Consider the following 72,089-nt stretch of genomic DNA (forward strand, 5'->3'; position numbering starts at 1 on the left):
GAAGGAAGGAAGGAAGGAAGGAAGGAAGGGAGGGAGGGAGGGAAGGAAGGAAGGGAAGGAAGGAAGGAAGGAAGGGAAGGAAGGAAGGAAGGAGGGAGGGTAGAAAGGAAAGAAGGAAGGAAGGAAGGAAGGAAGGAAGGAAGGTAGAAAGGAAGGAAGGAGGGAGGGAAGGAAGGAAGGAGGGAGGGTAGGAAGGAAGGAAGGAAGGAAGGAAAGAAGGAAGGAAGGAAGGAAGGAAGGAAGGAAGGAAGGAAGGAAAGAGGGAGGGAGGGAGGGAGGAAGGAAGGAAGGAAGGAAGGAAGGAAGGAAGGAAGGAAGGAAGGAAGGAAGGGAGGAAGGGAGGGAGGGAGGGAGGGAGGGAAGGAAGGGAAGGAAGGAAGGAAGGAAGGAAGGAAGGAAGGAAGGAAGGAAGGAAGGAAGGAAGGAAGGAAGGAAGGTTGGGATGCAGGGAACAAGGAAGGAAGGCAGGGTAGACACCCACAGGTTGGGAGGACGTTACCAAGAGGGAAAATCTTCTGAGGAATGGCTGTTTTCCCTTTTCTATATCTTTGCAATCAGGGAAGTGAACAAGCACAATCTTGATTTTGTCAAACTAGAGGCAGACAGAAAATTAAGACAGATATTTAAGATAGAATATTTAAGATGGCTATTTTGTCACATGTTACAACCTCTCTGTGGAAGAATCCATTTGGTTTCACTCTTTTGATTCTGGTCAGAGCAAGACTGAACTCTTGAACACTTGTACTGATAAGGACCCAAGGCCCAGGTTGCCTAGTGCTGGCCAGTAGAGGCTGAGGAGTGGACCCCTTCTCATCCTCCCCACACTTCCATCTTCATCACCATACTGAAAACACAGCCCAGTGAAGTCTCTCCATCATTCTCTGTATGTGATATATGTCCCTGAACTGCCCATACTCATCATTGTCCGTCATATTAGTATGGGTTTTCCTTGGAAAAATACTGGAGTACATGTAACTGGTTACTGGTGCTAGGAAGTAAGACCCACATTTCCTCTCTTCAAAGCTTGTCCTCCAGTATGTGCTGGTATACATTTTTCATACCCAATTTATATTCATGCTCATAAAGCCTCTCTCTCTCTTTTTCCCCCCCATATTTCTGGTGCTTTATTCAGACAACAAACTCAAATGCACTGCAAGCTTCCTGTGAGTACCCCTGTGTATTGTGGAACACTCAGCAAATAGAACAAATATTTCTAGCTTTCAAAAAAAATAATAAAATGAGTTTTTCCTTTGCTCCATTTTTACTGCTTAATTACACAAATCTATTTCCATATAAAAATATGAAAAATCAAAACAAGATTGCTAACATTCCTTTTCCTCAATTAGTGACTTCATTTGTAAAGAAAGCATTTTATTTGGGTAATTAGTAAAGTAAATAATTAGAACTTAATTGGATTTTGAGACTGCTTCCATTTCCTAAAGTTTAGATTACTTAAATATTATAATTTAACATTTGGCATTTAGCTAATCAAGGCAATATGAAAAACACACTTTTTTTGACAAGCAAAAGGTATCCATGGGAACATACATTTTGCAGTAGGGGAAAAACACTTATGGATCTGTCATAGCATACTAATATTGGTAATGTTTCCCCCTGGATAATCATCTTAATGGTGACACATATTGTGATTAATGTTTATTCTTTCCTGTGAAGAAACTTAAGAGTTATTCACAGTTACCTCTATTGTTAGCTGATATAAAGTATCACTACTTCATGGATTAAAAGAACTTTATCTTCAGTGTTTAAAGTCTTGGACCATTTGGAAGAAGAAACTAATGAAGGGAGGCTTAACAACTTTCGTAAAACCTGCAAGGGTACACACAAATACGTGAAAATGGAAGGGGGTTGTATTTGAAGTAGAAAGAAAGAAAGCATTTGTGTTTTTATTGGTCATTGGAATTTTCTATCCTGAGAGCATACACAAAACAAAAAATAACTCTAGACTTTGTATCTGAGGCAAGAAATAGTGTAGAATTAGATCATTTCTTGACCATGTATTTAATTATAGTGTAAAATAATTTTAAAACATCAGTATTTCTTGATGTTTTAAAATTATTTCAACTGGGGCTGGAGCAATAGCAGAGCAGGTAGGGCATTTGCCTTGTATGTGGCCGACCCGGGTTCGAATCCCAGCATCCCATACGGTCCCCTGAGCACCTCCAGGGGTAATTCCTGAGTGCAGAGCCAGGAGTAAGCCCTGTGCATCGCCAGGTGTGACCCAAAAAGAAAAGAAAAATAAAATAAGTAAAATTATTTAAAAACTTGACAAATTTTCAAAGTTATTCTTTTCAACAGATTTGCGATGGGTCAGACCTACTTACCCCAGTCTTATTTTTCTTGCAGTGGAAAAATCACTAGAAAACAGTGAAGAATAGGGATTTTGAAGTGTTGTAGACCTAATCTGAAGATCCAGCTACTTCACTCACAGTTTATGTGAACTTCCAATGAGTCATTTAACTTATTTGAATGTCAGTATTTTGATTTGTAAATTGAGGATAAATAGAAATCTAGAGTATTGTGACAAAGTTGATATGTTTAGTGCCTATTACTGAACTAGTCACTGTCCTCCCATTGTTCATTGATTTGCTCGAGCAGGCCCAGTAACATTGTGAAACTGTTATTGTGTTTAGCATATCGAATACATCATGGGTCACTTGCCAGGCTTTGCTGTAATAAGATTACTAAATATTACTAATTTTATTACTAATAAAAATTAATTTAATAAATGAAGTAAAGATGAGGAAATGCAAATCAATAGATTGGATTCATGATCTATGACATGTTTTAGAAAGGATTTTGGACTTCTCACAGTTGTTAGTAGTTGGTGTAACTTTGCTAGGATCGTCTCAGGCAAAGGCTGGAATGTAGCTGGATGAGGCTATAAAAAAGGAGAAGGACGTGTCCACTCTTAATCCTGAAAACAACAAGGCTCAGCAAAATACAACTGCCCAAATTTTACTCAACACTCTTCAGGGATTTTGGTTGTAGTTGGAATGATTCATATTTTCACTTTGATACTTTCATCACCTCTGGATAATTTACTTGGAATAAAATTAAGGAAAACAGCTTGCTCATGAGATCACCGTGCAACCTTCGAGTGTGCGCATGTGCTGAAGGAGGAACAGTAGCCTGGGTGACTTAGCAAGGGCACATTTTTTTTTCTTTTTTTATTAGTGAAAAACCATGAGGTACAGTTATAGGCTTACAAATTTTGTGCTTGGGTTTCAGTTATACAATGATCAAGTGCCCATCCCTCCACCAGTGCCCGTCATCCATCCCCATGGGTCCCAGCATCCCCCCCCCACCCTCATCCCCCCCCTTCCCATCCTGCCTCTGTGGCAGGGTATTCCCCCTTGTTCTCTCTCTCTTCTTTTGGGTACTGTGTTTTGCAAGAGAGGCTTTGAGTGGCAATCATGTTTGGTCTATCGACTACTTTCAGCGTGATTCTCCCACCCTGGGAGGGTCCTCACAACACCCTTTATTTGGTGCTCTCTTCTCTATCTGAGCTTCCTTTTCACCTAGAGCCTGTGGCTGGCCTTCCATTCATGGAGCAAAATTCCTGGTACTAATCTCAGCCATTCCTGGGTGTTAATCTCCCTTTTTGTTGCTTTATGTTCCCCAGATGAATGCAATCTTTCTGTGTCTATCCCGCTCTTTCTGACTCATTTCGCTTAACATGATACTTTCCATGTAGTACCACTTGTATGTAAATTACATAACTTCATCTTTTCTAACAGCTACATAGTACTCCATTGTGTAAATGTACCAAAGTTTCTTTAACCAGTCATCTGTTCTTGGGCACTCAGGTTTTTTCCAGATTCTGGCTATGGGAGATGCTTCGACCTTCTTAAAAGTGGTCTGATCCTGAATGGAAACATCTGAAATATGGTGGTGGGAAGGTGTAATAGTGGTGGGATAGTGTTTGAACATTAAATGTAATCAAATATTGTAAACTTTATAAAATAAAAAAAAAATTTAAAAAAATAAATAAAAAAAAATAAAAAATTAAAAAAATTAAAAAATTAAAAAAAAAAAAGTGGTCTGATCCTGATAACAGGATGCATTGGTGAGACATCCTCAGGGAGTCTTCGCTATTCCTATACATTTGTGCAGCTTTGTCTCTGTATAGATGTAGACTCTCAGTTCAAAAATCATTTCTGAACAATGGGAATAGGATCATCATTTATTAGCCCCAAACAATGGGAACAGAATAGCCTTAAATATTTCTGAATAATGAGGAAAGGAACATCTAAAGAGACCGAGGAGAATCCTCTCAGCACTTCAACCATGCTTACTCTCTGGAGATAACATCTACAGCCCTAGAACAGGCCTGTCGGCTAAACAGGCAGACCTCCACTCTGCAGGGTCTTCAAATGATGCTTCCAGATGTCGAGGACATGAATTTCAGAGGGTTCTAAGGCACCTGATCTGCAGTATTTTTGTTTTAGATCAAGCGTAGTGAGAAATCCACTTTTTCAGTACTCAATTCTTCGCATATATAGCCTCAGAACTGTGTAAGATCATCACTATTATTACCTTACCTGTTGAGGATGAAGTGAGGAAGACCCAGGAGCAGGAATGGCGTTTCCTGGGGCTATTTCAATGACCAATTATGAAAGGTTTGAGCCCACGTAACAGACCCCAAAGCCTCTGGCCTTTCATTCACCTTCTACCTCTGCTCCAGTAAGTCTTGAAGGAGCCGGAAGCTGGAAGACAAGAAGAAGAACATTAAAGACACGGCCCATAATCACAGAGGCACCCCTCACAAACAACACTTGTAACTCTTGAATTTTTTGTTTCATTTTGTTTGGGGGTCAGATCTGAAAGTGTTAAGGGTTCTCCCAGCACTACTAGATAAATACTCGGTTTGGACCCAGTGACCCCACCTGATACCACGATCACTTGCCCCAGCTGGGTAAAATAAAGATTCAGTAATCACAAATTCCCTGTGACAACACCACTTGCCTTTGATGTCGGCATCAAAGCACCGGTGGCTCATGTGAAGTGGAGAAGAGGAAGACAGTCACTTTCTCCTGATTTGCCTCTGGCACCCAGGACCCAGGGTTACTGGGTTCTTGTCTCGCCTTGAAGATAGCAATTTCAGGAGTAGACGAGCGGTGAAATTACAGTTTTCATTTGGAGATTTTGAAAGGAAGGAAGGAGAGAAAGTGGGACAGAGTGGACAGTGACGTCTCAAGAGAGAACCCATGCTTCACCAAGGGCAGAGAGAGCCCCTACACATAATCCAGCATTAGACATGAAAGCATGAGAGTAAACATCTCAAGAGGGGAGATGCCGACAACACAGGTGCTCAAGCACTGCATATGCTAGGCAGAAGCAGCCCATGGCCTCGGGCAGTATATGGGCTCCCTTCCTTTGTTCAAGGTGGCCTCTATTGGGTTTCTCCAACCTGCTTCCATGTGGGGCATCTACCTAGGTAAAAGTCATTACTAGAAAGGTTACTAAGGGTGTTGGGAATGGTGATGGTCTTCTTTGAAATCCCTTTCCTGGCCTTTTGTTTCTGCAGGAGCTTCTGTTGGAGGAGGTTGCTCCAGCCTCCTCAGGGTCTCTTACAGACTGGCACCAGTTCTCCATGAGCTCAAGCTATTACTTCCCAGAAAATTTACTGCCATTGCCTTGGGAGAGGGCCTTCCCTAACTACCTGTCTTCCTGCCTACATCACCTTTAACTCCAGTGTCCCACTGTGTTTGTGAGAGTGTGTGTCTGTGTGTGTTGTGCATATTTACATTCATAAATACTCTGAAATTCAACCAGATTTGAGATCAAAGTACAAATTGAGATAGGAATTTTGATGTACTGTCGGAGAGATTTTTATTTTTTTAAAAAAGAATTTTCTTTATTTAATTAAATTAATTTATTTATTTATTGCTTTTTGGGTCACACCCGGCAATGCATAGGGGTTACTCCTGGCTCATGCATTCAGGAATGACTCCTGGCGGTGCTCGGGGGACCATATGAGATGCAGGGAATCGAACCAGGGTCACCCATGTGCAAAGCAAATGCCCTACCCACTGTGCTATTGCTCCAGCCTCGTTTCCTTTGTTTTAAACAAAATACAATATATCTTAAGAGTACTGTGTGGAGAATAGGTTACCTCCAAGACAAACAATCTTATCTTGATAACTTTCTGGTCAGTGTGTTTGTCTCCATAGAGACAAGAATTCTTTGAGCTACAAGCATAAAAGATTAAACTCATCCTTAATAGAAACAGGTTTTTGGAATTCAGTGAAAGGAAAATAACATTACTGATGGAAAGCATGGATTAAAAAAAAGACAAAAAGTTTTCTTTTGAATAAATCTTACCAAATAGTGACAATTTTATAATTACTTGAACATATTCATGTGTGTTACCTACTACACAATTTATTTCTGAGTAGATAGATATATTTTTTTTAAAAAAACAGAAAAGTACTAGGTATTCCCAATATCAAAAAGTAATTTTATTCTAGTACCAAGAGGAAATGTTAACATTAATTCTGAATGTCAATTCTGAAGAATTTCCTCTCAATCTTTTCATTTTCAAAATCATTTGATTAGTCAAAATTTTTCAAATAATAATTTAAGCCTACTTTTAAAAAATTACATTAAAGTAGCATCACTTCATAAAATTATATCAGTTTCAGGTATACAACATTGCAATTTGACATCTATGTTACAATGACTATCAAAAATCTAAACCCCAGGACTGGTGGAATATTACAGACGTTAAAATGTGTGCCTTTCATGTGACAACCCTGGGTGAATCCTTGGCACTCAGTATGGTACCCCTGAGCATCACCAAGAGTGACTTCTGAGCATAGAGCAAGGATCAGCCCCTGAGCACTGATGGTGTATCCCCCAAAATAAAACAAAACAAAACATCAGGGGTTGGGGGTTGGGAGCCCTTATTGTGGGACAAGAGAGATAGTACAGTGCACAAAGCTCTTGCCTTGCATGCAGCCAACAGTGTTTGATCTCTGTGACTGCACATGATCCCCTTGAGTACAGCTGAGTATAGCCCAACACACCCCACAAATATTCTAATTGCCACCAGAAAATTCAATACCTTTACTCAATTTTCACACCTTCCCACTTTCCTCTGATAATCATTTTTTTCTTATAATCTATTTTAATTGTGTTTGTTAGCTTATGTTATTAGTCAGCTATGTATTAAATTATAGAGTTTCTTCTCTTTCTAACTTGTTTTATTCATCATAATTCCCTTTCTGTGCATCTCTGTTGTCACAAATGGCAGGATTTTATCTGTATTAGTAGGTCGTATATAATAGGTTATTTCCAAACCTGAGCTATTTTAAATAATACTACCATTATATAAAATTATTATTTTAGTGGGGCTGAAGTGATAGCACAGCGGTAGGACGTTTGCCTTGCACGCAGCCACCATGGCCAATCCGAGTTCGATTCCTATGCCCCTCTCAGAGAGCCCGGCAAGCTACCGAGAGTAACTCCCCCGCACGGCAGAGCCTGGAAAGCTACCCGTGATGTATTTAATATGCCAAACACAGTAACAAGTCTCATGATGGAGATGTTACTGGGCCTGCTCGAGCAAATCGATGAACAACGGGAGGACCGTGACCGGACCGTGACCATGATTATTTTAGTAAGCCAATTATATTGATTTAAATGATCAATTTTATTAAATTTATGTGATTATTTAATAATTATTCAAAATAAGGCATCTTACTTTTTTATGATTATTTTTTCCTATATATCCTGACTTGTACATAGCATTTAGCCTCTGCCCTAGCTGTGGCAGATTTCTGACTAAAGGATGATAATCTTCTTCAATGCAGTTTTCAGCAGCAATATCAGCAGCAGGAGAGCTGCTTTGAGATGTGTGATCCTCAGACTATAGAATATAAGAAATGACTGTAAAGTTTGGGAAAATAAAAGGATTTATGCCCAAACACTTCCCACAACAACGCATCTAAGTCATCAACACGCACTAAATGTTATTAACATGATTCTAATGCATACTAAACGTCAGACTCCCTAGGTTTTGAAAACACCAAAAAGCTTTCATTTCAAAAACTTAAAAAGAAGCAAAACACAAGACTTCACCATCGACTTGAAAGATGACCCCAAATTTTTCATATAAATTTAAGTATTTATAAAAGGTGTATTTTCTTGCACACTACAGATATTGATATTGTAAACACAACTTTGCTATATTACTCCTTTAAATGTATAACACAGAATATAAGTTACATAGCAGTTTGATATCTAGCTTTAAAAAAATCCATTAATCTTTCAATGGTCAGAAATTTCACATTATTTTTTAATCCTTGATCACCTGTTTCCATGTCTTTAACTTCAGATTTTATTTTGCAATAACACATCATTATGACTCAAAGTATCTTATTGAATACACTGATAAAAATATGTATGCAAGCTGAAATTTAAATTGTATCCATTACCATAGACCTAAGGATAATAAATTTCTTCAGAATTAAGAATTAAGAAACCCCAGGAAGAAATGTTCAGTCTGAAGGAAACATTGTTGAAATTTAGTGGAGAAGGGGACTTTATGAACTACTTACAAAATTTCATGTCTTTGGTACTTGGCCAAAAAGCCAATTACCATCCATTGGAGGTCTACAGCCTTTGAACAGCAGAAACTAAACATAGCAGCTAACCACTGCAATAAGCCAACAAGATTTACCAGCAGTGACTGTGCCTATTATAAACACTTTGGCAAGAGAGAGAGAGACATTTACAGAGGTTATTGTTGAGTGTCAGAAACAAGCCAGCTCTGAAGAGGAAAAACACTGTAGAGTCAGACACATGGTGCCTGTGGATGACTTTAGCACTCAAAAGATGGCTCCATCCTCTAGCAAAGAATTTCAAATCATATTAAGCAAAAATGTTTTATCAGAGATAATGAAGAGGTGAAGGTGCTTGCAAGCTTGCAAGGCTGCTGCCAATTTGGTCCCTAGCACTGCATATGGTCTACTGAGCACCACTAGGAATGATCACTGATCACAGAGCCAGGAATAAGTCCTAAGCACTGCTAGTTATGGTCCAAACCGCCTCCCCCCACCCACATACACACCCCAGTGTTTCGTCATATCACCCACAGTGACAGATAAATCACTTTTTGAAAACAATTTGAAAATAATTTTGGAGTCTGCTCTCAAGAGTATTGCTGAGCATATCTATGACACATATCCTATTTGTTTATTTGTTAATGGAATATTACTTTCAAAACTTTTTAAAGTAGGATAAAAAAGAAAAGCATTGAAGCCCCTTTTAAGACCTCCAAATAGATTTGGTATAAATACTCGGTGAGCCATGACTGGTCAGACATATTTAGGGTGAAATGAAGACTTCCTGGCTAGATAACATTGACCATAGGGCCATAAAAACAATAACCTGACTTTGTTTTCTTGATCTGCAATGGGCTGAGAGTCGGAGCATTTAGTTATCCCGTCGTGAAGGTGGTACACACACTCCAAGAATGGGTTTTAGACATCTCAGTACATGTTTGGATTTTATTCAGAAATTTTACTGTCCTTTACATCCAGACTAATAGAAAATAGAGCAATGGATTTCAAAAATTTATTCTGAATAAATCTATCAGAAATTCTTGAATATTCAAGACACAGAGCATTATCATTTAGACTAACTGGCAGCAAGATCAGCTCCCAGAAGCAGTACTAATTATCTTCTTTGGAGTCAACAAGACTGTTTAAAAAAAATTTTTATTAGTGAAACACCATGAGGTACAGTTGTAGACTTACAAGTTGTTGTGCTTGGGTTTCAGTTATACAATGATCGAGTACCCATCCCTCCACCAGTGCCCATTCTCCACCCCCACCAATCCCAGTATCCCTCCCCCCCATCCCCCATCCCACCCTGCCTCTGTGGCAGGGCACTCCCTTTTTCTCTATCTCTCCTTTTGACTGCTGTGGTCTGAAGAACAGACATTTGGTGGCAATCATGTTCTGTCTACAGACTACTTTCAGCATGCATCTCCCATCTTGGGTCGATCTTTCCAGCACCCTTTATTTGGTGTTCCCTTCTCTATCTGAGCTGCCTTTGCCCCTACAGTGTGTGGTTGGCTTCTAAGCCATGGAGTGAACAACCTGGTATTTATCACAGCTGCTCTTGGGTGTTGGTCTCTTATTTTGTGATTTTATGTTATCCAGATGAATGCTATCTTTCTATGTCTGTCCCTCTCTTTCTGACTCATTTTGCTTTGCTCGAGCGGGTCCAGTAACGTCTCCATTGGAGACTTTGTTGTTACTGTGTTTGGCATATCAAATACTCTTGGTAGCTTGCCGGGATCTCCGAGAGGGGCGGAGGAATCGAACTCAGGTCGGCCATGTTGACCGCTTGTAAGGCGAACGCCCTACCGCTGTGCTATTTTCCATGTAGTACCACTTGTATGTAAATTTCATGACTTCATTTTTCTAACTGCTACATAGTTGGAGTCAACAAGACTTTTTATGCATTTTGAAATTTCATTTGCAACCTCTGAGGCTACATATTACAAACTAATGTAAGTAAATATTGAAAGAAGATTACACGATAATTTCAGTATTGGGCTTTTTGGTTTTGTTTTTGCTTGGGGGCCAGACCCAGCAATGCTCAGGGGTTATTTCTGGCTCTTCATTCAGAATCACTCTTGGCAATTCTCGAAGGACTGTATGTATGCTATGGATCAAACCCAAGTTCCTCACCCACAGTACTATCTCTCTGGCCTTCTATACTTCTAGTTTCAAGCTCCATCATCACAGTAGTCACTTAAGCACCCCTCTGCGGTCAGAACTGAAAAGTTTGGGGAAGGACACCCAACAACTCAACCCATGAACTTTTGTGTATAAACATCAAGCATTGACAGAAACCAGTAAGGCAGGTAAACTCTGAGTCAATCTTTAGATTCATGTTTCCAATTAAAAAGTGTGAAGTACTTAAGAAATCATGGGTTTAAAATTCATAAGGAAATTTCCGTCAGAGACCACTGAGGACTGGAACACAGGCATGCTCACCACACCTGACCACGTAAGAACCTGGACTTAGAACAATATATCATCTTCTTTCTCTCCCCCCACCCACTGCAAAACACACACAGGAAACTGGTATCCTCATAGCTGAAATTGGTGGGGTTGGAGATCAGCACACACAACCCACTCTGGTTTTAATGAGGACAATCTATTGCTGTGCAGACACACAACCATTCCTCTTTTCCCCCTGCTTTTCTGTCCCATTTAAAAAAATTAATCAGCTTACCATTTGGAGGCAATTATGCTCTATAAGATCTGTAAAAACAAGTTTAGCACTCACACAACTTGCTTGAACAGTAACCCTTGGCTTGTATTTCTCCTAAAGACCTCAAATACAAGATTTACTTTCACTTGTACATAAAGCTTGAACTCAGGACCGACAGGCGACATGTACCATTCCTCTGAAGACCACTGAATGTCCATTTCATTTCCCAGATACAAACAGCTGCAAAGGAATACTACTAACCTTTCAAGACTGATCAATTTAATTACTGAAAATATAGATGACTTCTGTCATTCTACTATTGTTTTATCATATCTTGATACCGTCTGCTACCTAAGTAAAATAGCTCTCATTGGCTTCACTTCAAGCAATTTCCCCCCTTAATATTGTTTTCTTTCTATTTATTTCTAAGAATACTTAAGGAAAAAAATCTCTTGTTCATTTTTCTCTTAATTACTGTGACAGTTGATTTTATGCGTCAATTTAATTGGATCAGTGAAAACTGGTAAAACAAAGTCAGGTGAGTCTGTAATGGTGCTTCTAGATTAGGTTAGTATTTAAGTGGTGGGCTGGAGTGATAGCTCAGCGGTAGGGCGTTCGCCTTACAAGCGGCCATCATGGCCGACCCGAGTTCGATTCCTCCGCCCCTCTCGGAGAGCCCGGCAAGCTACCGAGAGTATTCGATATGCCAGACACAGTAACAGCAAAGTCTCCAATGGAGACGTTACTGGGCCCGCTCGAGCAAATCGAGGATCAACGGGAGGGCCTTTTAAGTGGTGGGCTCACTAGATGACTCTCTCCACTGTCCTTGGGCATTGTCCAATAGCATGAGTGCATGAAAAGAACTGAAACAAAAGGTGGAGGGGGAAGAAGTAGCCCCTTTTTTCTGCCTCATCTTAAACTAGGATATCTCATCTCATCTCTGTCTCAGGAACTTAGACTGCAATTTTGGATAATGATCCCCCCCCTCTCCCTTTTATATGCCTGGACTCAAACCTACTAAGTACCATCAACATTTGCCTTTATACTTATACGGCCAATTACTTATAAGATTACCTTCTCAGATATTAACTTTTATTTTTCTGGAAGATCCTTATGAACACAACTACTCTTTTGAACTTAATTTATTGCTGCCTCTCTCATCCTCAACCTGGCTGATGATTTTTAAAAAAAGGAAGTAATAGTTGTCCTTTTAAACATTTCAGAAGGCATATTTTTATCATATAAGCCCCTTCTGGTTTTTAAAATTTCTATTACATAAGGAATTTCAAGTTTCATCCTTATAAGAAATGAACCTTAACAGTACATCAACAAACTGCTTCTCAGAACATCACAACCGTGTCAGCAAGACCTAGCACACAAGGAATGGAAACTAATAATGAGCTTTTCTAGCTGTAATCATCAGTCTGTTCTCTTCAGAGACCCTCCAGCCAAAAGAAGTCTGCCAGATCCAAAGGAGCAATATGACTCATCACTGCTGATACAACACTGTGTATATCCAATAGCATCTGTGCCCCGTTAAGCTATTTTTTATGGGAATACATATGCTCTGGAAGCCTCACAAAGTAGGTTAAATTTATTACCTATTGTTGTCGTGAATTATTATGGAGCTGTTGATATTTTATTAGTTAGCCAACAAGATGCTATGCTATAGCACCTATAGCAAACGCCTCTAAAAGAAACATTATTGCTATACAGATAGTGATAGCACAGCGGTAGGGCATTTGCCTTGTGCACAGCCAGCCCTGCCGAGCCGGGTTCAATTCCTCAGCCCCTCTTGGAGAGCCTGGCAAGCTACCGAGAGTATTCAATATGCAAAACACAGTAACAAGAAGTCTCACAATGGAGACATTACTGGGCCCACTTGAGATACTTACACGAACTCAAAAACAAAAACAAGTCGTGATCATGTGCTAAGTCACTGAACCCTTCAGTCTCACTGTCTTACTATTTGCCACTTACAAACCAATTTTTAATACTGGACCAATAAGAGTGAGTCTGGGGATTTCAGAGGAGGAGGGAGTGAGGATTAGAAAGCAACCTCTTAATCTGCATATTCTTTAGGAAATCTCTCAGCTTAAATTATAGACTCTTTCTTAGTATTTAATTTGTTTAGCTAACCCGTAGGAGGAGGTAGCGGTCCCCGTGGAGTGAAGGGAGTCCAGCGATCATTTCCAGGATGCTCAGCCTTGCTGTGCTTCGGCTGTACTGCTTGAACACAGATGCTATGGACCAACTTGGCCACACTGTTGTTCAGTGGCCATGCAAAGCTGGTCTCCATGCAAGCTATGCATCTACTCCAGATCTTAAGTCAACTCACTCGTTTTGTTTTTCCAAGATTCTAAAAATATTTCCTTTGATTTCAAACACCTCAAGGAAATAGTTCAGAAAAGTCCTGTTCACTTTGACTTGTAATAACCCTCTCAGTGGAAATTCAGAGACCAGATACAATCGTAAGGGTTTATAGAATCGGCAGTAGTTATACCTCTAAACCACTGCTACTTCTTTTTCTTACCTCCAAAACACATTTCATAACCTTCAGATACAACCTACATACATGCAAAGTTATTTGAGTGGCTCTTAAAAATCTCTAAGAATATGTGGACAACCTATTGAAATTTTTCATGTTTTTATTTTTTCTGAGAATTTCTAGATAGTTTTCAACATGTCTAAACAGTCAAGTCTTTAAAAGCCTTGATTTATGTTCTGATCCTCCCTAGTAAAACAGATTTTATTTTTAAAATAATACTTGGGGCTGGAGAAATGCTACATCAGGTGAAGTGTTTGACTTGCAAGTTTTGATACCTGGAACAATGTATGATACCCTGAACCCAGCCAGTAATGATCCCTGAGCACAGAGCTAGAAATAAGTCCTGAACACTGCTGGAAGTGCCCACCCAAATATATATAAAATTAAGTATATTATACACTTAATAGGAATTTAGTAGAAAATTTTACTTAAATGTTTATTTAAACTACAGTATTTAATTTTGCTGAATTACATTTAATATAATGACCATTTTATAAATCATACTTTTGTTGTTGATTCTTTAATAAACAGAGTCTCCTGCCCCTGCACCTAGCTGTCCTCACCGGGGCCCCTTGGAGGGGGGAGGGTTGAGTTTCTCTCCCCCCCCCACCCCGAGCAGAGCCCCAGCAGCTGAGGACCTCCAGAGCCAGCCATGGCCATGCTGGGACCACTCTCCACACATCCAGACAGGCCTCATGCATGAAAGAACTGGCAGAGGAACCCAGGCATGCGGGTCCCGGGGCTGAGGTCTCCAAGCCTAGTCGGATTGGGACTGGGCCTTCTCCACCTAGACCCCCCATCTTCCAGTAGGTAGACGTCACACCCACCAGCTGCCGCCAGTGCCAGGTTGGTCCCACCAATGGCCAAGATGCAGAGACTATAAAACCCAGCTCCCAGAAGCACGCTGCTGCACATCTTCCCTTTGGAGAACCTGGCAGGCTACCAAAAGAATCCTGCACGCACGGCAGAGTCTGGCAAACTTCCCGTATCGTACTCAATATGCCAAATACCAGTAACAATGATGGGTCTCATCCTCCTAATCCTGAAAGAGCATTGAAATGGCTCTTTTAAAATCTCACGGCTAGGAAGAAGGAGACGTTATTGGTGCCTGCTCCAGACAATCGACGAACAACAGGATGATCGTGATCGTGACTTTTGTTGTTGATTCTTTAATGGTATTAGTCATTCTGAAGTTGCTAATTGAATAACTCAATTTTGGAAGAGAGAAATAGTTAAAGAAAAAGTATAAAATACTTTTTCATAGGCAGCTCAGATAGAGAAGGGAACACCAAGTAAAGGATGTTGGGAGGACCCATTCGGGTTGAAAGATGCGTGACGAAAATAGATTATAGACTGAACACAATGACCACCCAATACCTCTATTGCAAACCACAACACCCAAAAGGAGAGAAAATAAAAGGAAATGCCCTAACACTGAGGCAAGGTGGGGTGGTGGGGGATGAGGTGGGGGTGGTGGGAGGGATGCTGGGAACATTGGTGGGGGAGAATGGGCACTGGTGGAAGGATGGGTAAATGATCATTGTATGACTGTAAGGCAAACACGAAAGTTCCTATGTTTGCAACTGTACCCAACAGTAATTCACTAATAAAAAAAAAAAGAAACTAAAAAAATACTTTTTCAGGATTGTCCTTGCAGAAAAGCTTTATAGAATAATGAAAAGAACTTAGATTCTGGAATCCAAGTACAGATCTTTGAGTTCCAGGAACAATACTTGCAGTGTCCTTGAGACAATTAATGAAATTATCTAACTTTGTTGGAAATTTTTGATTTCATCTGAAACAATTCAAGATGAACTACTTTGCTCACATTGATAGAACCAATAAGAAGGAATTATAATACAGAAAAAATTTATAGAAAATTCAGGCACACAGAAATCTTCGCCAGGGGAGTAAAGAGAATGGTAAGTGTGCTGTGAATCAGGTGATAAAAATTGGGGGTTGAAGAGCTTGGGAGAATAGTTTTAAATTAAACCTTTCCTCACCTACTTCTCTCAAGGATTCTAAACAAGGAGATGGGAGAGATTAGAAACAGCCAGCAGATCAAATCACATTTTTAATACTTGAAATTGAGATCTCAGTTACTCACATGCTCTGATATTTAGGAAAGATTACCTTCAGAAATGAGAAAAACAACAGGTTTTTATTTTCCAAAAACAGTTGGAAAGATGACATTCAGAACTGTGAAGGGGAAAAAAAACGGTATTTCCTCATCCTGCAATACTGAATCTTGTTAACCCAACACCAATTCTGTCTGGCAAGCCACACAGATAGTGAAGAGTTCAAGACACACAAGTTCCTACTGTGTCTCATTCTCCTCTTTTTGCTGAGGGTGGCAATCCCTAGCTCTCATGAGACTGGGTGCCTATGGCCTTTAGATACCCTTATCTATGAAATAAAGGGAGTCACTATTAGGTTTTAAATGACATCACAGCTTAAAATATTTCCTCATTTATACACTTTTTAGTCTCCTGTACGCTTGTATTTACCAATGTCTATTACTAAGGAAATGTCTATTACTAAGGAGGGCTGGAGTGATAGCACAGCGGTAAGGCGTTCGCCTTACAAGCGGCCAACATGGCCGACCCGAGTTCGATTCCTCCGCCCCTCTCGGAGAGCCTGGCAAGCTACCGAGAGTATCCGATATGCCAGACACAGTAACAACAAGGTCTCCAATGGAGACGTTACTGGGCCCGCTCGAGCAAATCGACGATCAACGGGAGGGCCTTTACCTTTTACCTTATTACTAAGGAAATCCCTAAAAACTAAGAAATTTTGAGAAAAAAATATAAAGAAGCAAGCTGAATTTTACTTGGTCTTAGCCTCATCTTTACACAGTTAGGCAAATGTATTTGAAAAACTGGTCAGATAAAATCTTTCTTGGAACATCAATTATTTTTCCATTGCACTCTCAAGAAATAAAACATTTAAATTTTATAGATAATGAATAAAAACATCTCCAAACAATTTTCAAAGTCATATGATCTTAGTAATCAATAAAGTGGAATTTATTTGAAAAACATCCCTTAGAGAAGTTGCTCCAAGGTGCTCCTTTGTCCCCATAGATTCCTAAGGAATTAGTAGTATATATAAATAAGTGTCACTGTCACTATTACTGTCCTCCTGTTGTTCATCGATTTGCTCGAGTGGGCCCAGTAACATCTCCATTGTGACAATTGTTACTGTGTTTGGCATATTGAATACATCACGGGGAACTTGCCAGGCTTTGCTGTGTGAGTGAGATAGTCTCAGTAGCTCGCCAGGCTCTCAGAGAGGGGCAGAGGAATCAAACTCGGGTAGACCATGTTGGCCGCTTGCAAGGCAAATGCCCTACCTGCTGCAATATAAAGAGTTCTATTGTGTTTGGAAAGTTCATTCTCACAACATTTAAGTATTATACTTGATAGTTGTTTAGTTGATTGTTCACAAACATGATCACAATCATCCTGTTGTTTGTCAATTGCCTTGAGCAGGCACCAGTAAGGTCTCCTTCGTCCTAGCCCTGAGATTCTAAAAAGTGCCATATTCAAGGCTCTTTCAGGGTTTGGAGAATGACACCCATGATTGTTACTGGTATTTGGCATTTATGGGTACACCATGGGGAGTTTGCCAGACTCTGCCATGTGGGCAGGTTACATTGCCTGCCAGGTTGTCCAAAGCAAGAATGAGATAATAAGATGTCAGCTTCCGGGAGCTGGGTTTTATATTCTCTGGGTCTTGGCCATTGATGGGATTACATGGCCCCAGGGCAGAGGAGGGGGACGGGGGTGGGGGGAGTTGGTGGGTGTGACCCCCGCCTACTGGAAGATGGAGTGTCTGGGTGGAGGATGCTCAGCCCCTATCTGAGCAGGCTTGGAGATCTCAGCCCCAGGACCCGCATGCCTTTGTTTCTCTGCTGGTACCTTCATGCGTGTGGAGAGTGGTCTCAGCATGGTTGTGGCTGGTTCCAGAGGTCTTTGGCTGCCGGGGCTCTGCTCAGGGCAGGGAGGGAAACTGATTCCGCCCCCTGCAAGGGGCTCCGGCAAGGACAGCCAGGCGCGGGTGTGGGAGACTCTGTACTGTTCTCTTCTGGGAGCTGGGTTTTATAGTCTCTGGGTCTTATATGGTGCTGTGGGGAGGCAGTTGATGGGTGTGACCCCCCCCACTGGAAGATGGATTGATTATTGTTAAAGGTAAAATAGTCTATTTCATAGTCTATAGTGAATTCTGAGCTTGTCAAGTTGTGTGTGAAATCATGAGAGTGAATATTGTTTCATTTGTCATAATTTTTTTTATAAATATTAAGAACTACCAAGTGAATTGAAAATTTGGAGCTGTGGGAAAGGGCATTACGATTTCATTCCAACCCGGGCATAAGAGTAAGCTGCACCAAACCAACAAAAATGATTCACTAACACCAGCAAGGTGTCCAATCAGTCCATTTAATTCAGCTCAATTCTGCCACTATCGGCTGGAAATAGTATCAGAATCCAAAGGAAGTCGATTCAATTGCCCATGAGTCTCTTTTGACTTCATGTGACAATGATAATTCGATGCTATTGTCCCTGCTAGTTATAAATCAGAGGTTCCCAGAACCACCTCTCCAGTTTCACTTAATTTGTGATAATGACTCAGAGAACTCAGGAAATGCATGTTTTCAGTATATTACTCATTTGCTGCAAAGCCTACAACTTAGGAAGAACCATGAGGAAGAGATACAAGGCTCAAGGTGTGCGGTAAAGGGCTCAAATCCTTTCCAGGAACCTCTCTCATCAGCACCTCTGCCATTTACCTACCTGGAAGCTCTCTGAATCCCATACTTCCGGGACTTTTTTTTGAGGTTTTATGATTTATACAAAATTAATGAACACTTTGACCACTGGCAACTGAACTCACTCTAGTTCTCCTCTTATTCCCTGAAGGTTTAGGGTGAAACTGGAAGTGTCGTGGCAATCACCAGTTTGGTTCTTCTGGAACAGGCCCCATTCTCAGATGCTTCTAATAGTCACCTCATTTGCATAACAAAAGACACCCTTTATCACCCTCAATACTTAGGAAATTCCAACATTTGGGAATCTGTGAGTCAGTGACTATGGATTGTCTTGTATATATATACACATATGCATATGTATATATGTATATATATTTATATACATATATTTATATACATACACACATACATAGCACTGTAGCACTGTCCTCCTGTTGTTCATCAATTTGCTCTAGTGGGCACCAGTAATGTCTCACAACAAATTATGAGACTTATTACTGTTTGGGGCATATCAAATATGTCATGGGTAGCATGCTAGGCTTTGCCGTGCAGGCAAGATACTCTCAGTAGCTTGCCGGGTTCTCTGAGAGGAACAGAGAAATCGAACCCCAGTCAGCAGCATGCAATGCAAACGCCCTACCCACTGTGCTATCGCTCCAGCCCACACACACATATATGTCATATATATATATATATATATATATATGAGAGACACACACTTTGATCATCTAAAAGGTCACATAGATACTTCTTACAGATCAGAATATTGCAATGCGGAGTGCCCAGGATAATGTAGGAATTCATAACATAATTGAGCTTTTGTCAGTGGCCTGAAAACCACTGTGCAGGGTGGTAGACAGGTTATAAGGCCTATGGTCAAAGGTTTTGGTCTAGACAAGCAATGATGGCGGGAAGGGGTTACAAAATGATACGGCTGGTGCCTTTGAAAAGAGAGGATCAGAGCTACAGTGACTAATCTGCTTAGACACTGACTGGGGTATATGACTGTGCCCCAAACCTTAGGGGAGGCTGAAAATGACAAAGCAGGTTCCTGAAGGTCCTAAAAGCTTTTGTCTTGAAATGTTATCAGAGCTATACACAAAGTGAGGAAAAGATTAACTCCAATATGTTTAATCTCAGATCATAGCAGTAGTTTAATCCCTTTATCTTAATGGCAGAAATGGTGCTCTGGATCCCGGGGGTGGTTTCAAGAGAGCAGGAGTTCTGGGCTTTGGGATGTGTGCTTTTAGATTTGTTAGATTAGTGAAAGAACAAGTCTTCATTCTGACTCACTATTTCCAGCTCCAAGATTTTGTGTACATTCCTTGAGGGAATGTTGAGAGAATTTAGTGTGAGTATGGCCCAAGGAAAGCTTTCCACCTATTTGCAAGACTGGAAAATCTCCAAGTCAGAAATTGTTTTAGATAAAATTTAACTAGAAGTAGCTTGTTTGCATATTTGTGCTACTGTGAAGTGTGTCATTCTTAAAAACTGCCTTGTTATGTTTTCCAACATGAAAGAACCTTTTATTAAACACCACTTATTTGTCCAAATTGCATCATTGCATATACATACAGAGACATTCTATGTAATCACTCTTTCTTCTCCTTGTATATATATTTGTGTGCACATTAAAATAGAATCCATACACAAACATACTATGTAAGTTTACTCTTTTATAACATGGAAAAATAAGTTACAAATTAAATAATCTCAAATATCACTTCTTAGCTCTCATCAGAAAAGTGATCAGAACTCAGTAACAATTTTTATAGGATATAAAATAGAATACTTCCTCTAATGAGAAAGAAAAATGAGAATAAACTAATATAAAATATTACAAGCACTGCCTGTGATCTTTAATAAAACATAAGTATTCATTTCCTCTGGGCTAGAAATAAAAAATTTCCACAACCTGAAAATGAATACAGGTTCATTTCATTGAGGCTTCTCTTCTCCTTTCCTGTGTCTTTTTATGATACCTGAATATCTACTCTTCTTTCTTCCTGGTTTATCTTTTATTTTCATCATACCCGATAGAAAAGAAGTACAATTGTTGTTTATTTCTTCTGTACTCAATTACCTTTGACTTTCCTTTTCCTTATTCTTTCTTGTTTTACAGTTTCATATTTGCTAGTTTCTTTTACCTAATTTCTATTGACTTTTAATTCGTTGTACAGATTACATTCTGTTATTCTTTTTCCATCTACCTCCAGACTTAATACAGTACATACTTGGCTATATCCAGAGGACTGTCAGGACTTTTTTCCTATCAAATAGGATCTCTCCACCAGTCCAGTCTTTCCCTGTCCTATCAATTAGAAAAGATGTTACTTTACTAGTTATACTTTGCCTTAGGAATCATTTTAGCAGAGATGTAATGCAGTGCATTTATTTTTCTTTGAACAGGCCTCTACTTATACACAGCATTTTAGATTTCTTCCTTGCCAACACCTGCTGAAGTCTGATTGGCATTGTTTAAATACACTTCTTAGAATTAATTTACATTGAGTTAAGCAATCGCCTCAAAAGAGACTGAGGCTCTCGGTGGGGTTATCTGAATAAGACTCAATAGTCTGACAAATTAAGTACTAATACACCTCCAACTCCCTTATTTTCCTATCCTTTTTCATATTCCATAACCCTAGGAGTCCCACAAAGCATTTTTATATAAGAATTCAATTCACTTTTATAGTTCCAACTATATATGATATTTTCAAGACTGCCACCAGTAAATCCTCAATAGAGAAGCCCCCACATTTCCAGTTTTCTTTGCTATTTTCATCTGTTTTATGAAAATTTTAAACCCAACATAATCCGAAGCAGTAGTTTTCAAATTTTTCAGAGATTTCTTCCTACAATATAGTTAAATTAAGAAAACAGATCTTACAAATTTAGAGCTAAAGGAATGGCTTATTTTTATGAAATCCTTAAAGGTAACAATGGGACTCTGTTACCAGAGCCATGTATATAGCAAGAAAGTGTTATGGACAACATTCAGTTTTATTTCTATAGTTTGTTTTGCAAACATAACATAGATATGTAAAGAATCATCTTAGCAAGCCTACATTTAGAAAAAGACCATTAATAATATTTTGTAAGAGTTCTATGTTTCTTACATATGGATAGAATATGCAGGGTTTTTTTTAAGTTCTCACAAAGAATGAGATTGCAAAGAGATTCAAATTAATGCCACTGGCCATCATAGTTATATACTACACATGTAAGTCCCTGTTAATAATTTTTTAATTATGTTCAGTGACTTTCAGAAACTCTGAATTTCCTCGGAGAGATAATAATTCATAAAACAGCATAAAATCCATTTTTGTATTTCTATACAACAGTCATAATTCTTTATCAGAAACTATTCTTGGGGTCAAGAACAGAGTAGACGTATTGGGTGGGGTACCAGGCATACACCCCATCCAGGTTTGATCTCCAGTACCAAATGGCATCCAAATCTTGCTAGATCTATCCTAGGTATCTCTGGGCTCTGCTGATTGTAGTTTCAGAGACCCAGGCACCACAAGGTAACCTTAATGGTCGCTGGGTCCACAAGGTACAAGCAGCATCTCCTCCTTGGCCCTATCACCTGGGAGTTGGCAGAATCTTTGGAACTGACTCTCAGGATACCTTAAGAACTGCTTGGAAGGCCCCACCAAATCAAAAACAAAATCATTCTCATCTCAATCTGCAGAGGTTTGGCAAAAACATCACTATCTCTTAGATTTCATCACCTATAATCGCAAATGTGTTATTGCCATCTCAAATATCTTCAAATTTCATTGTTTTCCCCATTTTTTCTCTTATACTCCAGTGTTATTACCCTTGCTTTAAGTCACATTACCTCATATCTGGATTGTCAATGTAAGGACTTAGAGAAAACTTCCCTCTACCGCTACAAAAACTTCTCAAACTGGCCAAGGCAGCAAATTAACTTCAGACATATTAGTAGGAGATTCATGTAGAGTCTACATTGAGATAGATGCTAATGCAAATGGGGTAAAATGAGATCACACATACTGAGCTAAGGAAAATGATGAGAAATGAATCTGTAAGAAAGGAGCAGCATCTCACATGACGAGGAGAGGAAAATTCCTTTAAAGATAACAGATGTTCGTTATTTCTTTGTCCTCTCACACAGATAAGTTTCTCTCATAAGGGAGGTCATTTCTGATTTTAAAAAACGTATATGGGCAATACTCCCAATTCGTATCCATCTGTGTAGTTAAGGGAGCAATAAATATTTCTCCTGAGACTACAAGGCTTTGATGGACCTTGTATTAAAATAGTCTTCCTGCAATGTGACATAGTTTAGAAATATTTATTCTATACATCTTAGAAAGACCTATCTCTCTCAAAATTAGCTTCTTTCATGATCTTTCTGTTGTCTACTTTCTTTTCTTCGAGTTATTTTAAGCTCTATAGTCTGATGGAAATTCTGTTAATTTTACATTGCTTTCTTACTCACAAAGTTCCAATAGCCTTCTACTGTTCAGAAACTTAATGCCAGATACTTCTGCTTAACTTCAAGGTTTATCCTTGTTTATATACTTCCTTTTTTGTTTCCCTAACAGTAGAAACACATATGCACGTACACAACACTCCCAACTGAAGCATTTCCCCTCTTGCACTTGCATCATATTCAAATTCATACCTCTTCTAGAATCTTCCTTTAGATCTTTATTAGTTTCTGAGATCGTTTTTTTCCCTCTCCACTGTCTTATTTCCATTGTCCTTTATCTACCCTTCTTTCTTTGGCAGGTTATTATACTCTGTTGGCTTGTCCTCAATATTTTACATATTCATGTCTAAACTAGAATGCCTATCCTTCGAGAATAGAAACTTTAATTTTCTTCCTCCTCACTCCACACACACAGAGCAACTAGAACAGGCTGGGTATGTGGGAGTAACCTCTCAAAATTACTTGAACACTGTCATCTTTATTGTCGTTCTTATTAAATACTCAAATTCTTTTCTTTTTTTCTTCCCAAAGAAATTTTTTGACTTTTTATTATACCAGAAACTATATGCTTTTTTAAAAAATAATTCACTTTGATTACATTAAATATAACCCAAGACTCTGGAGACAGAAGGACTTTGAATACTAGTAATTTTCAGATTCCCTGTTGAGTATATAGAAAACACAAACACACATATAAAACACAATATACAATCCAACACAACACACAGAACGGTAGTCATTCCTGGGCTGTTCTACTGAGATTCAATTCCTAAAAGGACTATTAATTTTCTTCAGTCCTATCTCTCAAATGGTTTAATTAAAAGAAAATAAAAACATGTAGAAAAAGTCAAAATAAGAAGAAAGATATTTGATTATGTGAATCCAGCATCTGGGTCAATGTACACTGGTGTCTTTTTTTTTTTTTTGCCTTTCCTTAAACTCATCAAGATGGTGGATTCCAACTGGCCTTTTGTTTTTTCCAGGCACAGAAGAGCAGAAAAGACATTCTCAGAGAACCTGGATTTACAAATTCAAATGCACAATGCTTTCAATAGAGAAAGTTATCTATTACTTGAAACAATTTCTTATATAAAAAAACTGATTTTAAACATTTATGGCAAAGGTTCACATAAATATAAAGGTAGAAATGAGCATTACTCAATCTGATGTTAAATGTTGAATGATAATCATAAAAGGTTGTTTTTTGTTTAGGGGGTTTAAAAGTTCATCAAAATTAATCAAAAGTTAATCAAGTTCTCAAAAGTTAATAGAATAACATAATTTTTAAAAAGTTTTTGGTAATAATATATCAGAAATTTTATATGTATTTTTAGATGCATAAAATACATCCTTTAGGAAATGTTCACTATCTAACTTCTTGGTCTAGTTTAATTTGCCATGGTACTTAAATAAAGTTAATATTTTGAACAAATTCATGTTAAAACTTTAGATTAAAGTGTCAAGCCCATATTCTCCATTGAATATGTATCTCACTTACTTACCTGTTTTCCCACTCTAAAGACCGTTGTTTTTTGAACACACACTTCTCGCTTTCTCTCCCTTCATATTTTTCTAAATAAGTTTCAATAACTATCTTGCTTCAAAAAAAATTTAATACTGGGTTCCCCTTAGAAACTCAAACAGTAAGTAATTATTTGAAGTGACTGTGAAGATGTATTATTTATACAGAAAAATTAATTCATGTCAACTACTTAGTCAACTTTTTTTTATATATTTATTTATTGAAAACCTGTGGGGAAAGTTACAAAGCTTTCAGGTTTAAGTCTCGGTCATGCAATGATCAAACACCTTTCCCTTTACCAGTACTTATTTTTCACCACCAAGAACCCCAATATACCCCCCTCCCACCCCTCCCACTGCCTGTAAGGCAGATGAATTCTACTTAATTATCTACTTTGATTACATTCATTATTTTGACAAAAGTTGCACCATTATTGTTTAGAGTTTACTCCCAATGATCAGAACTGCTGAAAAGGCATTGTGAAATAATTTGTTTTCTACAGCTGGTTATGAGAACTATATGATGTCGCGGGGCTGCTATCGTGGCCCTGCGATTTTTGGTTTCTGATATTTTACTTATTAAGTCTGGAGGGATTTCTGCCAAGAGCCAGATAATTACGAGATTGGTTTCTGTGGCTCTGGAGCCATGGCCGTGCCAGAGAGCCTCTTGTGGGGGGCAACTCATGACCTCAGTAGGGCATGAAGGATGAGCCGGAAACGACCCCCTTTCCATGAGGTTGCAGTTGCCCCATCACTGCCGGCTCATACCTGGCTTTCTAAAAAGCTCCAAGGCGGCCGCCATCTTGCTGCCTGGGGGGAAAAGGGCGGAAGGGAGCAACACCCCTTCCCTCCCGGGGAGGCATGGTACCATGGATTAATGCATAGTCCATTCACTTTTCTGCCGCAAGCTGCCAGGCTCTGCATTAAGTCCTTGTGCCTCTGGAGCTATGGCCGTGCAGGAGAGTCACTTGTGGGGGGCAACTCGTGACCTTGGTAGGGCATGAAGGACGAGCCAGGAACACCTCCTTCCCATGAGGTTAGTCAACTTTTAAAGTATGTAAAATTCTATGGAAAAAATAATAGAATTTGCTTAAATGACATTTCCCTAAATCTAAAAAATTCTAGGCTACATTAGATATGTTTAGAGGGAGTTATTGGTTAATAGGTATAGAATTAGTTCAGAAATATTAAAAAATTCTGGAGATAGAAAATGTTGAGGATTTCATAACTATGTGAATGTACTTAGTGTCATTAAATCATAGAATTAATGGTGAAGATGTTGAAATTTTATACTGTAATGAAAATTTTAAAAAATTTAATTAAAAGACTTTTAATTAAACATTTTATTAAGAGATTCAACAATTATGTAGTCTTTTATACCAGATTTGTCATTATTTTGGTAAATAAATTCCCTCAAAACTTAAAAAAAATGTTTAAATATGCTAGATAAAATATTATTTTAAGATAATTGGATTACAATTTTTTAAATAACAAGTTTTCTTGATTATTTAGAATATATTTAGTAGCTAACAGAATTATAAGGAATGTGAGCTAGTGCAATAATACAAAAATTATCAAAAAGCTTATTTAACACAATAAGGTATGTGTTACTGATATTAATAAATGTCCACAAAACTGAAAATAAATTTATGTTTTAAAAAACTTAATAAGGATTTTACTGAAATATTTTATATATTTACTGAACCATTTTGCTAGATAAAATTTTGAATACTTGTGTAGCTTTCAAATAATTATTTTTTAAAACATTGCTTACAATAGGGAACAGTTTCTCAAAATTACAGCTGAAATGTGCTTAAGGTTTTTAATGTAACAAGAAAGATTATTAAGTCTAACATTCATTTCTATAGTGAATGTAATAATCAAGGAGGTAAGCATTGACACTATCATAAAGAATTCTCAACCCACAAAAGTAGATGTACCACTCTTTTATGATGATGATTATTATACCTGAAGACTTTCAATTTTTAATCACTGTGGTTAAAATTTTCTTGTTCAAATTTATTTGTATTTCCACAGTTATTTTCCATTTGTAACCATGGTGTCTTTGTTACACAATTGCTTTAATCATACATAATTTCTATCATTGCCTCATAAATGATATAAGATACATTTTATTTGACAAACAAGTACTCTTAAAAAATTCACTCAGAGGTGCCATGTGGGAGCAAATAGAATTCTTTTCACCATGAAATTTTGTCTTTGACATGAGTTATTTGTTTCTAAAAGATTAGAACTCATTCAATTAGTTTAAATTTTGAAAGAAATTTGATTTTAGGAAAAAGAGGTTTTGGGGGGGAGGACGGGGAGAGTGTGTGTTTGTGAAAGGCTATATTCAACAGTGTTCAGGGCTTACTCCTGTCTCTGTGCTCAGGGAGAATGTCTGGTGGAGTTCAAGTGACCATAAGTGGTGCTGGGAACTAAACCTTGGTCACAGTGTGCAATGTAAGCCCTTACCCACTGTACTATCTCTCTAGCTCAAGCAAGGGATTTCTTATGGTTGTTGGACCAACCCAGAAGTTCTTAAGATTACTATTAGTAATGTTTACACAACAATGCTGTCCTGGGAATTGGACCCAGAGCTCCCACATACAAACCATGCATTGTAGTCCTTTGGGCCATCTTTCCAGCATGAGAAAGGGATATTTTATGGAATGGAAAAATTGTCAAGGGGTCTAGAAAGATATAGTACAGCAGGTAAGTCTCTTGTCTTGCACATAGCCAATCCAGGTTCAACCCCCAGCACCATATACATTCCCCCTAAGCCCTGCCAGGAATGATCCTTGAGCACAGAACCAGAAGTAAGCCCAGAGAACTTCTGGGTGTCCCCACCCTTCTCAAAAGAGAAAGGAAGGATGGAAAGAAGGGAGGGAGGGAGGGAGGGAGGGAGGGAGGGAGGGAGGAAGGAAGGAAGGAAGGAAGGAAGGAAGGAAGGAAGGAAGGAAGGAAGGAAGGAGAGAGGAAAGAAAGAAAAGAAGGAGAAGGAGAAGGAGGAGGAGAAAAGAAGAAGAGGAGGAGGAGGAGGAGGAGGAGGAGGAGAAGAAGAAGAAGAAGAAGAAGAAGAAGAAGAAGAAGAAGAAGAAGAAGAAGAAGAAGAAGAAGGGGAGGAGAGGGGAGGGAAGGGAAGGGAGGGAGGGAGGGAGGGAGGAAGGAAGGAAGGAAGGAAGGAAGGAAGGAAGGAAGGAAGGAAGGAAGGAAGGAGAGAGGAAAGAAAGAAAAGAAGGAGAAGGAGAAGGAGGAGAGAAGAAGAAGAAGAAGAAGAAGAAGAAGAAGAAGAAGAAGAAGAAGAAGAAGAAGAAGAAGAAGAAGAAGAAGAAGAGGAGGAGGAGGAGGAGGAGGAGGAGGAGGAGGAGGAGGAGAAGGAGAAGGAGAAGGAGAAGGAGAAGGAGAAGGAGAAGGAGAAGAAGAAGAAGAAGAAGAAGAAGAAGAAGAAGAAGAAGAAGAAGAAGAAGAAGAAGAAGAAGAAGAAGAAGAAGAAGAAGAAGAAGAAGAAGGGAGGGGAGGGGAGGGGAGGGGAGGGGAGGGGAGGGGAGGGAAGGGAAGGGAAGGGAAGGGAAGGGAAGGGAAGGGAAGGGAAGGGAAGGGAAGGGAAGGGAAGGGAAGGGAAGGGAAGGGAAGGGAAGGGAAGGGAAGGGAAGGAAGCTGGGACAGACTAGGAAAATTTAGAAAAGACTCTTGGCTTGTCTTCAAGCCAGGGATGAGCTGAAGAACCATGAAAAATGAAAATGTTCAGTGTCTATCTTTCTCTCTCTTTGATTTTGTTTTGGGCCCACAGCCGGTGGTACTCTGGGATTACTCCTGGCTATGTGCCTAAGAACCACTCCTGGTGGGGATCAGAGAAATATTTGGGATGCAGGAATTGAAACCCTGTGGGGCCCACGCAAGTCTAATGCCCTATGTGCTGTAGTATATCTCCGGCCAGAAGAACCGGAGAGATTTTTCTAGCTCAGTATTTCCAGCTCTTTGAGAGTCATTTTTCTCTCTCTTCGCACACTGAAAAATAACATCTTCTAAGTACCAGGAGATTCACTCCATGGCTTAGAGGCCAGCCGCACATGCTGAGGGAGAAGGCAGCACAGGTAGAGAGGGGAGCACCAAGTAAAGGGTGTTGGGAGGACCCTCCCAAGGTAAGAGATGCATGCTGAAAATAGACTATAGACTGAACATGATAGCCACTCAATGCCTCTTTTGCAAACCACAGCACCCAAAAGGAGAGAGAGAGAACAAAAGGAAATGCCCTGTCACAGAGGCAGGGTGGGATGGGGGGGTGGGGGGTGGAGGGATGCTGGGGGCATTGGAGGTAGAAAATGGGCACCGGTGGAGGGATGGGTACTCAATCATTGTATAACTGAAACCCAAGCACAAAAATTTGTAAGTCTACAACTGTACCTCATGGTGTTTCACTAATAAAATTTTTTAAAAAAAATTTAAAAAAAGGAAAAAAAAGAAAAAGAACATCTTCAACTACTTTCTCTGTAGACAAATATAACCAACTTAGTTAAGTGTAGATACCTCTTAAAAAATCATATGGATAAAACTTGCTTGAAATTCATTTATTTATTTTTGGCTTTAAATGTGTACGCTTTTTAGATCCTCTTTGTTCCCTTAGGAGATTACTAAAAAAAATTTACAAAAATTTTTTTAAAAAATTGAGTTGTCCATGGAAAGTATCATGCTAAGTGAAATGAGTCAGAAAGAGAGGTATAGACATAGAAAGATTGCATTCATCTGGGGGATATAAAGTAACAAAATATGAGATTAATACCCAAGAATAGCTGAGATCAGCACCAGGAGGATTACTCCATAGCTTAGAGGCCAGCCAGGTATTCTAGGGGAAAGGGCAGCTCAGATAGAGAAGGGAGCACCAAATAAAGGGTGTTTGGAGGATCCTCCCAGGAGGGGAGATGCATGTCGAAAGTAGACTATGGACTGAACATGTTTGCCACTCAGTGCCTCTTTTGCAGACCACAACACCCAAAATGAGAGAGAGAACACAGGGGATTTCCCTGCCACAGAGGCAGGGGGGGATGGGTGGATGGGGGTTGGGGGGATATTATCCATGGTGGTGGAAAATGGGCACTGGTGGAGGGATGGGTATTTGATCAGTGTATAATCGAAACCCAAGCACAAAAAAATTGTAAATCCACAACTTTACCTCATGGTGTTTCACTAATAAAAAAAAATAAAAATTAAAGAGGACACAGGAAATGTAAAAAAAAGGGGGGAACATAGCTAATAAAATCTTTCATTTTGGGAAAAAAAATTGAGTTGTCCAAAAATTTAAAAAAAGTTTAAAAATTGAGTTGTCCAGTTCCAGTCAGATAGCATTAATTGTCAGGATTGGAAGATGTGAACACTGGGCAGAACACGAGGGCCTTAGCCCCTGAGCAGCACAGCTTTCTCTCTCAGTCATGCACATTGAACCAAACCCATTTTTCACTTTATTTCTGGGCTTCTTACTTGAGTCTCCGGGCTCTCTTTGCCCATGTATATTCTGCCAGTTCTTCCAGTTTCCAGAGAGAGATTTGTATGAGTGAAACATTTATAGGGCTTGTTTCATGTTAGAAATTCAAATTTTAAGCCACAGTCTCAAAATTCCTAAAAATCAAGGGAAGTAAATAAAAGTAGAAATTTTGTATGACAATGATTTGGGCTTACTGCGATCCCCAATACTTCATGGGCTGCAACTATAGATTAATTGGTTGATAGTATTTCATTTTCCTAAAGGTTTATTTTTTAAATAAAAGAATCAAAATTTCTCCTGGTATACCAAAGAGCGGGCTGGAGCGATAGCACAGCGGGTAGGGCGTTCGCCTTACACGCGGCCAACATGGCCGACCCGAGTTCGATTCCTCCGCCCCTCTCGGAGAGCCCAGCAAGCTACCGAGAGTATTCGATATGCCAGACACAGTAACAACAAAGTCTCCAATGGAGACGTTACTGGGCCCGCTCGAGTAAATCGACGATCAACGGGAGGGCCTTTACCTTTACCTTTACCTTTATACCAAAGAGCAAGAAATTATAAATGGAGGGAAAACCTTGCCTATGATTTATTGGAGGGAAGAAATTTGGGCTTTGAAACATGGTATCACGTGTTCATTGTATTCGTCCTTGGCTGGGGATATGGCTCAGTAGTAAAATACATGACTCTGGATTCAAACCTCAATACTTAAACAAAAAAAAGAAAGAAGGAAGAAAAAAATGATTGGTCATCAGAGAACTATGCTGGAGTCTATGAGATAGAGCTTCTATCTAAAATCTTAAGTAACTGTTTTCATAGAAATTATGTATAGAGCCTGGTTGACTTGCGATAATGCAGGGAGAATACCAATAAATGCAGAGCTGCATGGAGCATCAACAACCAGAGCCTCTGTTTCTTAAGTCTTTAGCTTCTCAGAGAAGATACTGCCCAATGTAATAAAAGTGGTTGCCCTAAGAGCATGTGGAGACAAACTGGCACCAGGGAAGTGTCAGAGCAGAATGTAGAACTCCATGAATTTGTCACCTTCTGTTGCCACCTCCAGAGATGCTCAGCATTCGTTTTATGAGATATTTTAAGTGATGTTAAGATGCTGCAATACATGACTCTAAAGGTCAGGAAAACAAAACCCCTCACTTGCACTCATAGCTGGATAGGATTGTGTGAATGACAATTTCCATGAATGCGTTTCCTCCTTTCAAACTCCAAGAATTAGCTTTGGTTAACACATTGCCTTTCTATGTTATTTCAGGCTTAGTAATGAACAATTCTAAGTAAGTTTGTATTCTTTTAACAGTCTTAATAATAAGTCCAGAGAGATAGCTCAAAGGTCTTGAGCACATTCTTTGCATGTACGAGACCTAGGTTATACCTTATCAGCCTGCACCACATGAAGTAACTCCCAAGAAACAAGTCAATAATAACCCCTGATCACTACTAGGGCTTGGAAAAAAACCTAAAATAAACCAACACACACACACACACACACACACACACACACACACACACACACACACCCTACAATGATGGTGGTGTTCAACTATTGCATTTTCTAACAAGATTATGGTTCCTTCTATTTAGCAAGAAACAAAGCAGAAACTAGGTATACTCATCCCCAACCCCAATTGATTCTTGAAATAAACTGTGAATTGTCCTTTTCCTGGCAGAGGTCACCTGGCTTTGCAAGCAATTTTCAAGCCCTGTTTGTGGGACTGCAGCATGAGAGTCCCTATGAAGCCATAGAGTGCATCAAGTGTGAAGTGAAATGTTCAACTTATGACTAACTCCCATTCATCCAGAGCATTTTAGTTCTTACTGGGGAGAGAAGCAATTATCTTTTGCTCTTGTTTTCTGGTATCTTCATTGCTGAAATGGTCCAAGTTTCTTCTCCTGGGTAACAATTTCCAAAGCCTAGAGAGAAAATGTGTTGTCAAGGAGACTATGACATGCCGCTGAGCCATGAGCAGTACCTGAGACTGTCTCTATGACTTCTGCCTCTAGCTCTTGATTTGCGGAAATTTTTAAAAGTTCTTGATGACATCGCTCCCAATCCTCTGATCATGTTTTATAATAATTTATCACAATTTTGTAATAACTTTGACAGAGATCAAAATAACTTCTTCAATGACAAACAAGAAATCCATTAGAATGAGCAAGCAAAGGCACAATTTTAGCACCATTTTCTTCATATATAGAAAATCATTCACCTTAGCCACTACATAGTTGGAAAAGAATATGGAAGCAACGCATACCTGTATCGGGTTCATGTTTCTTATGAATGAATTCATATGTGGAGTCCAAGAAGAGTTCACTTTAGCATTGCTGAAACCTGAAAGAGAGCTTAGTTCCTCAAACCCTTTATCCAGAGCTAAGACTCTTAGGCTATCTCTTTCTAAGAAATCCTTGCATTTTAGTGACTGGAGATGGCTAAGCCCATGTTTCACCAGCTGGAGACCTTGGTTCCCTCCCCAACACCTCATCATCTCCTGAGCACAGCTAGGAGTAGCCCCCAAGCATTGCCAGGTGTGGTCCCACTACAACAAATCACATTTTATTGCTTGTCTGAAACCTGGATTTGATTTAATATAAAAATAAATCACCACATTTACAACTTTAATAAAGTTGTTCCTCTTTTTCCTATTTCCCTCATTAGGAACTCTTCTTCTGGGGCATTTTTAAATGAGGATTTTCCCCATAAGTATCAAACTGCTGAGCAAAGAAGAGGAAGGTAGCTGAGGGCAGAGCTGGAGCCCAGGCTGCTGACAGAATGAGGAACAAAAAAAAAAAAGAAGCAGAGAGAAGATTTTGGGGGTGGAGAAGTTTAGGTGGATTTCCCGGATGGTCAAAGCAGCAAATTCCTAGGCAAATCTAATGTCACACTCTTGAAGAAAAAGCAAAAATCATCACAGGTAAATTGTTCCACAATTTTAAATCAATGGTGAAGGTGAAGTTAAAAGAGGAGATAGTAGTTCAGAGTAAAGTCTGATGTAACCAAAGTGCTGAGTCTATATTCGATATAACCATCAACTGCCCAGGGATACACTTGCATGTTGTTGGATATATCACATGGGGCAAGAGGGTGCTGGCCAATACTGTGCACAGTCAGACCAGGGTAATGAAGAGATATTCTATCTAGTATTTAATCTTTTCCTGTGGTTGGAACACCACAAGTAGCAGTGCTCAGGACTTCCTCCTGGCTGTGCGCCTAGGAATCACTCCTGAAGGGGGCTTGGGGAATCTATCGAATACTTGAGATCTAACCCGGGTCCGCTGCAGAAAAGGCAAGCACACTACCTGTTGTATTGTCTATCCAGCCCTCTAACATTGAATCTAAGTTATAGAGGAGGCCATTTTTAATTAACTTATTCTTTTTCAGTTAAATTATTGTTATAAATGAAAACCACAATATGCTACATAATTGAGATCTGATCTGACCAAAAATTTATCTAGCAGCAAAATCAAATGTATAATTTCGACCTTCTTTAATAGACTATTCAAAACGGAAAACAAGTCTTTGAGCAATTAACATAGTTTTCTAAGTGGGCATAAAATATTTTGCCAGATTTTCACAAAATTACTTGACCTACTACCCCCTTTTCAAAAAAAAAAAATCCAAAGACATTTTTTTTTTTTTTGCTTTTTGGGTCACACCCGGCGATGCTCAGGGGTTACTCCTGGCTCATGCACTCAGGAATTACTCCTGGCGGTGCTCGGGGGACCATATGGGATGCTGGGAATCGAACCTGGGTCGGCCATGTTGGCTGCGTGCAAGGCAAACGCCCTACCTGCTGTGCTATCGCTCCAGCCCCGAAATCTACTTTCTTTATAGGTACAAAGTGTCTCCTAATTGCTCCTGAAACTATTGCCACCCACAGGATCATCCCAACTAGGATGGGGGTGGAGAAAGGGGTAATGGTACCTACTTCAGAAAACACAGTTTTGGGCACTGAGTATATTGTAATTAGCCCAAATTCTTTAATCATACATTGCAAATAACAGAAATCTAAGATATATATATATAGAAAAGTCAATAAATAAACAGTGATGAATCCTATAAAAGACAGCATGGAAGTGTTGGTATGGCTATTTCTGTGGAGCCTAATTTAAATGGGACTCAGAGGAACCCCAAGAAAGGCACATTCAGGCACAGATCAGAAGGTCTAGAATTAGTGCCATAATTTCTCCCTTTGGACCATGGGCACAGTAGAAGCTCAGACATGAATAGTTTTTTATTCAAAACAATGATTTCATGCAAAAATGCATGAAAGTGATAAATGAGTGAATAGATGAATTGTGAAATCTGTATTTGTTGCAAACTCCCTTAAACTTGAATTTATTGCGTGTAAATTGGTCTAAATTAGGCCTAATTAGACATGCCATCCTTCATTTTAGTCAAATTTCTATTTAATTAGGTGATTAACATGTCCTGATCATTTTGCAACACTTTCATAGATCGCTGATTACAGTTGATAAATGAGCATTGTAATATGAATATTTAACATTTTGTTCATAACAAAGATAAAATCTTCCAACTTAACTTAGTCATAAAATGCTTTTAATAATTTTTCTCTCATAAATTATTACCCTCATTTGATACTATATCTTTGTAATGTTTTCTTTAAAATCCACAACATCTAACCATTTCTCAATTTTAAGTCAATTGTTTATGAAGGCCCAGTAGCAAATCAATGAACAACAGGAGGACAGTGTTAGTGACAGTGACAGTGTCTATGAAGGAATTTTCCTGACTGCTAAATTACTTTTCCTTTTAGGTCTTAAAAGATAATGAAATTAATAACAATATATTTATACTTTTCTAAAATTAAAATATGATCTGGAAATGGAATTCCTAATTATCATGTGCCCATCTATAGAATTACCATTATGTAAATGACGACTAGCATTATATACATTTTTTGCAATTAGTTAAAAGATAGTAAATTTTAGTATTCTTTTGGAAAAAATAATCTAGCATGAATAGCATTGTCCTGTATAGCACTGTCCTCCCGTTGTTCATCGATTTGCTCAAGCAGGCCCAGTAAAGTCTCCATTGTGAGACTTGTTGTTACTGTGCTTGGCATATCAAATACGTCACGTGAAGCTTGCCAGGCTTTGCCGTGCAGGCGAGATACTCTCGGTAGCTTGCTGGGCTCTCCGAGAGGGGTGGAGGAATTGAACCCAGGTCAGTCGGCCAGCTGCGTGCAGTGCAAATGCCCTACCGCTGTGCTATTGCTCCAGCCCGAAAGGCTGCACATCCACAAAAATTTAATTTTTAACAGAGATTATACAGAAATTAATCCCTGTCAAAATGTAATTAGTAACATCTAATTGTCAGATTTTAGGCTAAGTTTCTTAGTTATACCACTGGCTGCCTATAACATATTGGTAAGACCTATATTGCTTGTACATCACCATAGAACAGCTAATAACAATGAAATAAGTCAGTTTTGTAACTTGCTCCTAAAATAATTATAATATTTCTAACACTATTTACTCAAAAGGAAAAAATTTCTAAGGGATCTGGAAATTAAAAAATTGAGTCTTTATATAGTCAACATATAAACAAAGAAGTAAAATGACATGCACAAAATCTATTTTAATCAGATATTCTATGAGAAATAAGGTATATCACCTTTCAAATTTGTTGGAGTCTTTTTAAATTAAATTTATGTTTTTGCCTAGAATATAAAGATATTTTCAGGTGTATTATTTATTGTCTTTTAAACAAAAAGTATAGAAACAGAAATGTATAAATAGTTGGTAGAAATTTTGGAGGATTAAAAAAATATGAATTTACCAAGAAAAATGTCAAAGGAAAATGCTGGAATGAATATCATATTTTTAAAAGAAATTTACAAAATTGAATTAAACTGTTAAAAACAACTACATCAGAAGTTATTAAAACTGATCTGGGCATACAAAAAATTAATTAAATTAATATGAGCCTCAAAATAAGTACAGCTGGAGAAGAAATTTTGTAGCATCTAAATTTCCTAGTATTACTATTAGAAACCAGGCTTTTTGTGACAGTGTGTCATTCTGATGGCTCTCATTAGGACCAGTGGATGGAATGGACCCCCACTCCTCTAATTTGAAAGTGTAATTACATTTTATGAAAAAAAATGTTGAATTCAAGTAACAAATACATGATGTGCACAGGCGTGATAAATTGATCTATGTCCAGCGTCTCTTATTTATGGCTAGGGAGTTACTATTTAGTACTGGGCACTATGGTAGACAACAACTAAGAGCAAAAAAGGTACTCTGACTTCTTTGCAGCTGTGCTTTTTGAACCTTGATAGACATTTAATTTGAAGTCTTAAAAACTGTTTACATAAAAAATGTGTGGAGCCTGGAAACTAGACAACAATTAGAAGATAGAAAATGAGCTTCTGACTTGGGTTCAGTCCCCACTACTTGATCCTCAGAGCATCACTGGGTGTAGACCTGGAGGCCCCCCGAGAACTGAGAGTTGTGGTCCTAGAAACTCCCAGTACCTCTGGGAGGGTTCTTGAGGCCTTGGGAAATCTCCAGAATCAAAGGGCTCAAGCCATGCTGCATCCTTCAGACTTTGCATTGAAGTGCTGCCTAGATGCCCAAGAGTCACTGGTGAAACCCCTAGGTCTTTTTCTTTCCAATCTTTTAATTGAATCACAGCAACTTACACAGTTACAAATTTGTTCATGATTGGGTTTCAGTCCCCAGTCCCTTCACCAGTGTACATATCCCACCACCAATGTCCCCATTTTCCCTCCCGTCCCACCTCTATGGCAGGCACTCTTCCTTTCTCTCTCTCTCTTTCTTTCTTTCTTTCTTTCTTTCTTTCTTTCTTTCTTTCTTTCTTTCTTTTTCTTTCTCTTTCTTTTGCATCTTCTTCTGTTCCTTCATCTCCTCCTCCTCCTCCTCCTCCTCCTCCTCCTCCTCCTCCTCCTCCTCCTCCTCCTCCTCCTCCTCCCCTTCTGTCTCTCTCTCTCTCTCTCTCTCTCTCTCTCTCACTCGCTCTCTAACTCTCTCACTCTCTCTCTCTCTCATCTCCCCACTTTGGAACTTTGGACTATATGCTTTTCAATCATAAGGTTACCAGGTATATCCCTTTACCTACTTTTTACATTCAGTTCCTGTCCAAAATTATCATTTTCAACTCTTATTGTCATACTGGTCCCTTCTCTGTCCTGAGTCTCTACGTCTTTTGAGCACTGTTTGGGAGCACAAAATTTAATGGGAATAATGATAATACCTACCTCAGATTGCTGTTGTTTGAATTAGTCAACTCACAAAAAATATTTAAAACACTGCCTAACACATATTTTGTGCTCAATATTCTATCTTGTACTATTATTGTTTTTTCTATTAATTACACTCATACATCAGAATTATATCTTTAATTAGAGGATCTAAATTTTGAATCCAAGATATTTCTATCATAATTAGTTGTGCATGGGTGGGAGGAATGTATATGTTGTAGAGATATCAAATAGTTACAATTGACATAGGCCTTTGGGATTAAGATTAAAAGAAAAAAGAAGTTCAGGAGTAAGCCCAGCATTCATTACCCTTTTCCTCTTGAAGGAAAAGGCTAAGAAGCTGAAGTAGAATTGATGGAAGAGAATCTATGTAGGTATTTCTGAAGTCAGAGGAATTGACTAGTAAATATCTGTCTGGCAAGATAAAATAGCATTGACAGTTTGTTCTGAATTTCAGATAAAAACCTTTTTTTAGTATTAGTGTACCTGATGCAATAATAAAATTTTAAAGTTCAAAATTAATTAGGTATTTTTGTTATTTTTGCTTCAATGTTTTTTTTAATTTTCAAGAAATTTGGCAGCATCAGGAAAAAAGAATTTTGGCAAGCAAACAAACAAGGTTTTAGTTGGTACTCCAGAAAATTACCACCCTAAAAGTAGTAATGAAACAAAAATAAGTCAGAATACACAAAGTCTTCTTTTGCTTTATGCATTAAGGTAACATTTGTCTTCTAGAAGAAAAATATTCTTGCTCGAGAATGATTAATTCCTATATAACCTCAAATTATTCCTATTACTCTGCAGTATTTAACTTAATATTATCATCATTTACAGATTAGACAAGTAACCAAAGAGAAATGTAAAGAAGGAGAGGGAGGGAGAGAGGGAGTCATAAAGAAAAGGAGAAAGAGAAGACAGGTTCTCAGGAAATTATTATAGACATATTTTTAATAAAACTGATTACTAAGTTTAATAAATTAGAGGCATTATGGAAATATCAAAAGAACTGGCAATGATGAAATGAAAATCTGAAGATGGAGCAACTGAAATCAAGAACTCGTAACATTAGCAGTAAGTTAGACACAGTTAAATTTTATTTGTGTTTTGGGGTTTGGGGGCCACACCCAGAGGCACTAGAGACTTACTCCTTACTCTGCTCACAGGGGATCACTGAGGGATGCCAGGGTTGAACCCTGGGTCAACCACATGCAAGACATATCCTACCCACAGTACTATCACTCTTACCCTACTTTGACTTGATCACTTGACTTCCTGTTACTCATCTATTTGCTCAAGAGGGTGCCAGTAACGTCTCCATTCATCCCTGTTGTGTGCCAGTGTAGCCCAGAGTAGTCCGGAAAGCGTCCTGGAGCGTGGCAGCGGCTGGGTAGTGGAGGTAGTGGAGGTCTGCCAGTGAGGTATTCATCTAGTACCAGTAAGGTGGATCTTCTGTGTGTAATCCATTCCCTGGGTCACAGGTCCAAGGACTCAGAGTTCTGCTTATCTTGTTCTGTGGGTCTTCGCTCATGTGTGAGTCTTGGCTCGAGTGTCCGGAAAGCATCCTGGAGCCTGCCGGCGACTGTGTAGTGGAGGTAGTGGAGGACCCTACTTAGACAGCACTAAAAAAAAAAAATTAGAATACAGTGTGTAAAATGGACAGACCAGGGTGTTGGGAGGATCCTCCCAGGATGGGAGATGCATGCTGAGAGTAGACTCCAGACCAAATATGATTGCCACTCAATGCCTCTTTTGCAAACCACAGCACCCAAAAGGAGAGAGAAAACAAGGTGGAATGCCCTGCCACGGAGGCAGGGTGGGTTGGAGGGGACAGGGGGTGGGAGGGACACTGGGATCCGAGGTGGTGGAGAATGGGCACTGGTGGAGGGATGGGTATTCGATCATTGTATAACTGAAACCCAAGCACAAAAATTTGTAAATCTACAACTGTACCTCATGGTGTTTCACTAATAAAAATCTAAATTAAAAAAATCATAACCTCTAAAAAAATGGACAGACTGAAGAATCAAGAGTCAAAAGATAGGAAAGTGGAGCTATGGAAAGGGAAGGCAAAATGTACATCACCAAAACTGAAGTAACCAAAAGTTTGAAGTGAAAGTCTTAAAAGGTGCTAAACTTCACTAACCATCAAGCAAATGCAAGGGAATGTCATAATGTGATATGACACAGACTTTAAAAATTCAAAATTTGAAACCCAAGCACAAAATTTGTAAGTCTACAACTGTACCTCATGGTCTCACTATTAAAAAAAAATTGAAACAATTCAAAATTTTGACTATAGAAAGAACTGCCATATTCTTTTGATAAGACTGCAATTAATCTTTTAAAACATATATATAGTCAATTTAAACAGAGCACAAATATTGTATGAAGTTTAATAGTAAAAAACATGTAGGACAGAGAGATAAGAGAGAGAGGGGGGGGGAGACGAAAAGAGAGAGTTATGAGAACTGGCTCACAAGTTTGAAAGGGTTCCCATACCTGCCTTTGGAAAATTCAGTATTCGAAGGGCAAAAGCCTGAGAACCTGGCTTGCTAATGGTTCCAACTCCTTTGTAAGACACGCAGAGGATGAAAGGAGAGGATGGCCCAACAAACAAGCACACAGGAAACAACAAAGGGCAGAGGAGAGTAAAGTCCCCATTAGACCTCTTCTGTTCTCACAGGTTCTCAGTACATTGAATGGCACCCATGAATTTGGGGTATGTCAATCTATTTTACTAAATCCACTGATTTGAATGCTAATCTTATCCACTCTCACAGTCTCACCTGGAAATATTGTTTAATATGGGTATAAATATACTATGTTTTATTTACATCATATTATATTTGATGTGCCCAAACCAGTAACATGTTTAAGCCCATATCAAACAATTATTCCCATATTAAATTAAATTATGCCCATATATTTGCTCGAGCGGGCCCAGTAACGTCTCCATTGGAGACTTTGTTGTTACTGTGTCTGGCATATCAAATACTCTCGGTAGCTTGCCGGGCTCTCCGAGAGGGGTAGAGGAATCGAACTCGGGTCGGCCATGTTGGCCGCGTGTAAGGCGAACGCCCTACCCGCTGTGCTATCGCTCCTTTATGCCCATATTAAACCATTATTTTTAATTGGGCTGGAGTGATAGCACAGTAGGTAGGGCATTTGCCTTGCACTTGACCGACCCAGGTTCAATTCCTCGGTGCCTCTCAGAGAGCCTGGCAAGCTACCAAGAGTATCCTGCCCATGTGGCAGAGCCTGGAAAGCTCCCTGTGGCAAATTTGATGTGCCAAAACCAGTAACAACAAGTCTCACTTCGTGTTCCTGGAGCAAGCAGACAGGGATGATGAATGGAGATGTTACTGGTGCCTGCTCGAGCAAATCAATGAACAACAGGGTGAGAGTGCTACAGTGCTATGGGCATAAAATTAAAATTAGCACATAAAATAACCCATAAAGTTTAAACACTGCATGAGAGGATAAAGAAACTATGGTATGGGGCTGGAGCGATAGTACAGCGGGTAGAGCATTTGCCTTACACTCGGCCGACCCAGGTTCAATTCCCAGCATCCCATATAGTTCCCTGAGCACCGCCAGGAGTGATTCCTGAGTGCAAAGCCAGGAGTAACCCCTGGAAACCAAGCCATATCTACAACAATGGAATACTCCTCAGTTGTGAGAAAAGATGAAGTCAGAGAGAGAGAGAGAGAGAGAGAGAGAGAGAGAGACCCAGAGTGATCTCTCTCATATCTGGGATATAAAGAAACCTCATAGGGGAATATCAAATGCCCAAAGGCAATAGAGACAAAGAGAAGGAGAACGGGCAGTCAGTGAGAAGCTTGGCACTAGGGCAGGGGTGTGGAGAATAAATTAAGAATGGAACTAGAAAAAAAAAGTTTAAACACTGCAACCAAAAGTTACACTTCCTATTAGATATCAATCCAACAGAGTGACTTAAATATCTGACCTAAAAGACATACAAGAAATTATCCTTGCAGCATTCTTCAAAGTAGAGGAATAGTAAAAACAGCCTAAATAGTCTACCAATAGTAGACTATAAAGTGTCAACTTAAAAACTCAAAAAGGTCATTAAAAAATCGAAGCACATATATTTGGGATAAAAGAATTACAGTCAGAGTACATAGGTTTAGGTACAAGGGCTAGAGAGTACAGTGAGTAAAGTGCTTGTGTTTCACATGGCTGATCTCCAAATTCAATCCCAGACACCTCGAAGGATCCCACACCAACCCTGGCCAGTAGAGAGCCCTGAGTGCAGAGCCAGGATTAAGCCCTGAATTAGAGGGTTTAACCCCCTCCACCCACAATAACACACACACACACACACACACACACACACACACACACACACACACACATGGGGCAAAAAAATAAACCCAAAACAACAAATTCCTATAGAAAACTTACACCAAGAAAGGATAAGTCAAAGGCTTTTATGGGTGGAAAAGAGAAAGATGAGTTTAAGTAGTTTAAAACCAAACTCAAAAAAAAAATGAAAAGCATTCATTAGTGTTCGTTAACCTATTCTTGGCTATGTTAAAGATTACAGTTTCTCTACATAGGACTGGCAAAGGAACTATCTGTTCTCTAGCTAAAATTCCTTAATCACCGATTCTCAAGCAATCATTTGCTTAACAGTTCATTAAAACTATTGGTTTGGACCCAGTTCAGAGAAAATTAGGTGATTCCATTTCACTACAATGACACTTCAGCTTGACTTTGACTTTGAAATAGGCCCAAAAGGAATTAAGATCTGAGCTCAAATTACAGCCAGCATACTCTTCTGGGCAGAAGCTATTAAGAATGGAAAGACTTTCTCTTATTTTTCTCTTATTTTGCCCTCACAAAAGCCTAAGGAAAAGAAGAAAACGCGCAGGCTGATGTCTTATCACAAATCTTCCTTAGATTCACAAATATATAAGAATATGCCTTAGAGAATCAATCCAAGAATGACCCAAAAGAAATTTGGGGTTTTATTTGTTGTTTGTTTGGGGACTTTAGCTGCACTCTAGGCTTACTCCTGGCTCTGGGCTCAGGGATCACTCCTGGTGATCCAGGGGACCAGATAGGGTGCCAGGGAGCCAACCAGGGTGTGCCATATGTAAGGCAATATTATCTGTTTGAACTCAATATTCAGCGGAATTTATTAATTATCCTGGCATCATCTTTATGTAACCTACTGTTTCTGAAAATATATCTTCCTATCTGGACAGAAGAGATGGTACAGTAAATAAGGCATCTTCTGACCTTGCCTTGCACGTGGCCAACTCAGATTAAATCCTTAGCATAGCATGCAGTTCCCCAAGCTTAACAGGTGTGATCCCTGAGCACAGAACCAAGAGTAAGCCCTAAACACCACTGGATATGGCTACATTTCTCCCTCTCTCTCTCTTCCTCTCTCTTTCTCTCTCACTTTCTCTCTTATTCTCTCTCATATATACCTATATCTATCTATCTATCTATCCATATAAATACATACATATACATACACATATATATGTATGTATATAAAATACATGGATTGATTTTAAATTTCACTTTGGGGGAAGGCTGAAGCTATGATTAGGTTAGGTATTATATTGATGGAACCCATCATGCATAAATGATTCCAGTTGGGACCACTTTCTTTTGTTTTTTTTAAATATGTGTGTGCTTGTGTGTGTGTATGTGTGTGTGTATGTAAATAAAAAGTAAAGCTTAAGAAACCTTTAAAATAAAAATAAAAATTTTAAAATATAAGCTACAGAGCTGGGTCATTGTTTGTTTATCAGGATGAAATTAATTTTTAAAAATTAACTATTAGCATAAAAGACAAGGAAAACTAATAACAACAGTTGAAAGCTAGTCAAGTCCTTGTGAAAGTTCTGGGCTCCACTGGGAGACTTTTTTCAGACTTGATGACTGAGCACTGTTTCTCCAGCCTTTCCCAGTCTGGCAGTTGGACTCCCAGCAAAGACAGAAACAAAACAGAGCTCTGCAAAGACCAGCTCCAGTCCCAGACTAAAGACTTGGCAATCGCAGCTGGTTGAACACTGGCTTATCAGTCATGGCCACAGGCCTAGATAACACGGGCCAGTCTAGCTCTGCAAACATGAAGGCTATGTAGGTACATCCACTGGCGGAGATAGGGCTTATTCACAGCATCACCCTCCTCCTCCTGCTGTTAAGTGATAAGAATGGTTCAGAGAAGTTCCATGTTCTTTGGGAAACTTGATTACCCGATTGTTAAATCATATTTACACTGGCAGCCCATTCTCAGAAATATGTTTTCCCAGTCTTTCACAGACCCTTCATTGACACTGTTTAATTTTCCCTCTATCACTCTCTATCCAGAAACTAGTTTTCCTCCAATCAAGCTGACAAATTTTGTAAATATTTAACTATGTTCAGGCCATGGTATCCTGTGTGTTCTGAGTTAAGAACAAATGGCCTTTACCTGATTCTGTTTAACAATCAATATCTGATTGCCATGTATTAGATAAAGACAGCTTTAGGTAACATTTGACCCTGAGACAGTTTCTTTATTTCATTGCCGTTTGGGTGGATGATCCCCCAGGCTTCATTGCTTTCTGAGTTTGCATGTTCTGCCTGTTTTTACTTTTGGTAAACTATCTTTTATTTCCATACAGAGCCTATTTTAATTGTACTCATCACAACAGAAGGCAACTCAAAACTTTACAACTTTTGCATCTGAGAATTAAATCTGTACATCTTGATGCATATTACATATTTATTATATATATTTCCAAATAAATGCTTAATATTACTCAAGCTCATAAAAATTGTTAGACCTAAGTTTTATCCTTGCTAAGCTGGAGCAATAGCACAGTGAGTAGGGCGTTTGCCTTGCATGCAGCTGACCGAACTGGCCCTGGGTTTGATTTCTCCGCCCCTCTCGGAGAGCCCAGCAAGCTACCAAGAGTATCTTGCCTGCACGGCAAGCTACCTAGATGTATTCAATATGTCAAAAACAGTAACAACAGTCTCAAATGGAGATGTTACTGGGCCCGCTCGAGCAAACTGATGAACAACGGGAGGACAGTGCTACATGCTACATGTACAAGCTTGTATGTATGTAAACAAGGGGAACACTAGAGAAGGTTAAGATGTTGTGATGTTCTCAGTTCTAGTGTCCATCAAGATGTCATTCATGGCACCATCTCAGCAAGAACGACAAATCATCTGAAGCTTTACCCCATATACAAATTAACAAACGAGTCTGCCATAGCCAGTTAGCGATTTGGGAAAGCCAGCAGAAGACACAAGATTCAAGGGTCAGAAATAAAGGACACTATTACTTCGATACTGCAGCAGCATCTTTCTCTCTTTATCCCAGGTCCAAAGACAGGACATAAAAGGGCCCTGATAAATCGCTAAGCACAGAGTGGTTTTGTATTCCAGGCGAGGAAACTTTATCTTTTCTGATGGACAATGTGCATGCTTAATCTCCACTGGTAAGAGAAACTTTGTATGAAAGACAGTATGAAGGCTTCTTTGAAAAACTAATAATAGAGTTTCATATGACCCAGCAATCCCACATATTGGCATCAATCCTAAGAACACAAAAATATTAATTCAGACAGATATATGCAGGCCTATGTTTATTGCAGCACTCAGTACAATAGCTAGGTTATGGAAACCACCCACATATATAATGACAGATGAGCAGATAAAGAAGTTATGGCATATATACATAAGGGAACACTTTGCAACTCTAAGAAAAGATGATATTTTGCAATTTTCTGTATGTTGGATGGAACTGAAGAGTACCATGTTAGGCAAAAGTCAGGGAGAAGAAGAGATGCTGGTATATTGGGAACAAAGCAAGGCAAGGTAATAAAAATGACTGATGACAAATTCTTGATCCTGAACTACAAAACAGATTGCCAAGCAGGGAAAGGGGAATAAAAGGGAGAGAGGAATGAAGAGGTGGATTAGAAAAATCATGGACATTGGTGGAGCATATTAGGTGGTAATTTGCAGTAATAGTAAGACCATAAAAAAGTAATAAGACCATAAAAAGTAATGCAATGTTGTAAACATGCCACAAAAATTGTAGTTAACACAATAATTTTTTTCTTCATTAAAGAGAAAAGAAAACCCAACTTTAAGAATGCCTATTTTTTCTTTTGTGGAAAGATGCCCTTTTCAAGACTGTTTGCTTTAAACAAATTACAGGTAGTTCAGGGCTGGAGCGATAGCACAGCAGGTAGGGCATTTGCATTGCACAAGGCCAACCTGGGTTTGATTCCTCTACCCCTCTTGGAGAGCCCGGCAAGCTCCTAAGAGTATCCCACCCGCACAGCAGAGCCTGGCAAGCTCCCCATGGCGTATTCGATATGCCAAAAATAGTAACAACAAGTTTCACAATGGAGACATTACTGGTGCCTGCTCGAGCAAATCAATGAACAACGGGGAGGGGAAACAGCGCTACAGTGCTACAGGTAGTTCAGAATAAAAGAAAGTTAGCATGTCTGTCACAGGATACATCAAAACACAAGTTACTCTAGTGAACGGCCTCCAAAACAGACAAGAAAAATATTTTTTTTTAAAAAGCCAACATTCTGGGGGGCTACAGAGATTGTGCAGTGGGTAAGTGTTTGCCTTGCACGTGGTCAATCCGGATTCAATTTCTAGTCATCCCATATAGTCCCATGAGCACTGCCAGGAATGCTTAGTCACTGCAATGCCAGAAGCCCTGACCACTGTCTGGTATGACCCAAAACAAACCAAAAATAGGGGGGGTGGAGGGATGAAGGAACCCAACATTCCATGGGCCAAATTCATTAGATTCTCCATTAGCTGGGAAGAGAGTGCAGAGGACTAGGCCTGTGCTTTGCGTGTAAAAGGTCCAGGACGATTCTCAACATTGCACAGTTCCTCAAGGCCCTCAGTGGCAGTCCCCAACTATGAGCCAGTAGAAGCTTGTGAGCAGTTCAGGTATGATCCAACCACAGCCCTCCCCTCCCCAGAAAAAAAGTTCTTCAACTCTGAATTAGAATTAGAAGACAAACTCCATGTGTGAATAAAACTGAGGATTCCACATTTAACAGTTCAGTGAGTGACTCCTTGGGGAAAAATATATATAAATCAACTAATTAGTGCAAGCAGTAGAATAGTTGTTCCTCCTGACTGCTGATAAAAGCTGGTAATGAGGCTAGCTGGCTCTCCACCACTTCCTGATGTCTTTCACCTCTCTCTTCCACAAGAGACCATGCAGCAAACATCCATCCAGCAACAGTTCTCAACAAACAGGGCAGGCAGTCAAGATTTGTCAGAGGAAAGAATATTTCCTCGAGGCTAAGATATCAGAATAACACAGAAAGTCTCCACAAAGAATTCTAAGCAACCAAACCTAAAAGTTGCACAATAGAACATAAAGAAATGTATGACTTGGCAGCTCTTTTTTTTTAAGGCTTTATTGAAAGTGTTTTGTTACCAAACTGATCTAGCATCCAGCTCCCAAACTCCCCCTGTTTATAGGAAATGAAATGCTTCTTTCTGGCAAGACCATCTCTTCAGGAAAGAGGGAACAGTGCAAAAGAGTCTTTGGAGTCAGGCACCTACGTATTACTTATCTAGGGGATATTCCAGCAGATCAGAGGACCAGGGATTAAACCCAGGCTTCCGACATGCAAAAACAAGCACTCTGACTAGTCTATTGAATATCGTCCAGGTCCGCAGACACCTAAAGGTTAAATTGTAATTTTATCCCTTAAACACAGTGTGATGTTTAGCATGTCATACAACTTCCCGAATCTCAGTTCCCTTGTCTGTCAAATGAGATTCATCATTCCTTGCTGAATGATGCAAAGATTAAAGGAGATAAAAGACTTTATGCTGAGACTTCCATAAAGCAGGTGGTAAATTCCCCTTCCCTCCCTTTGTGGACCTGTCATTCGCCAGGTGTTTTATTCTCCGCCTCTACCAGATAATATTGAAGTTGAGTCTCAGATGCTTATTCTGAAGAGCGTAAAGTTTCCATCACAGATTGTGCTCTCCTTTCTCCATCCAGTTTTCCTTCGGCCTGTTTAGCCTGAAGTTCCAAGCTGAGCCATTGTGTCTGGTTTGAACCTGCTCCAGCTTCCCCCTATGACTGTGTAACCTCCAGCTCCATGTCCAAGACCATCTTTTTTTTTTCCCATTCTCCTCTGCACAGGCTTCCTGAATAAACGCTTCTTTCTGAACTTCTTCATAAAGCAGTGACCCAGATTAAGTCATTGATGTGAGTCTTCATTTTAATTATGTTATTCACAAAAAAAACATTAAGCCCTTTTCAGAATGCTGCAGCCTTATTCTTTTTTAAAAAAATGTAATAACCTCAGTTATATGAAAAGGCTATAAATGAGGAGGATTAGAAGTGGCTCTATCTATTTTCTCTGACACTAGAAAATTTTGTATGAAGCTCTCTTACTTAAAAGACCTCCTAAATATGGTGGACCTGTTTAACCTCCGCGTCTTTTTCCATTTTCAACTATTTATGTCCTGACATAAAATGCATTAAATTTAAGCATGAGTAAGATTGAGATACAAAGGAAACTCAGAGGAAAGATTTAAAGTGAAAATAAAAACAGATTTCTCTATTAGTGGGTCTGAGATCACAAGGAAAATATTTTCAGTGTCAGACAATCTTCCAGATTGGAGGTGACCTGAAAAAGATCCCCTTCAAGTCCTATAATTTGAAAATGGGAAAATAAAGGCTATGGTTATGGTAGGAGTGAGAGGCAAGACAATATGGAATAAAATGGCATATAGGATCAACAGGTTAATATAGTTTCCATTTAAAGGTAGGCAAAGAAACTGTGGTGTATATATACATATACATATGTATATGAACAATGCAGCTATCAGAAAATATAAAGTTATGTATAGGACTGGAAGGTGGAAGGTGTCAAGTTAAATAAGTCAGAGAGAGATGTACAAATACACGATGAGCTATCTTTGATATACAGAGAAACAAAACAAGGGAATACATAGCATCAAACAATGACAATTGAGATTTGCAAACAGTGGGGAGATTGTGAGGAGAATGAAGAGGTGGATTAGAAGTGACATAAGGACAGTAGAGGGTCTTGATGCTTTAGGGGGGTAGTAACAATGCATATCAATGCCATAAACTATAAACACTATAGTAACATGTAACCCAAATTATAATAATGATGACAATAATAATGATAATGGACATAACAACTATGGTGATAGCCTTGAGTGGACAACCCGGATTAAATCAGTGGCAACCTAGATAGCTCCCTGAGCCCTGCCAGGATGAACCCTGAACACTGAGCCAGGAAAACCCACTGAGCACTGTCAGGTGTGGCCTCTCCTTTCCCAAAAAACAAATACTAACAGTGATGATGAAGATTTGAAAAAGAAACAAACAGAAAATTTTCCACAAAAGTAAGCAAAATAATACAGTAAGTTAGTGTAGTAAGCAAAGAAGTGAGCTGTTATGAGCTCTAAAAAGTTATTCTTTATTTTGGAATTATAATCAGAGATTCAAGAATATCCAAAGTTTGAGGATAAGAGCAACAGGACAAGAGCAACATCTGGCAAGGTACTTGCCTAGTACACAGCCATGCCAGGTTCCATCCCTAAACTGTATCTCAAGATGATTTAATTAAAGAAAAAATGTTAAGTTAAAAAGAAATGATCCAGGGCTGGAGCGATAGCACAGCGGGTAGGGCGTTTGCCTTGCACGCAGCCAACATGGCCAACACAGGTTCGATTTCCAGCATCCCATATGGTCCCCCGAGCACCGCCAGGAGTGATTCCTGAGTGCATGAGCCAGGAGTAACCCCTGAGCATCGCCGGGTGTGACCCAAGAATCAAAAAAAAAAAAACCGAACAAACAAAAAAGAAATGATTCCTGAGCACTGAGTCAGGAATAAACCCTGAGTATACCTGAGTGTGTCCCAAAAATGAAAACAAAAATCCAAGATTTAATCTCATTGAGTACTCACCTGAATTCAGGTCTCCCAAAGAAGAATAGAAAGAGCTATGCTTGGAATATCACGTTTCACTCAAATGAGAGAACGAATCCGGAGTTCTGACATCCGTCGACGATCAAGGATCAGGGACGCTGTCTCATTTGCCAAGGTGTCGAAAATCAGATGGGCTGGTCACGTAATGAGATTTAAAGACGACCGTTGGACTAGAGCTGTTACTGATTGGATTCCACGGGATGTCAAGAGACCGCGTGGCCGCCCACCTACCAGATGGTCAGACTTCTTTGTCAAGGTCATGAATGATCGGTTTGAGGCCCTCCATGTTCCCGGAGCGAAGAGATGCCATTGGGCTACACTAGCACGCGACAGGGACAAATGGAGACGTTACTGGCGCCCGCTCGAGCAAATCGACGACTAACGGGAAGTTAAGTGATTAAGTGATTAAGTGAGTACTCACCTTTACCTCTCAGGAAACTCTATGGCAGGAAAGATAATTAACCTGTAAGAACGGGTTCCAGTGAAACTTGAAGGGGCCGATCATTGAAAACCAGAGTCAAGGTTAAGAAAGTTTTATTAGCATCAAACTGGCAGATTGGAAGATGGTAGACTCACATCCCAGAGAACTATCATGTCTGGATGATCACAGGAAGCAGTTTTTAGAGAAAGATAACAGGAAAGCACATTTTTAGAAAGCAAGTAGGCAACAGAACAATAAATAAATTCCCTGTGGACCAGTCCCATGAGACATACTACACAGTATCTTCAAATCTAAACAAAGTACTCTGGGGGTTCAAGCAAAACATTATTTGTAGGACAAGATAAGGACATTTCCCAAAAAAAATGCTTAGTGACTTTTTAAATTTTGAGGTTAGCTCTTAATTTCTTTGGGACTAACTTGAACACTATATACAGAAGCAGGTCTTTCTTTCTAATTCCTTGGCACTGAATAAAAATTCTAATATTTGATTACTGTTCCCTTTTGGGGAAATCTGGGAGCTTTCATTCTTAGAAGTCATATTCTAAAAGTATATCTTGACTATGTGTCAACACAGTATAAGAAGACAGGAGCCAAAAACATAGGAATTCTCTTAGATGCAGTTATATATTCAAAAGATGAGAAAGCAATCTGGCCAAGTGTCTGCAGAGAACAGGAGTAAAGGTCTTACACGAGTTCCAACTTGGAATAATAGTACTCTACCCATCGCATCTGAGAAAGCAGGAGCTAAGCCTTGTTCCTGGCTCTCTCCACTCTAATAATCATCTCCCCCCATGCGAGGGTGTTGGAAGAAGGTAAACAGAAAGCAAGAAGCAAAGCTAGATGAAAACATTCCCTTTAGGGGTGCAGGAATAAGGAATCACAAGTACCATGCCAGAACAAATGAGCCTGGTTTAAACATGTATTTGGGGGTTCTCTTGGGACTACAAACCCTGGCAGCACAGATTCAAAAAGCACTGAGTTGTATGGTTTAGTTCCCTGGGGTGCAAAGCAATTATTTATATCCAAAGTCAGGCTACATAGTCTTAAACAAATCAGAAGTTGGGTCAGGGCACTTTCAACTGGAAAAAAGATCATCAGGCAATCATGCGTCAAGCTTTAATTCTTTAGTCATAAACTGTCTTATCAGTCCTGCATAATCACCCCATCTTAAGTCTCTGTCATTGTCATTGCTATGCCCCTTACACAGTTCTTGACTCAGAACTCCCTGAAAGAAACTATTTGCCAGAACAACAAACCATCTGGCTGTTCCATATATCTCAGCTAATGATCCAAGCCTGGTACCCTGAAGAAGTCAGAAGAGCGTAACTTCCATGATGGAGAATGATCTCCCATTTTCTGAACCAACAGAAGCATGTTTTGAGCATCAGGCACTCGTAGAAAGATGACCAATATTATTTTGCAAAACCTAAAACACCTATTTTATCGTATCAGCAAGACCCTGGACCAGGCTTTGCTGAGCTTGGATCCCCATCTCCCTGACCTGGCTGTGAGAACTAAACTTCCCTTTGACCTGTTCCTATGACACTGAGAAGCAAAGCCAGAGTTTGGTAATGACAGGGACAAAAGGGTAGTGTATAGATGAGGATGAGTTTAGGATTATGGCCCTCAGAAAAGGAATTACTGGCATCAAATGTTACAGATGTCAGTGTTGGCAGTGCCTAATAACCTAGATGACCTGGGCTCTGCCTTGTAGCCTAGATGACACATAGCAAATCATCATCTCAATATCCTACCCCATTTTACTAGCCTATCTACTTTAAACTCAGTAAAAAATGCTCACCCTCGCCTTATATTTAAAAAGTTATAAAAAGGGGGCCCTGAGCTATAGTACAGTGGGTAAAGCGTTTGCCTTGCACGTGACTGACCAGAGTTCAATTCCTGGCATCCCATATGGTTCCCTAAGCACTGCCGGGAGTAATTCCTGAGTGCAGAGCCAGAAGTAACCCAAGGAGTAACCCCTGAGCATTGCTGGGACTGGCCCTAAAACTAAGGGAAAAAAGATATAAAATGCGAAAGTTTTTATCCTTAATCTGGAATCCTGTTTAAAGAGACCCCTCCCAGAACCCCATAAGGCAAATATTCTTGCCTTCTTCTCTTTGTCTTTTCTGAATTCAGCTCTTCCGTCTCTACTGCCTTGCTTTCTGTTTTGACTATTTGAGGTCAAGAACCTGAGTGTCTGGACTGGTAGCTACAACAATAAACATCTGGGGAAGCTCAACTTTGTTGCAGCTTCTTGCTGGGAGTGGTTGAATCTGGCTATGCTCAGGTCTTCCTAAGGCCCAATTCTCAAAAACTTTTCAACTCTCCTTACCCATATTTAAAATGATTCCAAAATATTCCATATTTCTTGTCATATGTACAGGATTCCAAGGCCAGGGATTCAGTGTTGTCTTGATTTGATGTGGTAAGCCTGAATATATTGAATTAATTTATATTAGTAAATATAATTAATGCTATTAAGTACAGCTAGGCTATTAACCATCCTCATTATTCAGAAGCATAAGGATGTACTCTAATTAGAACCAAAATCTTATTATATTATCTGATCTAATAAGATCTTCCCTTAAATAATTCTTAGAATTATTTAAAATTACATCAATTTATTAATAAATGAATCCATCAAAGGCAAGAAGTAAGATAAATTTTAAAATTTAGATGGATTTAAAGAAATTAGATAAATTTTTTAAAAACTGTGAATATTTTCTTCTTAACTCCAGTAGTTTATCTCTAGATTTCTACTCTACCCATTAAAAACACAGAAATAAAAAGGGGGAAGAACCATTAGAGTGAAAAGGTGGTCAGGCCCCAAGTCCCAGGCTTCCTACTCAGCATTTGTTTACTTAGTTCGTCATAACCTCATCAGAAACATTTTCCGTTGTTCAAATCATCAGCATTAACTTCTCCTGCAAACAGGTAGGATCTGGTCTACTCAGAAGCAGAAAAACAAATTAGTGGTCAGCGGTCACAGCTGTGACGTTCAGCTTGCGAGCTCTCACTACATTCCAAATCAATTCGCCTTCAAAATGACTCTCCAAACCTTCTTTGCTACCACTTCAAAACCAGATTTTCCAAAGGAAACAAATGTTCTACTAACACATTCAGGAGCTCTGCAATCCCACAGCTACCAGAACATCGTTGAATACACTTCCTAAAATTCTCTAAATTCCAGTACAAATGTTAAGAAGACATCTGCCAGGCATCCGAAGAGCGAATTCAGAAAAAAAAAGTCCTCTGCCACCCTCTAATCAGAACTAGATGAAATCGAAATCAAAAACGTTTCTCCCCTTCCCTCTCACCATTGAACTGTATATAACACAGGCATAAAAGCGGGGCCCCACCTGACTGAGGAGTGGCATTACGATTGGAAATGAGCTGTGGAGATGGGGGAGTTTTTCAAAGCCTCCTTCAACCCAGGCGGCAGCAGCTGCTTCTGAGAGATTTGCTGAGTCCCGACCTGCTTCCCAAGCGAAATTTCCATGACTGACTATTGCCCAAACTAACTTTGCTTCTGCCACTTTGCGTGTTGCTTTAATTCTACATATCGGTACATTTTCCAGATTTCCTCATTATTAATTTCTAATTTTATTTATTGGGGCTGGGAACAAACATGACATCAGTGCTTTAATGACTGAGGAGGAACCTGATCTTACTGGGACAGTCCTATCTACAAATGCCAATTTTTAAATAAACCAAACGAATAAGGAAGATCAGCTTATTCTGAAACTTTTATAGATACTTTTATGTTTTTAATTTTTTATTTATTTATTTTATTAGTGAAACACCATGAGGAACAGTTGTAAACTTACAAACTTTCGTGCTTGAGTTTCAGTTATACAATGATGGAGTACCCATTCCTCCACCAGTGCCCATTATCCACCACCAATGATCCCAGTACCCTCCCATCCCCCACCTCATCCTCCCACCCCTCCCTGCCTTTGCGGCAGGGCATTCCCTTTTGCTCTCTCTTTCCTTTAGGGTCTTGTGGTTTGCAAGAGAGGTATTGAGTGGCCATCGTGTTCAGTCTATAGTCTACTTTCAGCACACACCTTGCATCCCGAGCAAATCCTCCAAATATCCTTTACTTTGTGTTCCCTTCTCTATCTGAGCTGCCTTTTCCCCCAGCATGTGCTGCAGGCTTCCAAGCCGTGGAGCAGACCTCCTGGTACTTATCTCAAGAGACTTATGAGATTTTTACTGAAAATTGTTGTATGGATGATTCACAAAGAGAAAAAACAAAGGATTTTTTTCTGCCAAATTGCAGGGTATTTCTTGTTCCCAAATAAAATGACTTATTAAATTTCAAAGCATTGTTATGCGCCTGTGCTTTTGCCATATTCTTAATACGCTTAACAAAGTTACCTGATAATCATCATAACTTACTTTTAATTATTATCTGACAATCATTATGACTTACTTTTTTTAAAAAGGTATTTTCTATACTTATTTCTTGCCCTTGGATTCTGGTGAATTATTTTCACATCTGGAAAAAGCTCATTGATTCTGTTGTTATCTAATTCAGGTCCCACTTCAAATTAGAATGAAAAATGAATATACTTTTAATGAGTAATACATGTTTGGATTTCATAAATAGTCATTAACAACAGATTTGCTTCTTCATTGTATAAGGATACATACGTAATAAGAATAATTAAGTTTGCCTGGCCTCTTCAAATATAATTACCTCAACATTATTGTTATCTTTTTTGCTGGCCTATAAAAAATGATCTGAAGAATTAGAGGAGAAATTCAGCCTTCCTAGTTGAATTATAAGTAAAACGTGTTAATTGTAAGTAAAATGTAAACTATATTTCCATGATTATGCAATTTTGATATTTAAAATAAATAATACTCATGTTTAAAAAACTAATACTCATGCTCAAAGACTGATGAAACATAGGACTATAAAAAGATATTTCCAGATAAAATATTCTTATCAATCAAGGATAGTTATAATATTCATATATAAAAATTGATACAGAGACTATAAAACAAATCTCCCAGAAGGGTGCAACACAGAAACTCAACCTCATGGCAGAGCCTGGCAAGTTACCAGTGGGATATTTGATATGCCAAAAAACGGTAACAATAACAGGTCTCATTCCCCTGACCCTGAAAGAGCCTCCAATATGGCAGCACTGGGAAGGACGAGTAAGGAGAGGCTGCTAAAATCTCAGAGCTGGGACAAATGGAGACATAACTGGCACCCACTCGAGCAAATTGATGAACAACGGGAAGACAGTGATATATACAGTGATATAAAAAATTGAAAACCCTGAATATTTGTTAATGATCTCAGTTTTATAAGACACCATCCTCTTCCTCCCACAAAAGTTATTAGTAACAAATTACTTATATTTTATAGCTCAACAAGAGGTCACACTCCTGTTCTAATAATTAGCACTACCATAGAAAATTAAACAGTGCTCTTGAGTCATACCATTTCTGTGCTGATCATGTGTTTCTGCTCATTGTTCTTTCCTTAGGAATTTCTCTTTACCTGATGCTATGCGTTATACGTGTGAAAAATGGTATTGATCCAAAGACATAAAAGATGACCATTCACTTTTCAGAAGATTTTTCTCTGTCTTGCTCACTTCTCTACAGTACTCATCCCTGAAAATCTTAGCAACCTCAAAGTCTTTCAGCTCAGAAAGACTACTGGATTTCCACTGTAAGCTATTTTCCCATAATTTCTGCTAAAAAGATATCTGGGATAATATGGTGGACCTGTGCTGGAGAAATATCTCAGAGGACTGAAGCAGGCGCTTTACATAGAGGAGGTGGCCAGCATTTGATCGCTCATACCACTACATGTTTTCTTACCACCTCAAGGATGACCTGTGAGCACTGAGCCGAGAATGACCCCTGAATTCCAGGTCTGGCAACAAAAGCCAATAGATAAAATTATGAATAAATAATATTGACTTAAACCAATAGGTCCCCATTCTTCCCTACTTCAATCCTTTCTCTCAGACATCACATACTTGAACTGCCATTTTTGCCTGATATCTAAAAAGTTGTTATAGAGAGTAGGACTCTTTTGTTCGTTTTAAGTGCCTTGGTGGGAAGGTAGCTACAAATCCTTTTTTATTTCATTATGACCAGAAACTAGAATTCCAAATAACACAATCATAGTTTATACTGTCTTGTATGTAGGTGAAAACCTCAGACTTATTCCTTTACTCAAGTAAGAAAACAAAAGTTACTTTCTAAGTCAGCCCAATTGGTAATGATTCCAGATGAACATTACCATAGTGTAAACTAGAAACCAATGTGTTGATGTTAAGACTATCTATGAGAGAGAGAGAGACAGACAGACAGACAGAGACACAGACACAGAGGAAGAGATAGAAGGGCGGGAGGGAAAGGAGACAGAGGGAGGGAGAGATAAGGAAGATCTTTCTATTTCTCACCACATTTACCACAAAATCCTATCCACCAGTTAACTATCACTACACTGGTGTTTTTAATGATCAAACTAAAAAGTGTAATAGGGAGTGTCTTTTTCCACACATATTAATTTTAAATAATTCAAATCTTCTGTAAAGTCATACAGCAATGAAGGTCCCTGGGAAATCTTCTGTTTTACTGAAGGTGATATCTATTTGGTTTTATATTGTTTTCTTTTGCCTAGTAAATACTTTTTTACGAGACCAGAAATGAGCTACTACTAAATCAATGCAGCAAAACATTGCATTGCAGAACCAAGTGGGATGCATGATATTGTAACCTTTTTCCATTCAGTATAGCTGCAGAACTATGATGAGTGATGAGGCATTTCAAGATATATGAATCCAACTTACATCACCTTTTATATCTTGGCAGTCTGCAATTTGGACATGGACTCCAGTGACCTAGCAAAATTTGCCTACTCTTTACAAGAACAAGATAAAAATGTATCTGGAAAGCAGTAAGGTACTGGGTGAGTCCACTCTGTCAACTACCTTCTGAAGGAAGAGTTGCTGGAATTCATATCCTCCTCAGTGCTTGGCATTTCTATGTAATTTAAATTGTAGGATTAACCAACAGTCAATCACCTAGATGCCAGGTATCATTTTTTCCACCCTTATCTGGACCCAGAAGTCTTAGATTTTCCTAAAGGTAGGGTCAACTTTCCCAGAATAATGGCTACTTTCTTTGGCTACCGAAAACTCAAAATAATCAGAAGGCAGCAATCGATAAAAGACTAATTGATTCTTTGCTGTGTCTCCTGGTAGAAACTTTATCTTTTTGATGTGTAAAATAAAATATTTTGCCTGAAGCACCAAGAGTTCCAGGAACAAAAGTCAAAATCTTCAAGTGAGCTTAAGGATAAAGATACAACATATTCCTGGATTTAGTTAATACACTATTGCAGGTGACTTGTGTGAAGTGGGGAGAAGGAACAAGTGTTAACCTCAAGAAAGGCATCTACCACTTTCCTCTCAGTAGATAAAATTGAGAGGGAACCACCTCGGTCCCAGAGGAAGTGCCTGGAAAAATCTAGAACTGATGAAAGTCTGTGATGAGCCCCTTCTTGGTACAGACCTCGCATCTCGCAGTTCCACGAGGCAGCCATGAAGCTGAGCCTGAAGTCCATTTGTTCTTCATGGTGTGGGAAGTGATCTGCCACCAGATTTTTCAGGAAATCATGGGCTTAGGCTGGAGTGAGAAAATGGTCTTTGCAGGAAAGGAAAATCAGTCCTAGTCTTACTCAGATTAGTGGAATTCATCACCTTTGCCTGACAGAAAATTCCAGGAGGAGATGAATAGCAAAGCAAAAATGTGTTATTTGTAGTTATGAAGAAGAGAGAAAAAGGTGTTCAAGAGAGAGGATGAACTTCTCCAGAGAGGAAAGAGGTGAACGCACACATCTTAGATGAGTATGTGGGTCGCCCCCAATCTCAGAATAGGGAGGTGGGAGTTTGCCTTGCAGAGTTGGCTTCATAGATCTTCTCCCAAGCTTCCCCTACTTGGGGCATCCTAGGAAAGAGTCCCATGTTATGTTGTCAAAAAGATGAGCTGGAAACTTTTGTTTGTCCACTTTCGTGTCCTTATCGCAACCTTTTGTTCCTGTCAGACGTTTTCTCTGGAGAGGTTACCACCCTTTTCTGGGCCTGTGCTGATGATTTCAGTTATGTCTTATGAGACCTCAGTTATCTTGTCCACCAAATGAGTTTGGTCACAATGCTTTTAGCTACTTTTGGGCTAGTGACAGAATAACTTCTTCAAATTCCAACTTGGTTTTTTCACTTCCCAAGAACTCATTGCCGGAACTCTCTTCCTGCCTGCTTCATCACTGTGTCTTAGAGAACCATGTTCCATTCCTATGTAATATCATCTCAAAATCAGCATATCCCACCTCTTCAATCTAGCTGGAGGCCTCTTTGGCAGTGTAGTTATGAGATAAGACTGATGATTCTTCTAGTCATGTGCCTACCGACACATTTGTTTTCTTTTGCTATTTGGTAGTTCGTTACTCATATATGTTATATGAGAGTTTTTGTCAATCATTTAAATAGCCTGAATAATGTAATAGTGTTAGATGGATTCCTGCAAGCAGTACAAGCAACACAACTAAACTCTTAAAAATTAATAAACATCCTTTCGGAATGGAATAAAAGTTAATTGCAATCAATCCCCTGCTCCTAGTCTGGTTGGTTTCCTAGAGCCTTGGTGCCTTAGAGAGATCTCATCTTGTAGATATCCGTTGTTGACAAGTTGGACTCTTGACAGCAGCAGTTAAATAACAGCAGTTAAATAACATAGTTAAATAACTATGGTGAATGAGAGCCTATGTGGTTGGACCTATGTATAGTTTTTAATCCCTATTGACATTTTAATTTCATTGTTATTAGTCATTGTGTTATTATGGAGATGTTCCCTAACATAAGATGATAAATATCAGCTGACAGAATCATTTAAGTAGAAACAAGCAGAAGAAACTTTCTAGCCTTGGAGCTAGGAGTTTGTACTCTAGGGCTTTTCTAAGGTGGTGGTAGAGTAGTTGTACCATCTTAAGCCAGATGCCACTGATCTCCACCAGGTTCCTCCACCTGGCATGCAAGTGCACAACTAACCACAGGAAGGCATGCACAGACCAGTGCCACTCATAACTGAGTTGCTAGCACAGTCACCTGGAAACTGATAAGAAAGTTATAGGATTTAAAATAAAATTTTGAACTAGAATGAATCATATGGCTTATGTGAAACTGTAAATGTATTTGAACAGTACTACATGCAAATAACCAAAAGCACTTCCAAAGTAAACTGGAAAAAAAGCTATTATAAATTTCTGTAGGAATTATCTCTGATAAGAAAGTAAGTATAATCAATTTGAGAAAGAAAAATAAAACTTCAATCCTATATTAATTTTCACGTGCATGCTTTTTCATCAGAAGAGACCAAAGAGAGAAATCAAAATGGTAGAGTAACATGTCTGGCAAGAAAAGGCTCTGAATTTGATGCCCGGCATAATTTTACAGCTTCCTCCTTGAACAATGCTTAATGTGGACCAGAGAAGAATCACTGGATCACTTGATCACCTCACATCCCATTACTCATCGATTTGCTTGAGTGGGCGCCAGGAATGTCTCCATTTGTCCATGGCATGTGCTAGTGTAGCCCAATGGAGTCTGCTCACTCCAGGAACACAAAGAGCCTCAAACCAATTGTTCAGGGTCCTGATGAAGAAGTCTGACCTCCTCGTAGGTGGGCAGCCGCATGATCTTTTGATGTACCGTGAAATCCAGTCGGTAACAGCTCTAGTACAGTGGTCATCTCCAAATCGCATTACGTGACCAGCCTGTTTGATTTTCGACACCTTGGCAAACGAGACAGGGTCCCTGATTAGTGATCGTCAATGGAGGTCAAAACTCCGGATTCTTTCCCTCCTTTGAGTGAAACGTGATACTCCAAGCAAAGCTCTTTTGATTCCTCTTTGGGAGACCTGAGTAGCATTCTCATCTTGTTTGCGTAGGGCCAAGATCTCTGAGGCGTACGTTAATGCAGGAAGAGCAGTGGAATTGAAGAGATGTGCTCAGAGCAGGAGGTTCTTCATTCTCTTAGCTATTTCTTAGATGCTCTTGAAGGCATTCCAAGCTGCTCTCTTCCTCCTGCGCAACTCAGGTGCCAGGTCATTCATCATGTTGACTTCTCGACCTAGGTACACATAACTGTTGCATTCAGAGATCTTTGTTCCATTGAGAGTGAATGGAATGTCAGGAATGAGACCATTTCTCATAAACATTGTCTTCATGAGATTCAGCTATAGGCCGACCTTTCCACACTCATGGTCGAAGTTGGCCAGCATTTGTGCTGCTTGGCTAATGTTTGGTGTTATTAGAATGATGTCATCATCAAAGCGGAGGTGTTGTATTTTCTGACCGTCTATCTTCACTCCCATTCCTTCCCATTCCAGTTCTCGCATGATGTTATCAAGAGTTTTAGTGAAATGGTATCACCCTGCCAAACCCCTCTCTTGATATGGGTGATCACTTCCTTGTAGAATGCTGACATCCTGGTAGTGAATCAGCTCACAGAGGATCCTGATACATTGAGTTTGAATGCCCTGTTTGGCTAGGGTTTCGATGACCACTTCAGTCTCAACAGAATCAAAGACCTTCTTTAAATCAATGAATGTTAGACAGAGTGGCATCTTGAACTCTCAAAAACCTCAAAGAGCTTGGCTATCATGTGGATATAGTCGATTGTGCTGAATCCTTTTCAGAACTTGGCTTGCTCAAATGGTTGTCCTTTATCTAATGTTCTGCCAATCCTATTCAGGATGACTCAAGTGAACAGTTTATAGATGACAGACAACAGACAGATTGGGCAATAGTTGCCAATGTCATGGATGTCTCCCTAAGAAGGAATACAAGAGTACAGTAGTACAGTCCTGCAGGTTATCTATTGGAACGGAACCTTGCATTCAGACAGGTTGCATGTGAAGAGCCGAGTCAGAGTATTGATGAGTACTGACGGCAGGTTCCTCAGGTGTTTGGGTGTGACCTTGTCTGGGCCGGGTGCTGTTCGCTTCTATATTGACGAAATGGTGTGTTGGATTTCAGAAGGGAGAACTTTGGGAATGACATATCCATCCTGCGGAATTTGGTATGTGGACAGGTGGACATAGCTATCGAAAAGATCTGAGTAGAAGTCAAGGATTCATTCATTCATTCATTCATTCATTCATCATCCTGTTATTCGTCGATTGCCTCGAGCAGGCCCCAGTAACGTCTCTTTCATCCTAGCCCTGAGATTATATTCAAAGCTCTTTAGGAGAATGAGACCCATCATTGTTACTGGTATTTGGCATATTGGGTACGCCACGGGGAGTTTGCCACACTCTACCCTGTGGGAAGGCTACATTCGATAGCCTGCAAGTTTGTCCAAAGTAGGAATGAGATAATAAGATATCATAAAAAGATGTCCTGATAAGATGTTGCACGGCCACAAATGCGGCCGTGCAGTTCCGGGAGCTGGATTTTATAGTCTCTGAGTCTTGGCCGTTGATGGGATTACAAGGCGCCAGGGGACCAGGTGGTGGGTGTGACCCCCGCCTACTGGAATTCAGAGGATCTGGGTGGAGGATGCTCGACTCCAATCGGAGTAGGCTTTGAGATCTCGGCCCCGGAACCCGCGTGGATTTGTCCCTCTGCCAGTACCTTCATGTGTGCGGAGAGTGGTCTCAGCATGGTGGTGGCTGGTCCTGGAGGTCTTCAGCTGCCGGAGCCCTGGTCGGCACGGGGAGGAAAGCTCAACCCACTCCCCTCCAAAGGGCCCCGGCGAGGAACAGCCAGGCGCGGGGGCAGGAGACTGCACTGTTCTCGTCCGGGAGCTGGATTTTATAGTCTCTGAGTCTTGGCCGTTAATGGGATTACACAGCGCCAGGGGGCCAGGTGGTGGGTGTGACCCCCGCCTACTGGAATTAGGAGGATCTGGGTGGAGGATGCTTGACTCCAATCCGAGTAGGCTTGGAGATCTCGGCCCCGGAACCCGCATGGATTTGTCCCTCTGCCAGTACCTTCATGTGTGCAGAGAGTGGTCTCAGCATGGTGGTGGCTGGTCCTGGAGGTCTTTGGCTGCCGGAACCCTGGTCGGGGCGGGGAGGAAAGCTCAACTCGCTCCCCTCCAAAGGGCCCTGGCAAGGAACCCCCAGGCGCGGGGGCAGGAGACTGTTCGCTTCTATACTGACGAAATGGTGTGTTGGATTTCAGAAGGGAGAACTTTGGGAATGACATATCCATCCTGCGGAATTTGGTATGTGGACAGGTGGACATAGCTATCGAAAAGATCTCAGTAGAAGTCAAGGATAATCTTCTCCATTGCCCTTCTGGTAGATGTGATAGATCCATCAGGACGTTAGAGGGCAGTCATCTTGGTCTTATGGTTGGCGAAGGACAGGCGGGCCTTGCAAATGCTTTTCCCGGCTTTGGCCGCATCAGCCAGCACTTCTGCTCTTCTCTCTTTGAGGTCTTCCTTGATCACTTCTATGCTCTGCTTCACGAGCTCGGACATTTGCTTGCTGCTGCCTGAAGTTAAGCACCTCCATGATTGTGTAAGGAACACTGAGAGAGAGAGCCACAAAAAAATGCCTTTCTTTGAAAACTCTCAAGCTCATTCACCAACATGCTTGGCGCAAGCCTCAGGCAACCTTAAGTGAATGTCCAGATAAGAATATCAGAAGTAAATCTGGCAAAGACATTTATTTAGAAACTGTGTGTTATTCTTTTGTAAAAAAGGCCCTCCCATTGATCATCGATTTGCTCGAGTGGGCCCAGTAACGTCTCCATTGGAGACTTTGTTGTTACTGTGTCTGGCATATCGAATACTCTCGGTAGCTTGCCGGGCTCTCCGAGAGGGGTGGAGGAATCGAACTCGGGTCGGCCATGTTGGCTGCGTGCAAGGCAAACACCCTACCCGCAAATGAAAACTAAAGGTACCTAGGTGAGAGGTTGTAATTCACTTATCACTTGCATATAATTAAGATAATATTCCAAATTCCACAAGCTGCATGTAGAATACTATGCCTTCCAGAATACAGGAACAGAAGTTCCAACTCTCATCCATCCCCATCAACTTTATAATCAGGTGCCTAATGTTTTGATTTATTCTCTTTAATAACAAATGCTCAGAATTCTTCACTTGGTTTAATTATCTAAAATTTGTAAGAAAGCTTGATTAATTACAAGAGATGAAGCATAGGATAAAGAAATAATTCATAATAATGCTAGCCAAGCTTCTCAGGGTGCTGCCAGATCAGAGGAGGCTCAGTTGAGAAGCCTGCAAGAGATTGCCCAGATCCCAGAGCTGAGGGAAGATGACCCATCTTGGAATTACAGGGCTGACTCGAAAGTTCTTGCCAAGGTCCCCACTGGGCCTTACTCTCCAATCTGTTCAGGAAGCAGGAGTGATGGTGATATGCTCAGGTTTGCCTAACAGAAGAGGCTAAAAGCAAAGTCCAGACTAATAGGCAATCCATGCTTTATAGCTAGCCTTCAATATTACCCATCTGCCCAGAACTCCGAGACTTTTTGGACTAACAAGTTCTCAGGAAAAATTTGTATCATTCATTACCAAAGACAAAGCCTATGTGTCAAGGATTGAAGAACTATTCTTCACTAAGGAACCCTTTAAATTATTTTTCCATATAGATTTTATATCACATCACATACACCAATCAAATGTATTTCAAGAAAAATACTTTTGTAAACCTAAAATGCATAAAAGTGAATATAATCATGGGGCACTGATAAAAAATCAAATACATAGGATCACCAATGTCAAAACCACCAATGCAGTGTTAGGCAGCCCTAATGGGGATATATGGAATTTCATCCGACATTTTAGGATCTAAGAATCCTGTGGATTTGAAGCTCACTACTCTGGACTTTATTTCCAAGGTTAGGCCAAAGTCAGATGCGGGAAAGAGAATTTTAAGTAAACAATTTCCTTATTTCACTGCTTCTCTCTGATGTTGGGCTTTTAAAGTTATGAAACCCAGCTGTTCCTTTAATTTTTATGGTATTACAGCTTCACACTATGAAGCCATCTCCAAGTGGGTTGACAAAGATCATGCACTGTACATGGTGCATCATCAAAAGAGTTCAAGATAATTCTCAGGAGGGAAAAGAGTGATAATAAAGCATCAGTGAGAGATTTTTACCAATCATTGTATTGTTCTGATGTGATTACCCTCAGACACATATTGTGGATATTCTAGTCTCTTGTGTTCCTTGCATGCAGATTAACTCTGGGAATTAAAAACAAAGCAATAATGATAGGTCAAACTGCCAAGTTGCTTTGAACCACAAATAAACAAATTTAATAAATGTTGCTCAGAAGGTACATGTAAGTAATCATTAGGGATGCCTCATGTCCGCCCTGCTCTGACAAGTCACACTGTTAATGGGATTCTTGACAATCTGTAACATTGTTCCACTAACATGATTTTTAGAATCATTTCACAGGTAATTCACATATGATACATGAGTTTATAACCAACTTGCTATCAATATCATGAAACAAATGTCATCAATTTAGAAAATAATCCTACCAAAAATCTTTCTGCCTCAATGGAAAAAGTGCAAGTATGTATTTATATAATCAAAAAACAATAGGCAAGCTTAAAAATGTTTTTACTTCCTTTGTCACATAGAAACTGAAGGTATTTTTTAAAAATATATGAATCAGATAATTAATCTCTGACAATATAACTAATCATGATGAAGTGTAGTGTATAAGGATTGAAATTCTTGTTCACTAGAATCAAAAGTATTATTTCAAGAATGTTCATGGCGTATGATTACTTTCTTTCACCCCTAGTCTACAAAGGAAGTGCATATAAAATTTGCAATGCTAGTAAAGACTGAATTTCATAGAAATAATGTTGATCAAAATAGTACCATAATCTGCTGAAATAAGTACACCTTGAATCATGTTATTGCCATGACTGTAAATGTTCTTTTATTTGCAGGGGGGAAGGGTGTATGTCACACCTGAGGATGTTCTGGGGTAACTCCTGTTTCTAAACTCAGAAATTACTCCTGGTGGTGCTCAGGGGACCATATAGGATGCCACCTGTATTGGCCAAGTGCAAGGCAATCACCTTACCCACTGTACTTTATCTCCAGCTCCATAACTGTCAACTTTCATAACTCTGTACGTGTGTTTCTATGTGGTAGCACTTTTGAACAGTGGTTCATTCTTACAGGAAGATTAATTGAGGGAAAGATAAAAAATGTAATGTTTATTTCATCCTGGGATGAGACACATACATCTGTCTGAGTCGGACGCAATGATAAAAGCACATAGAGATCAATGAGGAGACTGAGAAGAGAAGAGTTGGATTTCATATCATCAGCAGGTCGTATATAAATACATTCTATTCTGCTTCATATATTATCCTAGATAACGATCCTCTCCCCCAACAATTAGCAGAGAAAAGCAGAGCATTGGGTTACCCCTAGAGAGGAACCATAGTTTGAAAAAATTGTAGTCATCAATGCATGGTTGAGCTAATGCATTTTTTCAAACTTCTAAAGGAGACCATCCTGTCTCAAAGTACTTCCCATCTCTTGAGACAGACATTAACCAAATAATTTGTATTTTAAAAAGCTATATAGGAAATGTATACACAGCCATATGGCAACATGCACAGCTGACCTCTGATCTAAGATCTGAGAAACTCCTCAGAAATGGGTAGGAAGGAAACAATGATCCAATGTAAAGATCCTTAGAGGTGTGTGATGTAAAGCACTTGAACATCTAGGAAAGATCCTGAGTTCCATTTTGAGTATCTGAAATGGAGCTACCTTTGAGACAAGAAAGCAGTAGATAAGTGTATAGAGCACAAAACTATTACCTTATTTCTTCTCAAAACCTCTGGGTTGCTTTTGTAGATTACATGAGCCAGGTAAAGAATGTTTTGTTGATACCAGGAGCATAGGACAAATGGTCTCCCTGAAACCATCTTGATTTCTCGCAGTTTTTAGCCACCATGATAAGATGATAAGTGTCAATGCAGCTCTCTCTCCTAACCTTGGACAGAAATTATGTGGAAGGTTTTCCTTTCTGCACCAATAGTGAAGACACGGTGACTTTCGGAATAGAATCACTGGACACTGGGACCAATCCTCAGGCTGCCCCCTACCCCCTGGGACCTTGCCCCACTTTGTCTCTGCAGTTGATTTCATGAATTATAGGGTTGTGCTTCCTGAGGGCAAGAGCCAGGTGATTCTTTTTCAAGATTCCTGAAAATTTGCAAGAGGCTCCTGCAAGATAATTTCTCTTGGAGCCTTATTTGAGATAAGACTTTGCAAATGCTCTGTAAACACAAGTGACATTTTTGAAGGAAGATTCCAAGAGTCTGTATGTGGACAGGCAATGGAGGATGAATTACGCTTTTTGCTTTGTGCTCGTATGTTTAGAATTTTATATCTCAAAAATATATGAATGTTTTGATAATAAAATGCCCACTTTCTACTTGTTTTTCATTTCACCCAAGCTGTTTTGTGAGGAGCAAAAAAAAAAAAAAAACAATGTGTTTTAAGGGGTTTGACTCAGAAAAATTGGCAAGTTTCAAGGCATAGAAGAATATTTTTTTTCAGATTTTCATCATGCATTTTATTGTTCCAAGGGAAATGTTGATAGTTATTTATTATATTCTTTCTTGCGGTGCCCCAAAGCAACCTATGTGTCCTTCCTAACATAGCCTACCAGATAGTTCTTATAAATGGGGTGGAGAGCACCTGGGCTCCATCCCCTGATCATTCAATATGTAAACAGCTCCTCCTAAAATGAAATACTAATGAACCTAAGTTTTTTTTAAAAAAAATTATAAAAACTGGAGTTAGGAGACAGTACAGTGTTTGGGTTCATGCCTAGCATGTGTCTAACCTGAGTTCTGTATCTGGCACCATATGGTACCCGAACATCACCAGGTATTGCCATGAAGGACCTCAAGTAACACTGAGGTGATCCCCAGATTGGTTAGTTGAAAATCTCTGGTGGAACACAGTGTTTAAGAGCTCTACTCAGCCCCTAAAATATTAAAACAATAGGTTCAGATAAAGATGCAGAGAAAACCAGGAGAAACAGAATAGAGCGGAATCAAGTTTCAGGTCTATAATCAGCCCACAGACAAAAAACCTTGGAAAGAAACTTGTTCAAAGAAACTGCCCTTAGGCAGTGAAGAAGCCAGTAGCAGTTCCCAATGTAGAATGCAGCAACCATTATCAAATCTTCACACTGCCTTCACTGTGAAAAAGGATGCCTTACAGGGTCCTCATTTCCCAGTTTCCATTGTCATTTTTCAGACTCTAAGCGGTAGTCTCATCAGAGACACTGTAGGGTGTTAATAAAAAATAATCTTTTCACTAAATTCTATTAATCCCATGATGACCCAAAGCAGAAAAAAAAGTGTTTTGGAAGAAAAATGGCTATTACTGGAGGCTTTAGCTCTTTGGAAGTGGAACAATTCATCTACTTGCTGAAATAAGGCACTCCTAAATCTGCTGGAAATAGGAGGAAAAAAATCACATTGTAATCCAAGGCTGCTACAAAGAAAAATGGTGTCTTTGTCAGAGAGGTCATGAATGTCTGAGTTTCTCCAACCAACTGATGCAATTGGGTGCAATGCTTCTATGTGTAAGTGAACCAAATAGCTGTTAAGTGGACCGAATGTCGGTGGAATATAAAGCTCTTAGTATTGGAGGATGAACCCCTGATGCATTCCAGGTCATCAATACATATATTCATAATTCAGTGTCCACAATATTCCATACACCATGCTAAATGCTAGTAACAGTTCTTTCACATTTTTTGCACCCTCAAAATATAATCACTGGATAAATGATTGGAGGAACTAAGCGGCAAAGTAAGAGAAAGGTGTTGATAGCCAAAGAAAGAAGAGATGGATATGAAGTGAGTAGCAAGAAAAACTCTGTGAATTGGGTCTATTTTGGAGGCAAAGGGGGGGGAGTGGAAACTGAGGGCCTTCTAAGCAGTATTCAGGCGGCTCAGGGACTCCTCTAGTGGTTCAATGAAGGGGCCCATGGATGTTGTGTGCTCAGACTCTGTAGTACCAGCGATTATCAGGCCACCCAGGAGTGCTTGGAGAGTCTCCAGGGCCACACTCAATGGTGCTCAGGGGACCTTGCAGCACTGAAGATCAAACCAAGTTGGACACAAGATAGTCATGTACCCTAACAATTATACTATCTCTCAGATCTCTAGGCATGTCCCTAACCACTCTACTATCTCCCAGACCCAAAGATAGTATGTCAGTCAAGATTCTCCAGAGAATCATACCAATAGAATAGAGAGAAAGATAGAGGGAGGGTTGGATAATAGATAATGACTGGTTGAACGTTAGCATAGCAAGCAGGGCTTTTGTCTTACATGTGGCCGACCGGGGTCGATTCCTCCATCTTTCTCGGAGAGCCCGGCAAGCTACCAAGAGTAACCTGCCTCCACAGAAGAGCCTGGCAAGCTCCCCGTCATGTATTCGATATGCCCAAAACAGTAACAACAAGTTTCACAATGCAGATGTTACTGGTGTCTGCTTGAGCAAATCGATGAACAATGGGAGGACAGTGCTACAGTGCTACAATGGATGGACATACATGTTTGACAGAGATAGATAGATAGATAGATAGATAGATAGATAGATAGATAGATAGATAAAAAGATAGAATTATTGTAGGAAGCAGCTCATACCCTTATGAAGTCCAAGATATTCCATGTTCTCTGCTCTGAAGTTTGAGGTCCAGGAAAGTCAGTGGATACTGCATCAGAAAGGACGTTGTTGAGAGCTTCTCAGAGTATAAATCCCAATCTAAGGGGAAGGGATGAGAAAGAAATATCCTACTTTAAGCATTGACACAGCCAAAAAGGAACATTCCTCCTTCCTCCACTGGCTTGTGTTGTGGCTATCAGAGAAGAGAATGTCAAGGGGTTGCATGACCATTTCCTTTGGGTAGAGGGGGACAATCTTCATCCAGTTCATTGTTAGCCTCCAGAAATACCCTTCTAATAGTTCCAGAAATAATGTTTCCCCGGCATGGGGGTTTATACCCCTCCTCTCTTTGCAGTGTGACCTCTTTAGTTTCAATTTGTCTTTTCCTCTCTCCCTCATAGAAGTAGTCAGGACTTTGAGCAATGAATGAGGATGAAAGCTTTTATTTTCACTTTTTATTTTGAGAGAAAATGTCTTTTTTTTATTAACTTCATCAAATTACTTTCTCCATTTTGTTAGATGACCATAATTCCAATTTTTCCCAAACCTTATCCTGTCTCGTTTTCCACATACAGCTCTCATATACACACAAAGCAGCAACATTCATGAAGAATAATTCTGACTTCCTGGCCAGGCTAACACTTCAAGTGACTACAGTCAGATCTCCTTCATTCATACAACTAGAGTAAAAGAGCTACTGATTTTATTCCTGTTGATCTTATTGCTGTTGTCTAGGCAACATGTTTACAATAGTATTAACGTTTATGTTTATGATATAAAGTTACTGTCCCTCATCACTGCCAAAGTTTCCAAGACCCTCCATCGATGTCCTTATGGTATTTCTGTTCTATATCCCTGTTTGTTAATCTCATTTTTTAATACAAGACCGAGAGTTTTTCGTCATTCAACACTGTCTACTCACTTCTTTTGTTTCTCTGTATGTAAAAAATGAGTGAAACCATCTGATAAATAGAAATCCTAGTTCACTTCAAGTTTTACTTATTGTTTGTACAAACTGGATCCTTTTATGTCTGCAATATAAAAAGATTCCAAAAGTACTTTTTCTCTGATCTACTTTTAATGTTTATCAAAAGATTTTTATTGCATCATAAAGGTTTCAGCATACACCATTCTAAATCAATATCTGTCTATGCCACTTTATCTTCTCTACTAATAGTCGAATTCCATCTTTCAACATAGAACATAGATTGAAGGGGCCCAGTGTATTAAGTAGCCATTAAGTGTGAGATTTGATGCCCTACGCTGCCCGAGTGGATGGAGCTCTGGCTTGGCTGCTCTGCTGAGACCACCAGCACCAAAATAGGAAGTGCCACATCCAAGTACTATAGTCAAGTACACTCCAGCAATATCACCGGTGATGTGTGCGCACCCCATTCTGGGCTTCAAGCCTTCCCATGAACATGGGTGTGACCACACAGCAACTTGGGAAAACACTGTAACTGGAGCATGTGTGGGTAACACACCTAAATGACTGTGATCCCCAGTGGTCCTGCATACAAACGTTGCATCAAAAATCTGTGATCCCAGGGAGCACTGCGGCTGAGTGTGTGAGAGCTATCAATGGAAGGGCAACTACTACAACTAAGCCTGGTGGGTGACCCCACCCCCACCCTACCATCTCAATGACAGTGGCTGCAAAAAAGGGCAGGGGAGAGAGAAACAAACAGTACTTTTGAAATAAAGACCTGGAAAATAATTTGAAATGCTTAGTAAAGGATTTATGATAAAATCCAGTTTTCATTCATATTGTAAAGTTACTGGACTTTGAACTTGGTCAGTACTTGAACTTTGTCAGCTTTAAATATTTTGCTTATTCATAGCTGTACAAGGAAGAATGCAAAATTTTTCCCATACTACATGGAACTCTCACATGTTGACCAAACATACTGAGTATATGTGAACATATATGCATAGATATAATATACGTCATATATTTGGAATGTATATCAGAGGGGCTGTTGAGATGGCACAGTGCCCCAATTTCACCTGTCCCAACCCCATATGATACTGGTCCCCTGAGCATGGCCAGTTGGATGTGACTCAAGCATGACTGGGGTGGCATGTCTACTTCCTGGCACTTAGAGATGTGAGCAGTGACATCTCTGTAGACCCTCCCATTTAACCACCTAGATGAAATCACTGGGAATGGTGTCTAGACATGCTGAGCACAACAGAGTAAAGCCAAAGCAGAAGAAGTCGAACATGGGAGTGGGGCTTGGGTTACGTACAGGGGCAAAGAACTTGCCTGGCAGGTGGCCATCCTGGATTCTATCCCTGGCACTGCATATGATCCCCCGAGCACAGAGCCAGGAGTAAGCCCTGAGCACCACTGGGTGTGGGTCAAACATACCCCAAATAAACAAACCAAAAAAGAAAAGAATTACTTTTTGGAGCATTTGAAAAGTGACAAAAACTAAGGCTCATGATCTAAGTTACTTCAGGGCTGGAGTGATAGCACAGAGGTAGGGTGTTTGCCTTGCACCCAGCCAGCCCGACCGAGCCGTATTCGATTCCTCCGTCCCTCTCAGAGAGCCTAGCAAACTACCTAGAGTATTCAATATGCCAAACACAGTAACAAGAAGTCTCACAATGGATATGTTACTGGGCCCGCTCAAGCAAATCGATGAACAACGGGAGGACAGTGGCAACTATTCCTCCATCACAGTGGTCTCTAAGGATGAGTAGGCGTCAGCCCCAGACACAAGAGCTGCACTGATTCTGGGGAAGCTGAGTTCCCTGTGTTTCAAGGTCAGGAATCTATGCTAACTTGAATAGGGCCCTGATCATTTGCTCCAGGTATAAATTGCCTTGTTGTGCTTCAAATTTTCAGCTGCCAGTGACTACTTTATATGTTGAGAGGGTTAAATTTGAAGGATATATTTGAAAATATTACGTATTAAAGCTTTCTTTCTTTCTTCCTTTTTTTTTAATGCTGCAAATTCCATTTCCATTTAAATGGAAGCAGAAGCAGACAAATTGCTTTCATGATGCTCTTCCTATTTGTGTTTCTATGGAAATGGATTCTTGATTAGGAAGGGGAACACTAACATCAAAAGTCTCATCCACAGGCAGAGCATAACTGTGGGTGTTATATTGAGCAGTTGACCAGATTTCATCCAATCCAAGATAAGAATTTTCAAGTGGCCCAAACTTACAGAAAGGACCCATTGAGGACTTCCTTTCACCTCTCCCCAACCATTTGAATCTTTTCCTTTTTCCTGAATACATCCATACCAACATTTATCAAACACAAGCACCCACAATTTTGACTATAAGTTCTCATTACTGTGCAACTTCTTATCTCATTTCACTTTGGGGGTGGTGTACCATCCCCAGTTTGCTCACCTGGGGATGCTTGCGGAAGCATGTTGGTGCCTGGAATTGAACTGCGTTGATTGCACACAAGCTAAGCACCTTATTATCTTTCCAATCTCTTTCTTTGGACTTTGATTGTAAAATTATTTGTCTCTGAATTAATCCCCCAAATATTATGTTTGCCCTAAGGTATGTGGCCAAAAGTGGTAGAAACTTTGCAGTTATTTCTGAGACAATAAAGTCCCAGAAGAAAAATAATTAATATAAAGTAAAACTA

The sequence above is a fragment of the Sorex fumeus genome, unplaced genomic scaffold (assembly GCF_029834395.1).
Source record: "Sorex fumeus unplaced genomic scaffold, SorFum_2.1 ptg000039l, whole genome shotgun sequence".
Classification (NCBI taxonomy): domain Eukaryota; kingdom Metazoa; phylum Chordata; class Mammalia; order Eulipotyphla; family Soricidae; genus Sorex; species Sorex fumeus.